Here is a 72089-nt window from a genome sequence, read left to right as displayed (position 1 = left end):
ATTTCATATGGGAAACCAAAGGCTTACTAGCTTAACATTGCATATTAGAACTTGACCATAATCATATGGAATATAAGTAGATTAAGTCCGACCCAAATGTGATGTTTTTCAAATGCATTGCAAATGCAATTTAATTTGTAATGTAATGAATTATTGATGGTCACCTTTGTAAGAGCATCGAATATTCAGGCATAACATTAAGGAATATGTTTTCATAATGCGTTTTGCATTTCGCATTTTGCATTTCACATTTCTATGAAAAAATTGCCACTTTTATTTTATTTATATCCTTTGAAGTGAATTGAATTGATTTTTGGCCATTTCCCGATTTCCCAATTTGCAGCCGTAAGCCCCACGCGCCCCAAACGTGCTACATTTAATTGAATTTGCACAGAAATTATAAATTCACACAATTGTCCGTTGTGGAGCTTCGTTTTGCGCAATTTCCGCACTTTAAGTGGTATTTTGTGAAATTATTATAAATTATTTATTTGCCGCTTGGGGGCGTCCAACAAAAAAAAAAAAAAAAAAAAAAAAAACAATAATCAAAACAATGAAATTTGACTGAAAGCAACAACAACAACAACAAGAGTTGAGCATTAAAATTGACGCACGAATAGAAAATGTACAAAAATTAACTTGATTTCCGTTTACGAGCATCGAAAATGTAATTTAAATGCGACGAAGAGAATGTGCAAATATGTATACATAAAAACAAATATATATATTTAGATCAACTGATTGCAATTATGGAAAGCGTTTTGGTATATGGAAGTCGTTATAAATTTTAATTAAATTCACGTGGAGCGACAGCAGCTTAGTTCTCGGATCTATTAGGCTGACATATGTGGGCCATAAAACGTCAAGACGGAGCTGACAAATAAATTGAAAAATGTGAAACTCAATGCGCAATGCGACAAGCTCAAAATGGGAAACCAGTCAATTTTTATGGCATACTTTTAGGCGGGCAGCAGTTCACAATAAGTACACAAGGTACATAAGTACACACAAACACAAAGGAAAAAATATATAAAAATTCAAATGAATTCAAGTATTCGAAGAGCAGATACTCTGCATAGCAATATGATAAATTTATAGATAATACGAAATGAAATATATATATTTAAGGAATTTTCTTCAAGCCTATAAATTGCATATATTTTCAGGTATATAATACTATACATATAGTAAATATAATATATAATACGGCATATAATATATAATAGGGCATACAAAAACCAACTTAAATGAAAATATTGATGCTAGGGGTGGAAATAAAGTACGCGCAAAAGAGAATTCGGGTGTGAGAACAGCGAATGCTGAGTACGGCAAACGCTGCCCCGCCCTCGAAATATAATAAAAATCATGTAAGCAGATATGTAGCATTCTGAATTTATGGGTCCTCGATGTAAACTTTTGAATGCTAATGGAAGCAAACAGTCAGCAAAAATAAAGAAATAAAAGACTAAAGAAAATGTGAAACTATATGCAGGAGACAGATGGAAAAGAAAATCATATGCGTACAATATTAGGTGGAGGTTTAGGTAAATGTGAAGAGAGAAGTACAACAATAAATTTATTAAAGACGTTTTCCAAATATAAAAAGATATAAATATTTTTTTGTTATAATTATTTTTTTTTTTTTTTTACTTTTTATTTATTTATTTTTTAATATTATATTTTAAAGGACTAGTGAGAGTTCTATAATAATAATATAATAATAATCAAATAAATAAAAAATAATTTTTACTGAACTCTAGAGCTTCTTATAATCTTAAATTTAATTTAATTTTATATTAGCTCTAACTTTATTAAATAATTAAAGAATCTAAAAAAAAATTTGTTTAGTCTATAAGATTTGAATACTGCTTTTCATTTATTTAATATAAGTTTTTATTTATTTAACTATTGATTCTAGAAAAATACGCTTCAACTGGTGTGCAGAGAGTCTAGTTCCAATACATTAATTATGACTTGTTTCTCACCTGTCAAATATGATATTTTGTTTCTCTAGTGCTTAGCCAGATATGCCAGAATGATGTGAGTCCAAGGCGAAATAAAATCATAGCCGGTTACAAGGCTTAAATTCTAATGTTCAGTCAATAGCAAAAAAAAACGTAAACTATTATTCCGTTCAACTAGAATATAATTCCAAATCACAAATGTCGAGAGTGGGGAAGGACCCGGTTGCGGGTCGGTATTCCGCAGCGCGTGAGTTTCGTGACTCGAAGGCAGTTGCAAGTATAGTTCAGCGAATGTCCAGCGCCGTAAGAGATTCATATATGCCCGACGTGAAAGAAAATGAAACCGAGAGTCATGATCGGCCGAAGCGCCGTTGCCCACGAAAGCAGCCACACCAGCCGACAAAGCGCGAAATTGAGATAGCCAAGTTCAAGAATATTGACTTCTCGCGTCGTGACTCGGATCCGCTGTTGGCCGTTCAGACGCTCGAGTTTCCGGATGCGAACATCAAGCGGACGGATATCAATAAGCGTGATGCCTGCGGCAGGTCGGTGTGGAACAAGAAGACCGGCAAGGACTTTCTCAGCTCGAGCGTTTCGGGCTTTCGTGATGGCATCTTCACGGTGAACATGAAGCAGCAAAGCTGCACGTCGTCCAGTCTGCCGCCCAAGAGCGTTAAGTCGAAAACGACGCAGGAGTATCGGGATATTTCATCGATCAATTCAGCGGAAATGATTGACTCCCATCACGTGCCATCGATTCGAGCCAAACACTTCAAGGGCAACCAGTGGAAGAAGCCCTGCGAGGCTAGCTATGTGATTGGTGCTCCACAGCCGCACATTGGACGCTGTCCGGATAACTTTCAGCAGCTGTCGAAATTGGCGCCGGTCCGTCAGAAGTTCTTCCTCACGCAGGATCCGCGCCAGACCCACTGCCTGGCCAATCCCAGTGCGTTGCGGCACAAGAAACTAACGGACGATCAGCAATTCAAGCTGATCAGCAAGATGGTCAAGCACGGGGACAACGTGTGCGCCAGCACCGGCTCCGAGTCGTCCGATACGCATATATGCGAGGTCATCGACTTGGAGAATCCCGTCAATTTGGACTTCCAGGGCATGGACTACAAGAACACGTACGAGAAGGACGAGCAGGAGGCACAGAATCAGCAGACCTATTGGCGCGTTGTTCGCTATATGACACGACGACGTACCAAATTGAAAACAGCCACCAAAGTAGAGGCCGAACTGCAGGCTGAACGCTTGGCGATACCTCCGGTGTTTGATACGAAAATCAAGGATGCGCCCATCATAGAAGATCCGCCACCGAAGGAGTTTAAGCTGGCCGAGCTCTTCCGCTCGCCCGACAAGCCGGCCAACAAGGCGAAGATCGCCGAGGAGCAGAAGCGTCGCGAGGCCCGCTACAAGGACATTTACTTACGCAACAAGCAGCGCAAAGCCGAGCGGGAGCAGGCGCGCAAGGAAGTCGAGGCAGCCGCTCTGGAAATTCAGGCGCGCACCGTTGCCGAAAAGGATTTGCAGGAGGATGTGGCGAAGATCGACGATGATATCGAGCGCAGTTTCAAGAAGTTTGAGTATATACCGCCAGTGATACGCAAGCGCAAGTTCTTCCCCAAAACGCTGACCGAAACGGAGCGACTGAAGGCGATTATGCACAAGGAGAACTGCGTGCGACGTGATCTGGCGCGAGTGACGCAGGAGTTCTACTTGGAACACACCGGCAAGCTGAAGAAGTTCCCGGAGGCGACGCAGCAACTGCGCTGCGAGGAAAGCATTGACGGCAGCGCCGGCACCACGCCCAGCGAGCAGAGCAGCGACGACGAGGACTATCTGAAGGTGGGCAAAATCGGTGATAAATTCCAGCTGCGCGGCTTTCACTTCAAGCACGGCGACGGGCTGCGCGGCAAGCTGCATCGCCACCAGATCATGGAGGGTCAGCGAACGGTTAAGGGTTGCCTAACGCGCGACGAGTGGCTGAATCAATTGGCGCCCCGCAAGGAGCCCATCAAGCTGGACGTGGAGCGTGGCATTATCAAAGTTCTCGATCCGGATGATCCGAAACTGGATCTGTTCCCGCCTCAGGGTATGACTCTGCACATGCATGACAAGAAGAGCGCCATCAGGGAGTTCATCGACAAGCGCCTGGGTCTCCACTACCATCGTGTGCTGCGCAAGAACCTGAAGCTGGTCAAGCCCAAGCTCAAATATCACGTCAAGAAATTCAATCTCATTCGCTATGTGTTTCCCGAGAAGATCATTGTGCCGGATGCGCCGGATCAGTTGGATGCCGACATGGTTGACGCGTCCAAGGTGGAAACTACCTTGGAGTATTTGGCGCTCAAGAACAAAATGGCAAAGGCGAAGCATCTCAAGACCAAGCTGGCGCGCATGAAATTGCTGGGACTCACCTGTGTAGAGGCCAAACAGCTGCGCGAGCAATCACCCTGCGACGTTAAGGAGGAGGAGCTCGATCTGGACTGGGTGCCGCCACCGGAGACTGTTAGAGAGTCTGTGATCACCGCCGGGGACGAAAACGATCCTGAAACTCGTATGAAGGCCGGCCACGACGATGTGCCCATTGATATGCGCGGCAACATGCCAGCGCCTCAGTTCCGAGAGAAAACGCTCCACACACACCCGAGACGACGTCGGGACTATGCCGCCGAGCGTGTCCCATCGGCTCAGTTCAATGATGCCATCCAAAACTCAGGTATGCCCTTGCTCGAAAAGGTAATGCCCGATAATATCAAGTATGCCAATGTGCGAACCCCGAAGCGTCCGTTCACGAAGAAGTTCGAGGCGCGCCATCATCATGACCATTGGGATCCCACCCAGGCGAAGACGGTGCACGTCCATTACCAGACCAAGACAGTTTATCCAAAGATTACCGTGCAAGAGCAGCCCGAACGGGTTCCGATTGTAAATTTTATCAAGGCGAATCCTCCGTGCAAGAAGTATATAGACACCGATCTGACCATATCCAAGTATGATTTCGACAAGATGATCGCTGATCACTTGGCGGCCACTCGCGTTGATTCCAAGGATGGAACCAGAGAAGTTGTGCAGGATCTATGTCGTCCGTATGATTTCGTCTTTCACTCACGTGATCCGGAGGAGTTGGCGAACCTCGACTATCCAGGACGTAAACAGTATCTGGATTTCCTGCGTGAGACGCGCGAGGCTCTGTACGAGACGAAAGATATTGATCCGGAGGAGGAGCGCCTATTGGTTGATCGCAAGGCGGTTGAGGCTGAACTCGAGGAAGATCTGAAGAGCATTGAGCAATGTCTCACCTCGCTTAGCAGCTCGGAGTGCACAAACCTATCCAAAGACAGCGGCAGCTTCCTAATGTTAGAGGACGACACGAAGATACCATTGGACTATATACGAAAGCCGCTCGTGCCGTTTGAAGAAATGCGTCGCTCTCGGTTCCAAGCGGAAGTCATCGATGTCGATGCTGAGGAGGAGAATCCCTTCCGCATGCTTCCCTTCTCCGGCCAGCACAAGGAGCAGGCAGCCATGCTGGGTCCCAAGGATTCGTTCTTTACGTTTAGCTCACGGCTGCGCAATGGCTTACGCCTGAGACTGGAGGTTCCCGTGACGAATGTTAGCCAAATGTTGATCGGACCCAAAGGCCGAAAGTACTATGGCTCGGTTATCACCGATCTCGATGAGAACTATATAAATGAGTTAAAAAACCGCGCTACCGTGAAAACGTTTAATTTCAAGACGGGCGTCGAGCTATTGAAGGTTGCCATGCGTCTCAAGTACGAATCGCTCTTGATTCAGGGCAAAATGGTGCGCACCAAGATCTACGATACACTGAACGAGCGCCACTGGCAGGACATGAAGAACACCAAGCTGCTGTATGAGGGCCTCTTCGCCAAGTGGGAGAAGAAGGAGTACAATGCAGCCATGACGATGGTCTATCAGGTGAAGACCTACTACGAAATAACCGACTCCATGAAGCAGACCTTCCGCGAGCTGGAGCGTGAGCTGACAATGCTCAACATGGACATCGTGTTCATTGAGGGTCACTGGATACGCTGTGTGATGTTGCAGAACTTCCACTATCTGCTGGGCGATGAGGAGTGGCGGGCCGAGAACGATTGGATCCATCGGGTGCCGGTGAAGAAGCGCAACAAGTTCGGTAGTGACACCGCAGTGCTGGATCAGGCAGACTCCAAGGTGACTCCGGCAGACTCCAAGGAGAGTCAGGAGGAAGAAGAGGACGAGGATGTTGAGTATGAACTGGAGCCCTACGACCAATCCATTGCAAAGCGTGCCATAGTCAATATACGCGTGCGCGATAAAGATGATGCCTGGGCCATTCGGGACTTCTACTATGACGTCTATATGCGTAATCTGCACCCCGTATTGCAGGTATTTCCCAATGCGGAGCACTTCCTGCAAGGCATCGAAAATCTAAAGAACAAGACGTTTATGCTGCTACTGGAAATGCACTACACCCTATCCGTTCACACCGAGCTGCAGGGTAAGCTGGAAACATTCATAGACTGGTGCAACAAGGACCTGAAGGAGAAGCAGGAGTACGTGGCACGGAAGTCTGCCAAAAAATTCTTCATGGAGGATCGTGCCATTGAGATGGAGGCGCGCGTCAAGTACTACCTAGATCAACCGATTCGAGAATCCTTCGCCGACGAGGACTTCAACAAGTATCGCGCCGTAATGGCCGAGGTCTATCGTCGCGTAGTGCCCGCAACGGTGCGCGGCTCCAGCGATGTGATACCCAGCGCCTCCGACATGGTGGCCGCCATCAGTGGCGTGGTCCTGGAGATATTGAGTAAGTTCGAGCACATGGACATTGACAAGGTGCGCGAAGTGGAGACGGCGCTGCGCAAGCGACGCCGCTACCTGGAGAAGCTCTCGGCTCAGGCCTATCAGATTGAGCGTCGCATCGATATAGAAATGAAGAATGTGCGACGCAACCTGGAGCCGCCCTACAAGAAGCCCAAGCGTGTGGGACCTCTCCAGCGTATGTACCTGAGAAAGCGTGTCAAGAAAATCGTACCCCCTCCCGTGGTCATCTCGGAGAACACAAGGAACTTTGTGCGAGCCTTTGCCGAAGACGGCGTCGTCAGCGATGGCTTCACCCAGGACTCTGTTATGGTGCTAGACAATATGCAGGAGCAGATAGTGCCCTTCTATTTCGATCACTTCCTCAAGCTGAACGGCTACACACCCAACTACAATTTCAAGACGAACATTGAACTGCGCGATGGTCTGGAGATTGACCGTTTCCGTATACGCGAGGTCCTGCCGGACGTCATCCAGAAGGTTGAGAATTGGGAGAATATGCACAAGAAGATCATGGAGGAAAATATTCAACGCAATCCCAAAATGTACGAGAATGTTAGTTAAATGACTGAATCAATATAAGGAATTTTAAGCCACTTGCAACAAATTTATAAAGTTAGATAGTTTAAACAGTTGGTAGTTAATTAACAGGCGCTAGGCAATCAATTATATTAAATGAGAATGAGTAAACTAATTAATTCCTGTTTTCTTTCATATACATGTCTATGTATTGTATGTAATGAATATAATATCTTGACTTTATACCAAGGATAGGTGAATTGCATATACCGTGAATCCATAGAAAATGTAAATTTTTGACTCCATCTTAGACCCCCTAAAGCCTAAATTCTTGATCAGAGAAGTGGATCAACTCCTGCTTCTCTGTAAGTTGCTCTTTTGTCTGTTCATATGTATACGTAAGGTCTTAAGTATCTAACTTCTTGATCAAGATCAAGATCGCATACATAAACAAAACAACGACATCGCTCAAGTCCTCTCCCTCTGTCAAGATGAACAGCTGACTCAATCTCTGAAACTGTAGGAACTACATACTTTATATGTTATATAAAGATCCTTGTCTAGCAGACGTAGATTTACGTTGTATCCAATAAGTGTTCTCCCATGAACTAGTTGGGACATGTTCCTTAAGATATTCGTATATACTTACACGAAAGATTAAATTCAAATCTTTCATATAAGTATATATTGTACATACATATATCGTATATGAATACCTCTATTATAATTCATTTACAAATTTATCCAACTTCATATTACATCACGTTGGTCGATAACTTTTAGAGCATACCCCATTGTAGCTCCCATCTATGTTTAAAAACTGGAATTGTTCTTCAGATGAAGCTGTTTTTATATGTGAGAAGTCCGTTGAGGTCTGTCAGCTGTTCTTGCAAGATTCTTTAAGATCTTTGCAAAGTTTTCTTCGACTAGAAACTCGGAGTTAATTTCTTGCACTCTTCCTCTCTCTCTCTCTCTCTCTCTCTCTACCTGTCTTTCTCCCTCTTGCAGCTTACAGTGTTACACTTAGTTTTTTACTTGCACTTCAATAATTTCAGCAAGTTTTCCGGAACAGCTTTCACTGACGCAGCTTTCGCCTCACAGCTGCTGGCTGTCTCTCTCTCTCTCTCTCTCTCCACTCTGCCTGCCCATTGTCCTCTGCTCAAGTTTGCGCTGCCTTGGTCGTCATTCCCTTTGTTTGACTTGGCAGCAGCTGCATTGGCAATTTTCATTTTCTACCTGTTGTCCTACTTCATTGCCACCTGCATTGCCTAGTCTCTCTGAGAGTTTCTTTCCATTCCGACTTTTCTTTTATGCGTTGTTTTTGTGTTATATTTGCACATAAATCACACAACTTTTCTTAAAATTATTTGCTGCTGCATTTTACCTTTTCCATTTTTTATTTATTTATGCATTGTTTGTTGTCCCTGCAGCTAGGTTGAGCTTTACATTTTACTTCGTAGTGCAATTGTGAGCTGAGAATAGTTTAGAGTATATTCAAGTTCTTAAGTTGTAGTTTAGATCTTTCCATGTATAATTCTCTAAAATTTCTATACATAGGTCGTTCAATTAAAGACTATAATCTATTATCAATCGATGGCTAAGCTCGGGCCTCTGCAGCTAAACAACTTTCTGTTGTGTCTCAGTGTGACATATTTCCTTTCTGTTAATCTCTCCAGCCCCGCACATTGGCCGTGCCCGTCAAAGCATTTCGCAAAGTCACAATTTCCATTAGCAGCTAATGAAGCATTAAAAAGTAACGAAAAAAGAAAGTAGCACAAAAATACTTAACGCCATATTTCCCAGGAAGTTGAGAGTTGCTATCAAAAAGCACAGCAGAGCACAAAAAAAAGTAATACATACTATACATATATATGAGAGAAAAAAGAAAGCATCAAATGAAAAGAAATTGAGAAATAAAATGAAAGGAAAAAGCGTACTATGCGTCTGGCTGAAATGCGAGTAGCTGAAACGCCGAGCATTGAATGAAATGGAGAATAAAGCGCTGAAATCTAAAAGCGACGCGAATTAAATACCTTTTAGCAATTAATCTGCTTAGCTAATGGACGATTTCAATGCAGACGACAACTGCAGGGAGAGAGAGCGGGAGAGACGATGAGGGAGAGACAGGGTAGGGGCTCAGCTAGCAGAGATTGTGCCAGCCAAGGAGGCACTTACATTAGGCTTACGGCTCGTTGACCAGGCCAATGCGCCCAGGGCTTATGCCATACAGTATTTGCAGACTAATTTCATTCAATAAACGCGCGCCTCGACCATCGATGCTGCCCGCACATAGACGACGGAATCGAAGTCGGAGTCGGAGTAGGAGACTCGAGGTCAGGACCTTTGCGCTCTTGGTCAGCTCTGATTTGCCTTGGCCCGCCAGCAGTTGTATGTTTGCCTTTTGGCCATTGACAGCCAACTTGGAATTTAATTTATTTAGTTGCCATTTTACTTTTGTTAATTGAGCATTGCCAGCATTTCCTGATACTGACAATGCTCAGGCTCTATGTAGGAACCATGTGGTTATTTAAAACTAAATATCATTTATCGAATATTGAATTGATTGTAAAGGAATCAGTCTCGCACAATAGATTTACTTTCAAAATTTCGAAACTATATTTGTCATCGAGCTGGTAGGTTTTTGAAGGCGCCCAAGTGAAGTATTATAAAATAATCAAATAAGTTAATTTATTTATTAGAAATTATAACTAATATGAAATTAAGACTAACTTAAGAATTGAGCATTGGCATTGTCATATATTCTGAAATATGTAAAATAATATAATGAAACAAGTAAGAGTGCTCTAGTCGAGACTGCTCGACTAGGAGATACCCTGAATCCTGCCAGCTCGTATTCTAATCATTCTGCACTTATTTTGTACACACATACATGCCCACATACATGCATATGCAGTAATGTGAAAAACGATCAGGCTTATTTTATGTTACACAATTTGTTTTTATTTTGTTGATTTAATTAATATGCCAAATATTGTTATCAAATACTAACCGATAAATGTCGCAATCAGCAATCAGCTTATAGTTTAATGGCCATCACGCGTACATGTGTATGCGGTTTAGGTGGGTTGAATACAACTTGACCGTTTTCATCCTTGTAGTCCTCATAGGCTATTTTATAGACGCACTCCATGCCCAAGGCCTGCTTCTGGCGTGCCGAATAGAAGCTGGTGCAGTTTGCCACCAACAGAGGGTAGCCCTTGGAACGAGCCACATCAATTAGAGCGACAGTTAGACGTGCGCCCAATCCTTTGCCACGCATTGTGGCATCAACATTGGTGATGTGTGAGCAGAGCAGCTTAGAGACGCCGTAACGCTGGTAGAGATTGGCTTCGTTCTCGACTTTTGCTATAAATATGTCGATGCGTTCAAAGTCAGTCAGTGCCTTTACACCTTTGGAATATCGATTCAAATCGCTAGGTGTATGTGCAGCAGCCAAAACTATGCCGACGATGCGTCCTCCGTTCTTCTCATCGATAGCCACGAGACTAGTTCCTTGCTCTACCATGGAAATGTGATATTCATCGTCCTCCTGCTCACTACCCTTCCTCACATACCTGCCGCAAGCCGTATCTAGCGGCTCGTCATTGTTCACATTCCCGCCCATTGCTTTCTTAGCATCCTGAAAGTCTGACACGTTCATGACGCGTATGACTATGCCATCCGTTTCGCCCGATTCGCTAGACATGTTTCGTCTCTGGAGCTCGCTATTAAACTATTTCACACTTTAGCCATGCGCCACTATTATTTTCTGATTATTACCATAACCAAACCAATTACTTAAATTCTATACTTCGTTATTAGAAGCTAATGGCAGTAGTTGCCTGATAATAATAAGTAATCTGATATCGCATATGCATTTGTGTGAAGAAAAGACAGATTCTATAGCTAGACTATTGCTTAACCACTTCAATTTCATATATTTTATAATAATTAATTCTTCTGCCTCTGCTGCTGCTGGTCAATCTATAAATGCGCAAATATTATTTATTACCAACAGCAGACCGAGCTGGACGTTCTGAAACTACCTTATGTCATCTTCCATACACACTTCATTTATATATATGTATATGCATGTATGTGTGCGTGTTTGTGTGTGTGCATTTATCTGGGCAACATTTTTGCCTGACGTGTGTTCATTTGTAACCTTTTTGAAACATTTACAATATTCACCGGTTTGTGGCTGTTTTATTTATGCGAAGGCAGGCCGTCATATTTTATGTTATTATATATTGAACATGTACTTATGTTGCGTAAGAGAGGCGTGGGGCCGGGGCCAGTGGGCCATCCCAATCACATAATGATAAATCATGGCACAGTCGAGCCACTGCTGCTGTCATAAACAACAACAACAACAACAACAACAAGTGAATAAATATATATATTTGATTGAAATGACATGGACAGCAGCAGCAGCAGAAGCTGCTCTGCTCCAGTTCAGCTGCCAGTCAGAGAGAAGTCATTCGCTTCATTTTGTGCCGCATATTAAAGTTTTTTTTCAACTCGATTTTCGCATAAGTGAAATTAACCATTTCCCTGCTCCTCTGCTCCTGAATGCGTTCAACTTACTGTTGCTGTCATGCTGTCCGATCAAACGAAATATATGAATACGTAGCTTGGACTGGATACGAAAACCAATTGGAAATTGCCTTGGCAGTTGCGGCTACAAGGCGACTGAGTTGTATATCAAGGCAAAGAGTCCAGATTGTTCAGTTGATATGCAATTTATCGCCAGTTCAGTTGAGATCATAGATAGTCTTTCCCAAGTACAGAAATCTCTCTCTCTCTCTCTCTCTCTCTCTCTGTCTTTCTTCGTCTCAGCTATAATAGCAACAATTTTGCATCATTTGTGACTCGAGTGCAAATTAAATGTTATAAAATATTTCGCTCTTGATTTATTCAAAAAACTTCAGAGAGATTTTTATGCCCAGTTGCTGGATGGCTGCTTGATTATAACAGAGCACCACAATTCAGATCAGCTCTGTTTGTCTGCTCTGCGTTTGTTATTAAATAAATTGACTGACAGACACACAAACACACTTGCACACACACTCGCACACACACTCACACGCACAGTCAGACATGTGTGGCAGAGCTGAGAGTCGTGTCGAGACCTGGCTTGGCGTCCTCCTAGGTAGTTCATCATGTCATGAAAATTGTATGGAAATTTAATTGAAAACATAAGCCAAGGATAACAGGCCAAAAAGGACAGGCAATCACATACACACGTGCGCACATATGAGCCATATCAAAATGGCTGCCACACACGCACACACACACACACACACACACACACATACATGGACAGACAGAGAGCTTAACAACTATGGCCGCCGTCTGCCTCCCAGATGACTTCTCTGCTCATTGCGACCGCTGCGCAGGAAGTGTACGAAATGATATAAATAAATAAACAAACTACAAGATAAAGCTATTTGCAATTTGATTGTCAATTTTCATGAGGCTGCCAGCCGTCCCGGATCGCCCGGACATTTCCGCCACAAAAGCGAAACTTTTCCGATATTTATTTGGATGCTTTTCGTCTTCGTTTTTTTTTTTCCTTTTTTTGCCTGACGCTCATCTGTCATTGGTCCAGTCATTTACTCATTGCTGCAGTCAATCAAATTCCATGAGTGATTTTTGTTAGGCAAAAACTTTTTTTTTTTTTCTTGCCAACTTACCTGTCCATTTTCATTTACATTTTACGCCTGATTGGCCCGAAATGGCATTACGTGTCCTTCCCACGTGGCATACGTCAGAGCTGGCCTCGTCTCACCTCGCCATGCCCCCACCACAAATTTTCCATAAAAATAGAGAAGAAGAAAAGTTTAATTGCATATTTCAGTTAGGGCAACCCACAATAATTTTGTAGTTTCAAATGCTTGCCAACAATTTTCCACACAATTAAAAACTGGCGTCAAATTATGGCGCACTTAATCCCGCCACGCCCCTTCACTCAACTGAACTTCAAAAGCCCAAAAAAAAAACCTAATTAAAAAGCGCTTAATTCTCGAGAAAAAAATACGTAATTCTGAGCACTGGGCGTGTGCTAATTTCATAATCCAAATAAAGTTTCAATTAATTTGGCCAGCGCAGCATTTCAGTTGTTTTTTTTTTTTTTTTTTTTCATTTTCCTTTCGTTTTTTTTTTGCATGGAAAATGAGAGAAATTTTGTAGCTACCCTTGAATAGCTGCTATGGGGTAGTTATTCAAAAACGTTCAGCTTCAATGGCCGCGTAATTATAATTTGAGTTTGAGCCGAGTTTAGTTCAGCCGAGTTTTAGCTCGAATTGCGGCCAGCCTCGAGTTTTCCCAAGTGCTCAATCTACGGCTGAAGCTGTTGAAAATGGCGCCAAGTGGAAGAGGCAAATGGTTAATGAAATCCAAATTTGAGGCTTCTGACTGTGCGAAAAATTGACGTTTGAAAACTGCAGATAAACTTTAAAAAAATTTTAGATTAAAAAAGCTTTAGCCAAAATGAAGAAATGCTAGCGAAAATTCAGGCTGCTATGCCACATTAATCTTCTTTCGTACATAATAAAAATAACAGATCTATATATCCGATTAATGACAATAAATTACAAATCATTTGACCATTTGTAGTGTTAAAGTAGTCTTTTTGTCTATTCCCTTTGAGTGTAAATCAATTCACCAGCTCTTTGATAATAGAGTTTCCGTTATACATACATACATATATATGTACATACGTATAAGAAGTTCGCCTATTGGACACGCATTTCGCATCTAGGGTGTATCTAGAAAAGCACATCAAAATTCACTTTATAGTGGGATGATTATAATTTTCAAGTCACAAAAAAAAATATCCAAATTGAAATTTCTTATTATTATTATTGTTATTATTATTATTATTATTATTATTATTATTATTATTATTATTATTATTATTATTATTATTATTATTATTATTATTATTATTATTATTATTATTATTATTATTATTATTATTATTATTATTATTATTATTATTATAAATATATATTATTATTATTACATTACATATTTAAATTATATGTTTTTTATAATGACAGATATTCTATAGAAAATATTAATAATGAATATTTATTTTTTATAATTATTATTTTTTTTTTAGTACTTTTTCTTTTATTTTGAGGGTAAGAAGTAGTATCTTTTTCTTTTAACTTCTCGCTATAATATGCTAATAATATTTAGTGTTTGTCCAATGAATTTTTCACACTTTTTGTCATTTCTGTCTGTCTGTCTTTTTATTACTGTCTCTCTTTCTCTCACTCTCTCTTTCTCGCTCTCTCTCTCTCTCTCTCTCTCTCTCTCTCTCTCTCTCTCGCCGTCTCACTTATTTATGCCAGTCTTTGTGTATTGCTATGGTTCATTAAAAGGTACTTCAAATTTAAATGCGGCCATAAATGTTGCTGGCCCAGCGAAAAGAACAAAAGATTCGCAGAGGCGGGAAAATGCCAAACAAATGATGGCCCTTTCAACCCGCCAATTGTCAACTCATCTGGCGTGGCATTAACCCCATGACACCGACACACACACACAGAGTGAGAGAAAAACTGCGCAGACTGAGCCATATTTTGCAAGTCCCCAGACCCCACAGCAAGAGAGCGAGAGAGAGAGAGAGGGAATGAGGACGTACGAGGAGTTTCATATGGATGGACAATTTTTTTCCCTTTGTTGCCATTTTTCATGAGCGGCCGAAAAAGTTGAAACGGAAATGCGACCATACAAGCGGATATGAGACGGACGTACGGACAGACGGACAGACGGACGGACGTACTCGGGGGGCGGCAAGGAATAAATATAGATGCGATATATAACCGAGAGACCGCGTCGCGTCAACCTATAAATAAAAGAAATGCGGCCCGAAATCCCCAATTCCCGCCATGGAATATGCAACATTTGTAACTGCGCTGCGTGGACAGCCCATTGGCTGGGAGCGAAGGATTGGAACGGTGCTCAAACTCTTTAGCTGGGATCGAGCATGGTTTGAGCCGCTTATTTTCTTCTTTTTTTTTTTTTTTTTTTCTTTTGGGTTATTAACAGGCGACTAGAAGCAAATAAATGAGCGCACTTTTTGGCTGGCAGTCAAAGCGCAGCCAGCGAGCGGAAGCGAGTGAAATTATTTTTAAACGGCTTGATGTCTGGCAGAGCGAGAGAGAGAGAGAGAGAGAGAGAGAGTGAGAGTGAGTACTGCGTGTGCGGGTGTTGCAGCCTGGGAATGCGAATGTTTTAATGTGAAACAAAGGCTCAGAAAAACGTCAGACATCAGGCGACTGCGAATGGGGGAATGCGCTTTAAATGTCAGCCATTTATTAAGCCCGTCCACAGGGGCAGCAGACGGGCAAATGGCAAACGGCGTACAGTAAACGGCATACGGCGGGAACCGTCAGAGTCGCTAGCACGAGTCACTCAGACTCAGTCAAAGTCAGAGTTGAATGCGCAGACAGCCGAGACAGTTAGTTCTGCATTGCTTGCGGTCTCCGATATGAGTGGGTTGCGCTCTCCTCCACGGGCCATTGCCTACTCCGACTCCAAATAGGCCAGAAGACAGCAGCTCGAGACAATCGTAAATTTAGTTACATTTATTAGTATTATGTGCATTTAAGAGCGAATAAAATTTAGACTCAACTGATGGAACAATGGTTGAAAAACAAAAAATTAATAAATAAAATAAATAAATATTCAAAAAAAAAAATATATGTATATTTGTTTTATTTTATTTATGAATGGACATATATTCCTAATAAAATATTTAATAAGTAGTTAGTAATCAAAATATGATAAAAATATCCAAATAAATAAAAAAAGAAACAACGAAAATCCTTAACCAGCAAAATTAGAAATATCTCAGTTAAAATGCAATGAGTCCCCTGTGTTAAAAAATAAAAAAAAATTAAGCAAAAGCTCTGTAAGTTTGTTAAAAAAAATACAATATCCAAATAAAGCTCAAATTTAAATTATATTAATTAAAAAAAAAAGTTAAGTATGAGGAGACAAAAAATAAAATCATCAATGAAATCGAAGATATTAATAATATGTTAATTTAATTATGAAATATCAAAATGTACTCAAAAAAAAAAAAAAATAAATAAATAAATACATAAAGATAAATAGCTAAAATCATCCCCCATGATTGAGAACTCTCCTACGCCCACGATACTGATGTAGCCTTAAATTAAAATCAGATATAATATAACAACCTAGATCATTCTTTTATTTTATAGAAAAAGAAATGCATTTGCTATGCTTTGATCAGCTAACGCTATTCATAAATTAATTGTAGTTAAGTTCTTTTGCTAAAGGCAAAACATTTATACAGAACTTATATACATATATATTTTACATACTATATAAATGTAAGAATAACAAACACAGTCAGACATGTCTCTGAATTTACATTTACATTTATGTTTATGTTTATATAGGCACAAGCAAGTCCAAAAATGTTGCCCGACCCTCTCGCCCTCTCTCACCAGCTGCTTAGTGAAATGCATGTACTCTTCCATAACATTAAAAGTCCATTAGAAGCAGGAGACGGCGACATTTTTTGAATACATTTATGTGACACTTTCTGTTTGGGTGCTGTGAGTCGCCAACGTCGATAGCTGAGCCGAGTCCAAAGAGCCGTTTATTGTGGCAACAGTCGAAATATTACGTATACGCCGTGCATATGCATATGCGTTCAGAACGTATGCAATGCTTCCTCCTGCTGACATCCGAAATGCCAAATATCTGTTTATTTTATTTTTATATTTTTTTATTTATTTTATATTTTATTTTTGCTTTTCTGTCTGCACGAACCAAACCAAACTGAGCTGCATTGAACTGAACTGAACTCGCCCGCAGCTCAATTAATTGTTTGTCTGGTCGCAAAATTCGGCTTATATAGTTTATGATATATAATTTCGTTTTGTATTTCGCCAGCACAAACTAAATAATTATTTTTGGAGCTTTTGGCACACTCAAATTAGCTACTATGCGCTGAGCAAGAACAAATATTTATTGCGTTTTTTGTTGTTGTTGTTGTTGAGCTCACACGAAAAGTTTTCATGTATGAAATGGAACTGAATAAAACTAAAATTAATTATATCATATTTCCATAAATGTTGAAATCAAATCACACTACATGAATATACCCTATTAAAAAGTTGAGAAAGAGACACAGTATGCCGATTTTAATAGAAGTAGAGTAACTATTTCGAAAAGTAATTTTTTTACATAGATGTTAAGCCTAAGGAGTAATAGAACATATGTACTTTACAGCAGATCACACCTTATATTAACTTATATTTTTGAAAACTTCAGTTGGCCCCTCGTTTATTAATGTTTTTACTCTTATTTCAGAACTGATGCTCCATACATAGTATTTACCAAATATATATTTGAGTAAGTCAATCTATTATTTAGTATAATAATTTTTTTGTAGATACGATTTATATAATAATAGATATTTAGAGACATATGTACATACATAGAAAAAAGTCAAATAAAACAATCTTCATAAGAATTTAGTTTTCGAAAATATAATCATATAATAGAGCTTTCCTTTCAGGGTACATTTTAGTGCAGTATGCCCAACAACATTTTTGTTTAGTCAATTATTAAATAATAAGTTTCAAAAAAACAGTCAAATTTGATTAACAACGTTTCACTCAAATGTTTTTGTGGTATTAAACTCACTGCTTCCTATTCCTATAGAATCTTTTGAGAGTTTTACGTATGAATGGAATGGCTGGATATTTATAAAAGTAGCTCTATATTGTCTTATCCATATAGAAGTAGTTCGGAGTTAATTGCGCTGTCTCTTCAAAGTTTAAAAACCCTTTTTGGATGCATGTTAAAGAGCATTTTCAGTTACCTTTTAATGTCAGCCACAAAAATTGTTAGACACATTTCAAATGTCAGCTCTGTACTACAGATGAAACAACAACAAATGGACAATTTGCGTCGACGACCCAGCGCTGATTATGATGACGAGCTGGGCGCATTAATGCTGATGATGTTGCCGCTAAGTAGCATGCCCGGATCCCATTGCTCGAAAAGGTTGTCAGCAATAGCAAGAGAGAGAGACAGAGGGAGATGGGGAGGGAGGGAGAAAGTGAGAGAAAGAGTGAGAAAGTAAGTCGTAGCGGTTGCCAGGATAGCAACAGCTTTGAAAATTAAGTCGCGCTCAAGCCAACTCTCTCTCTCTCTCTCTCTCTCTTTCTCTCTCTCTCTCTCCTTCTATCAGTCGCATGCCATTTCATTCTGTTGGCTTTGCAATTAAATATGCACATTCTCATTAAAAGTTTGCGCCATTAATAAACGCCAACAGGGATGTAATTTAATACGGTTAAAAAGTACGACACGTGGAGCACAGAAAGCAAGGCATGCAGACAGCGTGGTTCACAGTGGGCCAAACTCCACCTGCCCAGCCATGCCACCAACACACTCACACACATGCACACATATACACACTCATATATACTGCACATTACATTTAACATGCAGCCTTTGGAGAGTTGCCCTAACGCTGCCAAACAAAGCTCATAAAATTTGCAAATGTAAATAATTTTCTTAACGAAATTTTCACGTAGCTCTCGCCTGCTACTTTGGCCTCGACCACATTAAAGCTCGCCCGGACATGGCGCAAATTTGTCAAATGACAGGACCAGACTCGACTCGACTCGACTCGACTCAACTCAACACAAGACACGACACGACACGACACATATGGCTAGTGTTCGCCTGCCAAGATGTTGTTCTGAGCTATTCGCAGAGCTCGCCCCACTACACATATCCAGCATAAATAATAAATAATTGAAAACGTCTCACGAGAATTCTTTGCTTCGTGTGAACTCTGTCAGCCAACAATTTGGCATTAATATTAGAGCAGACCAGCCAAAGACTTTGGCTTTTACAAATCCGACTCTGAGACCTTTGGCACATTAGCTATGTAATTGCGTTTGCTGCCTCAGAGTGCTTGATTATAAGGAAACTAATTTAATGATGTCTTTAATTATATTATCTTCATATTTTATGCATCAGTTTCATATTTCGTCTCTCATGTTGTTTTTATTTCTTTTATTTTATTTGCTACATTTGTTTTATGCTCTAATGACTTGGTGATGATTTCATAATGAATTCGATTCTAGCCATCTAAAAAATGCAATTTGTAGCCCAAGACCTAAACAAGATTTTTTTATAAAATTTGAATTGATACATATTTAAATATTTAAGTAGTTAGTTTGATTAGATTATAATAATTAGGAACAAAAAGTAAACATTTTATTTTAAGTATTTAATTTTTTTTTTCATATTTTTTTTGCTCTATTATATTTTAATTATTTATAATATGTTTAAATTTTTTAATTTGTTATATACTCGTCGTAATTTAAATTACTATACAAATTAAAAAAATACTTCTTATAGTCATATGGAATTATTGAAATAAAATTTTAAATTATTTATAATATTTGTAAATTTTAAAATTTGTTATAATATTCAAAATAAATTTTTGTTTTTACAATTAAAAAAAAATCTTCTAATAGATTTCTTGTTTATGAATATTTCATAATTTGCTTTATAATAGTATTCTTATTATTTTATAATTATTTTAAAAAATATGTTTTTAAATTATTTTTCATAATAGCTATTTTTTAATAATAATTAAAATATTTTTATCATATTCTTAATTTATTATACCATCTATAATTTTGTTGTTCTATAAATTTCGTTTTTTTAATTATCAAAAATATAATTAAATAATTTCGTTACATTATTAATTCCATTGAAATATTTGTAAAAATTGTGTAACTGCCAGGGCGCGTATGCTCCCAAAGAGCATTCAGTAGTCAATTCATTTACATGCACAAACGTGTGCAGCTTTGTCTAAGTAGTTTCTTGAGGAGTCGCATTAATTGCTCCGAACTAGGTGCTGTGGCAAAATGTTGACAGTTCGCAGTGTTGGCTGCCATTTTCTGTGGGGCCGATTCCGGCGGGAAATTAAAGTAAGAGTTTACGCTTTTTTAGCCTCAAAGCTTACACATACACACACACACACACAGACATATGCACACGCATCTTGGGCACGCCCACGTAAGGAGCTGCAGCACCTGAAATTGTTGCTCATTATGTATTTATGTCAATTTCTGGGTCGCTCTTTCGCAATGCGTGAGTGCTTTGGTGTGAGTGTTTGTTTATGTGTGTGTGTGTGTGTGTGTGTGTATGTTTGGGTGTATGTTGGCAGCCCGCAATGACATGTAAAACCTTTTTGGGCCTACACACACACACACACACACACACACACACACTCGTATACCTGGCCAACATTTAATGACTTTGGCTTGCTCTCTTTTGGGACGCATTTAGCGTGTAAATTTCGCTGTACATTTTTACTCCTTCAGCCAGTCGTAAAGGTGTGCGTGTGTGCATATTTCAGTTATTTTTATTTCAGCGTTACTTTTAACACACACAGAGAGAGAAAGAGAGTGAGAGAGAGAAAGAGAGTGAGAGATATGAGCACGTTTGTTTGCCTTTTTATGCGTTCGTCTGCCCGGGCATTTGGTGTTGTGTGGGGCCGCCTTTATGTAGGATCTGCAGCGTTAAAGTTTTTGTGAGTACTACAGGACGTATTGTAAAGGGATTTGCTTTGTGACTCACAAACGCTGATGACTCGAGCGAATGATAAAAATACATTTATATGGTTATCGTACACGGCATAAATCATAAAATGCCAAAAGTGATTACCAACAAAATGTGAGCAGACGTCAAATGAGAGTGGATTTTCATCTTAAGTAGTTACCTTATGACATATTGAATATTTTTCTGAACGTAAATTAAATCAGATTTTACATTGCAAACCCACAGAGAAATGCGGTTAAAAAATATAGAATTGTTGTAGATTATTACTGTGGGACACAAAAAACTTGATAAATTCAATAGTTTGAAAACAATTTAAAACGAATATTAAGATAAATATATATCGTTATTAAGATGTCGATATAAAGTTGCTAATTCTCTGTATTTTTGTATATATTTATATTTTTTTATATGTACACACGTTCATTAGCGGGCTAAAATATATTAGAGTAATGTTTCATTTCATACACTCTATTTTCTCTTTTTTGATTGTATTAAGCTTGTAATTAGTCAATTTAGTCAATGCGATAATTTTTAAATAGCTATTAAAGCATAATAATGCGTAAATCATTATTAAATTAGGTAATTAGTGCTTTGTAAAAATGATTATGACGGAAAATGTTGACTGAGATGAGAAGAATGTATGAGCAGACGAGCAGAATGTATGTATGTGAGAGTGTTATTTATTTTTAATTATCAATTAAGAAACTAAGAACATAATTTGGGTCTATGCCTCATGGTATCCCCCGATCACTGTCTACATCATGTGAGATAACTATAATTTGTTGCTTGTTGTGTTTGGGTCAGTGTTGCTTGCTTATATGCAATATTTTCAGACATCGCTGTTCATATTACTTTTTTTTATATATTGTCAGAGACCTTTTAAATACGTGAAAATATATTGTATTAACAAAGTCTATGAAAGAATGAAAATTATATTATTAATAAAATACAATCAATGAAATTAAAATATACTATTTTATTCCATTGAAATTAGCTGTCAAACAAACATTCAAAATTCAATTCATTTATTTCAATAATATTATCCTAATTGAAATGAGCTGCAATTAAAATTAAAATTGAGTCATGCATAACTTATGCCTCTTGCAAAAAATAGTTATCAACAATTTTGAATATATCTAATATAATAGTAGAGTATTAATATAAATAAATTATAAAAAAATTTAAATTAAAATGTAGTCATACTTTAATAATATTCAATATTATTTATCTAATAATTAATTATCAAATTTTACTCAACTTTGAGCTGTTTGCTACCGTCTCCGAAGACTCCAGTTTATATGCTCCATTTATCCGTATATACATACTTATGTATGTTTATAGTTAATTTTGGGTCTGCCCCGCTCTGCGTGAGAATTTATCGCTGGCTGATAATATGCGTGCTTGGCATTGTTGTTTCGCATGCATTAACTAAACTCGTTGCTGGCAACCTGATAAATAATTGAAAAGAAAGCAAAGAAGAAGCTGATGCTGAAGCAAAGGCAGAACTTTGCCTCGGTGGCTGTGGAGCACCTGGCGCCGGAAGATGCCACTGAGACAACGCATGAGTTTGTCTTGTGCTGAAATAAATTTACTTGCATGCCAGATACACACACACACACACACACGAATACGCACACACACAGTCGAGTGCACTCTGCTAACTAAATTTTGCGCTGCGTACGCGACTCAGTGGAGTGCAAAAGGCATTGGACTGACTTGGACTGACTTATGGCAAGATAAGCAGTCGAGTTTGAGTTACAGGTTAATTTATTATTGAAACTAATGTTGGCAGTCCAATAGGGGGCGGTGTGGGTAGAGGCAGGGGCGTGGTTTTGAGTGTCATTGCAGGTGGCGTCACTGCTGACGTCGCCGGCTTGGTGACTCACTTGGCCTGGCTGGGGCGGGTTAGGCTGCGTCTGCGGCGCAAATTATGAAATTCAACTTGACAAATGTCAGTGACATTAATTAAACGTTGAGATATGGCAACAACAGCAGCAGCAGGAGGAGCAGGAGCAGGAGCAGAAGCAGCAGGAGCAACAGCAGCTGCAGCAGGAGGCTGTTCGGCTTGGGCAGTTGCCAAGGTGTACAGCCTTTAAGAGGGCAATGCAATTTTGCATTTCATTTATGGAAAATCAATAAGCGAATCGTAATCCGATTGAGAACTCAATTCAATTGCAGCTGAGCGTTCCACATGCAAAAGGAAATTGCCACATTTAGAGGCAGACAGCATGTCTTTAAAATAAACTTTTAAAGCAGCCAGCCATTTTTGTTATTTTATTCTATTTTATATTTTCTTCTTTTTTTTTTTTTAGATGAGCTTTTTCGCACACTTCGCCAACTTCCGCTTCCGGCGGCAAGCAAAGCAATGCAAACACAGCCCACGCTCTACTTTTGCCTCTCCAACACTCTCCCTCTCTCTCTCTCTCTCTCCCTCTCTTTTTCGCTGGGTATCTATCTCTGTCTGGCTGCTTTTTGTTTTCGCTGGCATAAAAATCATTAAACTGATTTATATTCCGTTTGATTCCCTCGTTTCCCTCGGCTACGCGTCTGTTGCTCTCTTTTCTCTTTTTTATTTCCGCTCAGTGAACTGCTAAGGGGTATCTCGACCACAGACTCAGCAGCGAGAGGCTGATTAAAATATATATGTATATGATATTATATATTTTAGCTGGATCCATCTTCAGTCTTCTATTTATTTCCAAATTTGTTCCCATATCTTATCTAATTTTTCATTTTTCTATATAAAATCAACACTTGTATTGATTTATAGGGTATTTGGGTGTTCAGCACTATCGGCTTCTTGGCAAACACTTAAATGTTTTGCTGCTTGAACTTGAGTTCAAGTTTGATAAAAGGGTCGCTCGACAGACCATGCCCATGCCCAGTCGCAGAACCCATGCGAAATTCGATAATTCAAGTCAATTTCGCATGTGTCGGGGTCGCTCAAGGGTTAAGTGATTTCTTTTGTTTCTCTTTTCGCCGCTACTGCCACCTCCTTTTCTTCTTCTTCATCGACTCCGACTGCTGCTGCTGCATTTAGTCAACTGTAAAATAAAGTCGCATAAATAAGCTCGCCGCGCAGCAAGCACATGAAATATTTAAAGTTCTTTTTTCTTTTTGTTGTTGAAAATATTGATTTTGTTGAGAAACAGCACACGAAATACAATGCATGCATAATCTAAATCTTTCTTACTCTCTCTCTCTCTCTCCGTCTCTCTTGGCGCCCATAACTCGCCAGTGTTGGCTAATGCGCCGTAGGCGTTGACCAGCATAAAAAAAAAATGTTGCACTGTTGTTCGCATAACCAACAACAACTACGAAATTCCAGCGCACTTGGCAACCCGAAACCCCAACACCCTACCTCTACCCTCTACACGCCGTACCGCTCGAAACCAGCCGGAATCGAGCCACCTTCCACCTTCCGGCAAGCCGAGCGACCACCTTGAAAGGGTTGACGTTACACAAACTCAATTCAATTTCGTTGAAATGTTTTATTATATACGTATTTTGTTGTTATGTTGGCGACGACAGTTGTTGTTGCTGTTTTTGTTGTTGTTTTTGTTGTTGTTGTTACTGTTGTTGTGACTGATTTTAATGTAATTGCCGGTAATAGCAAACACTTTTTATACGCTAACAGCTTGTTGTCGCTGTCGTTGTCGTTGGCCGCGCTTAATGTTCATTTGATAATTTAGGTTATTTTTTTTTTTCTACCCAAATTGAATTCTAATTTCATATTAATTTTCACTTGCTTTTGGGTCATATCGCTTCGGCTAATCTCCAACCTTGTGTAGGTTAAATGTTTGGGCCAGCAAAACATTTTTGTCAGTGAAGAGGTTGCCATGTGCTGAAAATGCAAATTGAAAATTCGAATTGGTTTTAGGTTGACCAAATAACAATTTGAATTACTATACTATCATATATCAATGTAAATATATATCATAAAAAAATAAAATAAAAGTAAAAAAAATACTAGAAACAATATCATTTTATTTCATTAAAATATCAATATCAAATTTTATTTCATTAAAATTTATTTTGCTATTGCTTGTATTTGGTCTGCCCGAACTTCGTCCACGGTTTCTTTATCTCTTATCTTGTGACATTTCTATACTTATTAGCTCGAGGTCTAGGTTAGATAAAGTGAAATATAATTAATGTTAAAACTTGGCATTCAATTACAATTATGTATACATATAAGATGGAGTAAGCTCCGATAAATGTATGATTGAACAAGCTGAGCGGAGCTATCCTGAATTTATCCACAACACTTTTCAATTCTTTCTTAACTCATTCAAGAAGTGAAGGCGTCTTTTAGGCCACAGACCTCGGCTGAAAAAGCGAATAAATTTTGCGATACGTCCACTAGGGGTGTATATTCGGTATACTAACGCTCTAGAATCTTCATATTCTAATTATGTCAAGATCAAATATATATAGCGAATATATCCGAGACAATACGGCTTGTAGCAATCAGCGAAACGGTAATACATATGCTCAACAGCTTTTAAGGTAAAAACTGAAATTTAATAATGATGAACTGAGATTAATTTTCATGTCCCTTTGCACCTGACACACAGAAAAATATCCTATAAATCTCAATGTTTTTGTATAGCTCTAGTGGCAAATCATGAAAATACATACTTAAATTAAGAACTCAAGATTTAATAAGTTAAGTCAATTGATTGGCTAAAATCAAAATTGTATTCGCCAATTGGATACCAATATATATTGAATTATTTTAAAGCTTAAATGTTTTCAAAAAGAGAAACTACAGACTTCTTCCTGTTACTTCTATGAAAGTTATTAAGCCCTTGAACGAGTATTATGCAGTTGGTAGCGCGCGTCGGCAACATTCTTGCTTCTATTTTAATGTAATTGATTTCTCTTCCTTTTGTTATGCCTACTACATGTGTAGTTAATATACATATTTCCGCTGAGCACGTGTCTGTTCTATAGCTCCAGATTGGTCGATCACAATGAGGCATGGTCTATGATAATTACTTGACGTTTCGGAGCCAAGAGGCCGTCGTGCACGCATAATTCTTGTTACGAAAACGATAATGCTTGGTTTTGATCTATGTATGTACATATGTACATATATATATCTATCATTCCAATTTCTTATCAAATTGATTATAATTGGCAATTATTCCGGGCATCCCATATAGCAGCGACGACATCAGCACCATTGATGCCTATCAATTGGGACTCCAAAAAATACGCGAACACACAAGCTACAACATGTTTCGACAATTGTCAATAAAAATTGCAATCAACAGACTTTCATCGAGTGACAAATTGTTGACTAAGAGAATTTCCAGTTATTGTGAATTTAGATTAAGAATAGTTTTTTTAATTTTTTTTTTTTTTTTTAGAATTTATTTTTTTTTTATGAAGTTTATTTAGAATTTGTTTCTTAAATTTAATAATGAGGATGAGAAATTATTATTATTAAATTTACATTTTTAGTGAAATAAGAGCAGTTCATGCAAATAATATTTTGGTAATGGTTATTGTAAATCAGTAGTATTTGTAATAATAGTAATAGCAGTAGTAGTAGTAATAATAGTAAAAGTAGTAGTAGTAATAATAGTAATAGTAGTAGTAGTAATAATAGTAATAGTAGTAGTAGTAATAATAGTAACAGTAGTAGTAGTAGTAGTAGTACTGGTAGTAATAATAGTAATTACAGTAGTAGTAGTAATAGTAGTAGTGATAATAGTAATAGTAGTAGTAGTAGTAATAGTAGTAGTAAAAGTAGTAGTAGTAATAGTAGTAGTAGTAGTAATAATAGTTATAGTAGTAGTAGTAATAGCAGTAGTAGTAGTAGTAGTAGTAGTAGTAATAGCAGTAGTAGTAGTAATAATAGTAAAAGTAGTAGTAGTAATAGCAGTAGTAGTAGTAATAATAGTAATAGTAGTAGTAGTAATAATAGTAAAAGTAGTAGTAGTAATAGCAGTAGTAGTAGTAATAATAGTAAAAGTAGTAGTAGTAATAGCAGTAGTAGTAGTAATAATAGTAATAGGAGTAGTATTAATAAAAATATAAATAAAATCTGTTAAATTAGTAGCTATTTGTTATTTTATTGCTTAAATACGAAAACTTATGAGAATCGCATTGATGCCGGTATTTTGTATAGTGTATTTTATGTATAAGTACTTTTCAAATTGTCAGCCGCTATTCGAAAATAAGATGGATAGGATAGGCTTCGTCATTAAAATACTTTTATATTTCGCTTTAGTCTGTGTTAGTATAAACTATGTAACATTGTCAAAGTAATAAGATATATAGATATCTACGCCCGGCACTGACAGCTCTACTCTAAAGATCGTACATATTTCAACATATTGTGGGCATGGCAAATCTTATTTCCTAACAAAATTTGGTTTTCTCAAACAATGAACGAACCGATTGCGACTAAAATGTCATATTTTACCTACCCTAAATATATAGGGGTTTCCTTGCGTATATGACAATATAGATATATGTAGATGTTATGTATACATACATACATATATAAACAACGGTATTCATGAATACTAAATCTAATATTAATCACTATTTGAGTCCGGTAATTCAATTTAAATTGCCGGACTTCTCAGTGCTCTGCGTGTAAATCGGGTGTGGGTCAAGCATCTAATTAATTAAGCAATGGTAAATTCCTTTGATAAATTAACGGCACTGACCACATTCATGGCGATATAGAAGAGAGAGAGAGATACTCCGAAAGGGATAAATAGGGGCGTAGGGAGGAAGATATGCTGATAGAGGAGCAGAGAGAGAAGGCTTTATGTTTGTCTACTTGCGTGTTGTCCTATTGTTGGCTGGCTATTGCAACATTAATGCCAAATTCTGAACTGAATTGCATTTGGTATGGCAATGCCGTTGTCTTGGCCGTAAGTACCTGATTTGATGTTAATTTGTATACAAAAGTTGACGAGAGTCACGCATGAAGTGTACCGCTTGTCAAATTTCTGAGTAAGCACAATTAAATAAATTAAAAAAGAAGAAGCAGCAGTAGGTGATTTTTGCTTCTATCGATAAGATATGCCAGTGGGCAAAAGACATCAAAAACATACAAATCAGGTACCGCCCAGCATCCCGAGCAGCAGTTAATATCAAGGTAACAGCGGAAAACGGCGCTCTATCAGATACTTATCGCAACGACATGTCGATAAGGCATCTCAACACAATTCGGTTGCCTATCGGCCTATCGGCCCGTTTGGCGGCGCGCTACCATATAAAAGCGACTGCCCCTGGCAATAATGTCATTTGAGTAAAGCAGCTTGTGCAATTCTTTGTATCAAGTTCGAAGCCCCAGCAAAAGCAAAACAGGAATAGCTGTCCCGCTCTCTCGGCCGATTGAAGATGAGAGCCCATTACGGTATGTGGGCACTTGCAACACCATCAAGGACTTAACTATAAATGTCTGATCTCGTCTTTTAGTCCTTGCCTGCCTGGCTGTTTTGGTGGCTACCACTGGAGCCGCCAACATACGACCCACGGTGAAGGTCGTCAACAATTCGCTGTATCGCCGCTACGTGTGCCTGAACAAGTCGAATGGATTCCGCGCTCTGGTGCCCGGTAGCTGCTCTAGATTCTACGAGTGCCAGAACGGTGTCGCTTCCGAGACCAGTTGCCCCGGATTCTATGACCCGAAGGTTCAGGGTTGTGTCAACTATAACACAGGATGCGTTGAAGTGATGCAAGTGGCAGGACCCGTTGTTAGCAACAATGTGGAGCCGTGTGGTGAGACAGTACCGACAACCACTCCCTGTGCTGAAGTCACGACTCCCCCATGTGAGCCAGAGACAACTCCACCCTGTAACTCAGAGACGACACCAGCAACAACCACTTGCACTACGACAACATGTGCGACACCAACAACAACTACTTGTACAACACCAACAACAACCACTTGCACTACTACAACATGTACGACACCAACAACAACTACTTGCACAACAACAAAAACAACCACAACAAAGACAACTACTTGTACAACACCAACAACAACCACTTGCACTACTACAACATGTACGACACCAACAACAACTACTTGCACAACAACAAAAACAACCACAACAAAGACAACTACTTGTACAACACCAACAACAACCACTTGCACTACTACAACATGTACGACACCAACAACAACTACTTGTACAACGACACCAACAACAACCACTTGCACTACGACAACATGTACGACACCAACAACAACCACTTGCACTACGACAACATGTACAACAACAACAACAACCACTTGCACTACGACAACATGTACAACAACAACAACAACCACTTGCACTACGACAACATGTACAACCCCAACAACTACTACATGTACAACAACAACAACTACATGTAAAACAACAACAACAACAACCTGTACAACAACCACCTGTGCACCGATCACGACCCCAACTACTTGTACAACAACCACCTGTGCACCGATCACGACCCCAACTACTTGTACAACAACCACCTGTGCACCGATCACCACACCAACAACCTGTACAACAACCACCTGTGCACCGATCACCACCCCGACAACCTGCACAACAACCACTTGCAGTGGACAAATAACAACAACGGCTTGTGCTCCTGGAAGCTCTAGCGGTAAAGTAAGACCTTCATCTGTTTATGTAAGGCCCGCAGCGAGACCTTTGCACAGCGCTTTGCCTGCGGTCATGGATCAGCATCTGATGCCATTGGGTGGGCCGTCGAATGAGCTAAGCATGAACCTCTACACCACCTATGTGTGCCGTAACAAGCCCGACGGCTTTATGCTTGCCTCCCTGACGAGCTGCAACTACTATTATATCTGTCGCTACGGCAAGCCCCTGCAGGTGAGCTGCGGCGCCAAGTACTTCAATGCGCTCAAGGGCATCTGCGATTTACCAGAGAATACGCGTTGCATACAGCCGCGAGCCTAGGAGAATCGCCCACCCATTGACGCTACGACCTATCGAGTCCAAAGAATAAATAAAATACGACGACTCCACCAAAATTATCTATATACATATTTACGAATATACTGTTCTACTTAATTCCAATTGAAATACAACATAATAAGCAAATGCCAATATAGGCCAGAAACATGCAAGCAACTAATGTGTTTTATATGTATTTATCTAAGAAGAAAGCTTTGGCCATTGAGCAAAGATTTTAGAATAAATCATAAAATAATAGAAAATATGTATGTGTCTGACACAATTTACATTATACTATATCCATTTAACGCTTCCAGATATATTTCCTTGCTCCAAGTGCAATTTACTCTTTATCATCTTAAATAGAATCCACAGGGAGCAGTCAGCAGTAGATTTGATAGAAATTCAGTATAAGCTTTTGTAGTAGTTGCTGAGAGAGTCCACGCGGAGACACATACCACTATATTCAGAGCTTTCACAATAGTTGCTGAGAGGATTCACTCGTACACACACATGCATGGTAAGATTCGTATGTACAGAAAATGAAAAAAAAAAATAAAATGATGAAATTGATAGTCATAAATGAGTGATTAAAAGCTTTTAAATTCTGTAAACTAGTGCCGAGTCGTTTGACAGAATTCCGCAGGTTAATCACATGCCCAACCCAAGCCATGTAAATATACATACATATGTACATATTTAATTACTCTATCTATTTTGAGAGCTCTATTCGAGTATGCGTATACATACAGATACTGAACTGAGTGCTTTCTTAGAAAGTAGATGAGAGAATCCACACGGATGCATATATACATACATATGAAGTGAGTTGTATCCATACAAATGCGCATACATGTGCACAACCAACTTTCGTTGCAGTTACTGAGAGGATCCACACATACACACATACTCTCACACCAACTAATGGCTATGTTGAGTGATTATTGAGCTTTATTGTCGTCAGTTGTTTTCAGTTGTTCGGGAATTTCAGTTTGATCATAGATGATGCGCACAATATCTTGGAGTTGCATACATATCAAGTAATTATTTATTAATACACACATACTGCTGAATTGAAAAAATTGATTTTTGTACATAAATTATTCATGCAATTGAAAGTTATATTATAGACATTAGTTCAAGTTGCGCCATATTAAATTTAAATAGTTTTGGAAGAATTATATGTGTATGTATGTATATATTTGAATTTGATCTACACATTCATTATTGTGTATGTATATAGTTATATAAATATATATGTATGTCTGCATGCTGTTTGTTGGCTGCAATAGTGTTTGTAAACTTAGCATCCACACACCTATCTTTAATATTTTCCTCTCATAGTCAAAATCCCACTCACTGGAATGCTACATAGAATCTACTGTCAGAGCGCAGTTGGATAAAAAGGAAGGGGAACTGAGCGATTTCGTGATTGGGACTAAGATCCACAGATGCACACATACATGCATTTCAATGGTGAATGTGTATTAATTGTAGTTTGCGAGTAATGTGGATCATAAGGGCGTGGAAATTATTCTTTTTGAGTGCTTGTTGAGTGGTTTATATTCTGAGTAGTGCCATGTTTGCTTATGTAGGTACAGCATATTATATTGGAAAATAGCGTAACTAGTGCAGTTATATGTAGCCACGTATGTATATAGCGTAAGAAATGAAGTTATATAAGACAATACTTATGAATACATAAATATATTTTTCATTGCATGGTGCTTAGTAAACATAGAGAATGTCTTCACTTAAGGCTAATATGAGGTGGTACTGGATTATTTTTATTTTGCTTTATAACATACTAACTATAAAATTCTATAAAGTAAGCAATCTACAATCTGTAAACAAATTAATGTCAAATTATTGCAAACTCACACAATAATCTTATTTTGCAGCGTTCTTAAAAAGATGAGATATACATATATCCTTGGAAAAATGGATGCGCTACACCAACAACAGCAATAGCCACAACCAAAAGCGCAACAACAACAACAAAAACAGCAAATTCAGCATCAATGGCTGCAACAACAACAACATCATCAATGCCCACAGCAACAACAACCCACAATCTTGCTCTCAACAACTAATTTTTATCAAACACTCTGCATTATTTCTCTCTTTCTTTCTTTCTCTCTCTCTCTCTCCTCGGGACTCCGCCACTATCCGTACGTATGCATTTATCTGGCACTATGATCGTCTGTGCCTAAGTAATGCATGCTGTAAACGTTTGCACGAGAGACAAATCTTCAAAAAATAGGAATATTTTTATGAACTATGAATAGGAAGAGATTAAAAAAGATTTGCATACAGTTAAGGCAACGCTTTAATTGGAATACTTTTCAAATTGAAATCGGCTAAATGTGATATATATACGGTCCATTTAGGGTACAGTCAGCATCGACGATATCAAAGTACTTGGCCATTGATGTTGTTATTGTTGTTGTTGTAGTCGTTGTTATTGCTGTTGTTGCTATAAAAACTTCTTGCACTTGTATCCTTGTGGAAGTGATAGCATTTCGAAATTGATGTGACTCACACGATCTCCCTCTGTTCCTCCAGATCTAATCGTCGTTTGTTATATAATCGAAATATTTTTAAGGACGAGTAACTTCTGTGAATTTTGTCATTCTTCAAAAAGCGTTAAAAAAGGTCCATTTCTTCAAGGATCTTTTGAAGAGCGCTGAGAAATTAGACTATTGTGTGAATTTGCACGAATTTGACATTAATTTATTTGCAGATGGTAGATTGCTCACTTTATGGGACTGTACAGTTAGTAAAGCAAAATAAAAATAATCCAGTACTCATATTAGCCTTACTTGTCGACATTCTCTATGTGTACTAAGCACCAATGAAAAATATATTAATATAGTCTTATATGACTGCATTTGATATGCTATATACTCACTTGGCTTTATATAACTTGGTACGCTATTTCCCAATATAATAGCTGAAGCTAATTTATATATTTATGTGATCATAATTATATTTCTCTTTTTGTTGTTTAAGAACTTGTCAGCATTATCAAAGAAAATGAATCTAATATTTTGCATAAATTTAAATTTGTATTTTTGTAGCGAAATCGCTCTCGACCATCTCAGAGTCCGTTTCACTTGGAAGTATAATTAAATCTGCCACTCTAACTAACAATAAATTTTTATTCTCTTTTCGAGTCACATCTGGCAGAGCAAGTATATTATTTGAAAGTTCATTCCCGTATAAATCTTAAATAATAATATTGGATTGGATGCTTTTGGATACGAGCTCTGATGTGATGCAAAGACCATTACAAATGTCAATTAAAAACTGTACAAAATATTTTCAAAACCAAGTTTATTTTTAAATAAAGGAATAAAAATTAACATTTTGTTTTTGTATTTTTACTTATGCATATATCCTCATTATTAGGCCCCTATAGTGGTGCCCAGTAGACCGATCTGTTTTTGATAATACCATATCAAACAGCATCTGCAATGTAGTTTACTCACATATTGGGCTTACGTTCCACACTGCTTTTATTTATCGATTTATCAACATAAAATTTTCAACAAAAGTAAAATTGAAATACCAGGTGAGCAGCAATCATCAGTAGGATGAAAAATATTAGATAACAGCTCAAATACATAGTGGAACGTAAGCTGCCCATTTAACTAAAAGCTCAAATAGACGAAGCTATGCTATCACTCATGTGGAACTTAAGAGAAATAAGTGAAATAAGCTGGGCTTTCATGGATAGATCATGATACTGGATAGATCATGATACTGGATTGCCTACAAGTCACTTATGTAAGCCTGGTACGTCAGGCGATTTTCGTTCAAATTAGTCCAAATGCGACATACAAAATTGTTTGGATGCTGTGTGTCTCTATCGCTGACCGATTTTGTTACGAATTTTAATGAAAATAAGACTGAAATACTAGGCCAACAGAAATCATCAGTAGGGAGAAAAATGTTATTTATCGTGGTACTGTTAAATAACAGAGTGGAACGTAAATTGCACTGTAAACAAAAAGCTCAAATTAAGTGAGCTATGTTAAAATAGCCACTTATGTAAAGCTAATATAAGTCGCTTGCATATGAGTAATTAAGTAAATTGAGCTCTGTTAAGTTGAGTTTCCATGGGCATGTCATGATCATGTTTAATGTAATTTCGACTTAAACCAGAGCTGTTTCTAAAGAGAGTCTGAAAGAACACGCATAAATACATTGGCCGCATTCCATTGCAAAAGAGAAAGGAAATATAATTTTAGGTTCACCAAGACAATATTAATGGCATGGCTTTACCAAGAACATATATAGTCTACTGGGTACCATTCATTGTTGGGTTGGACTGAAGCAAATGCATACATAATGCTTGGCATCGATTCTCGATCAATTTAATCAATGCAAAGTCTAAGATTAGCAGCAAGAGTCTTAAACCCCTGAATTCGGCTCCGTGATATTATTCCTGTGGCGCAATGGATTACCGGGAAAAAGAAGAAAAATAAGTAATTTAAATTATGGGGAGATATATGTATGTTTACTCACAAGGTCGGGGACTCAATGGCATTCACAGTCAATAAGTTCAAAAAGACTCGAAGCGACATAGGTCATCAAAGTGCATCTAATAGGACAATGCAAAGCAGCTGTGGAAGAAACAAATTAATATGCGAATAAAAATATAGAAATATATATGTTTCACCCAACATATTGCGAATAAGTATAATTCCATTCATGTTAAAGTTCTCAAGAAACTCTCATAGCAAAACGCTCGATCTTGTCATTGAGTGTGCGAGTGGCTGAGCATACATTTGTATGTTTGAATATGTGGAACCTAAACTTCATGCAGACTCTGCATTGCATTGCATTGCGTCTAGAAAGTGAAGAGAGAGAACTTTTGCATTGCACACATACACAAAATGTGTAATCACATAGCACAGTTAATTGAGCTTTTCTCAGCAGCACATAAGAACATGCACATAGGCACTTACGTTATGTTTTTGCTATTCTCTTCAATTTATTATTTCTGTATTTGGGTATGCATATGGATATACATATGTAGGTATGTAAGTATGTATGTATGTACATGTGCATAAATATGTACATGTACCGAAGAATATTTTGTGTGATTTTCTGTTTAACTATCCATGTAACTTGCAAAGTCAATTATAAATTTTCTACAATTATTTATTTTTGTCAGCAAACTAATTTCCTTTATCTTACAACATAGGCTTATAGGCTGTATATAAAATATTCATACGCATACATATGTATGTATATACATATGTATATGTGTATTTTTACATACATTCAAATGCATTCAGCATATTGAAAATAAATAATATAAATATCACAATAATATGTATAAATAATTAAAAATGGTTCTAATTATATGTAATATGTAATTTATCACTTAATTATTATGTATGTATGCATGTAATTTCAGGCAAAATAAAAACTGTGCATCCCAAACGTGATAAGTTCGGCTACTCGTAAGCGACTGAGCGTAGCATAAGAGAAATAGAAGTTAATAACTCGACAAATACATTCCACGCTCTTACCTTCCAGACACTGCTTTTGAATTGGTGCCGCATTGCCTGTGATTCTGAGTGTGTGTTCGTGTTTGTGCTCACGTATGGACGATCAAAGGCGCTCAGTTGAGCTTTAAAGCTGTGGAACAAGTTGTGATCTATGCTTTCTGTGCGCCCATCTGCGGATGGTGAGACTCTCTAGACTACACATATTAAGCTCAAAGCAAGGAAATACAGGCGTGTGAGTGTGAGTGTTTTTTATGCTCATCCATTTGAACTCATTTCTGCATTCCACTGCACGCAAACATATTGACATACATTCTTTATTTAACATGGCATGGTTTAGGTCTTTGCTTAAATAGACATTTAGTAGGCGCAAAAATAAAAATTCTATTTTCCATGGCAAAAGTCGGAAAAAGTCTTTATTACATGGCTACTCATATGTGGAGTTTCAAATAAACCCATCACAATATATTATTTTGATAGTTCCGCCCAAATTAGCCCCATAATGTGTGAAGGTGGTTAAGGTATTTCCGGTCACATCGCAATGCAGCCGTTAAAGGCCAATTGAAAGGGGATTATTTAGTCTTAGAGAACACCAAAGGAATGGACACACGCACACATGCGCTTTAGGGTAGGTACTAAACGGACACTGCGCAGAGTGGGGGATGGGGGTTGGCAGGAGCGGCCGCCCCAAAGACGCCAATGCAACATATTTTTCAAATGACGCCGAGTTTTACAAGTATAAGAAATGTCGAAAGTATTTAAGATATTTGCTCTAGAAGTGCGTGACTTCGGCCCCCACGCCCCACTGCCCCAGCTACAGCTACAGCTGCTGCTGTCAGAGTGCCATTAAAGTCAAGCGCGCCCTTAGTTGGGCTTTACAAAAATAACATAAGGGGATTTAGCTGCCCAGCAGAGCAACAACGGCAACAACAACAACAACAACAACAACATTGTGTAGCAAAACTGACCGCAATGCGCTTTAAGGCTTAGCGGTCAGTTTCGAACTGTGCTTACCAGCCGGGCCATATTTGGTTTGGTTTATATTAAGGGTTAGTTGTGCCGCGCATTTTTTTTTTTTTTTTTTTTTTTTTTTGTATTAAGGGCTTAGCTGTCACATGCTTAGCCATAAAATTGCTGACAAAAGCAGCGAAGACGCCAGCGTTGCCTACTCTTTGGCGATAACGCAATATATTAACAAAATAATTTAGGCACCACACACACACACACACACAGAGCACATACATATTCAATTGCCGCGCCCACCACACAGAGCTTACACAGCCGAACGTTGCTTTTATGGTAATTTCGGTGCTGGCAAACTTTTTGGCAGCTACAGCAGCAGCAGCAGCAGCAGCCGCCATGAAAGGGCTCAAAAATTACGACAAAAAATAAATAACGTGACACAGCATGAAAATTGCTGGCAAATAGGCAGAGCTGCCAGAGCTGCTTAAGCGCAACAGGAATGCCGCACAGCCAAAAGGCTAAAAAGTAAAGAAACAAGCGCGCACACTCCCTCCCTCACACACACACACACACCCACAACACACACATTCAGCATGACTTTCAGTTGCTTTGTGCGTTTGCAGCTTCTCGCTGTCTAAAAGTGTGGAAGGGGCAGGAAGTGGCAGCCCAGGGCTTGTTAACAAGCCATATGTGTTAGCTTGTAGGCGGCTTAAAGCCAAATAGACACCATAACACACATTTACACACACACACACACACACACACACACACACACACACACACTCAGGTAACTTCCTATCAATAAAATCACACAATTTATAAAGACAGTAAAATTTTATTGTTTAGAATATGACGCCATAATTACAGATCTCTGCCTGTCTGTTGTAAGTTGCATCTGAAAAGAAAAGAAAAAATTATGAAATTAACAATTAATAATGCTGCTGCTGCCTTTACTGCTCCTGCTCTGCTCCTGCTAGTTGCAAATTTTTATAGCATACTTTTGCGCGCCATGCACAAGGCATAAAGCAAAGCTTTCGACTGCTGGCACTGCGGGCGTCAAATAAACAATGAACACAAAGCACGAGCAATTTCGTAATAAAAAATTACACACATGCCACGCCTACACAGCAGAGCATACGTTTGCCAGCGTCAAAGCGAAATCGGCTTTTGTTATTGCACCTACTACTCCACTCTCCCCTCTACCGACAAAGGCAGGACTTTGCCCCGCTGTCCCGAAACAGAGCAAGGAATTCAAATTACGAGTTTTGTTTACAATCGAGCGCCAGCCTCACCCAACGTCGTCGTCGTCGTTGCCGTCGTCAACTCTTTGCACACGAGTTATTGAATTGCGCGCACCCACCTGCCGAGACACAATAACCCCAACCGTCCCCCTTCATACCTCCCTCTCTCTCTCTTTATCACCTGCGACAGTAAAGTTTTTATTGGCAGCACGCGGTGCTTTGTTTCGGCTGTCAAGCAATTTTCAATTTACCTAGCACTCGCGCGCGCGCCCCAACCGCACACACCTGCCCTTCCAGTAACACCTGAGCTGCTGCGGCCCCATGCTAGACCGAGTGGCTGAGCGACTGAGCTTACCTCGATGGTTGACGGTTGCTGTGCTGCATATATAGACAACCAAGCTCAACCTGTTATCCAAGACACGACACTGGCTGGAATTCCGCTGTAGGGGTTCGGAAGGTGTCGGGCATGGCGAGCGCTCCTGAATTTCTTTCCAAAGCCTAGCACGTATATAATCCGAAGGGCCAACAGGCCGGACCGGAGGGACCACAGCCTCTCGGCCCGCAGCCACATGGTCCACCGCCACATGGCGCACAGCTGCCCCAGGGGCCGCACGGCCCGCAAGCACCACCACACGGACCACACGCAGCCCAGGGACCCCAGCCGTAACTGCATCCGCCGCATCCTCCGCCACACATCTTGAGGTAGTGTTTTTTTTAGTGCTGTGTTCGACAATCAAAATCGAAAATAATTAATTAGAAATAAAATAAAATTTTGGAATTTTCATTTTTATTGTATTTTTTTTTTTTCTCACCTTTGCTTCACAGAAAAAGGAACTTTAAAAAGAATTTATTTTTTATATTTTTTGCCCAAAAATATAGATGGAATTAATTTTGTGTTCTTATTGGGTTTTATTATAGTACTTTCAGTCCGTTGTGGGTAAGACGAAAGTTCTATAAAGAATGAGGTATAAGGTTTTCAGATTTACTTCCTAGCCATTCGAAACGAGCTGTGCGAGTCATGGCTTGCTTGGATGAATAAAACATGAATTGTAGTTTCTGTGCTCTTTAAGTGGTTTGTGTTAATACACAAAGATTCCGTAAAAAATAGAATTTTTTTATATTTCCTATTTTCAGTAATTAGTGATAATGCAGAAATATAAGAATATATAAAAGATCATATCCGTAAAAAATAGAATTTTTTTATATTTCCTATTTTCAGTAATTAGTGATAATGCAGAAATATAAGAATATATAAAAGATCATATTCTACCTAAATTCTGCATAATTTTATTTTAACTTATTATTAAAAATTATTCTTTGTTATAATTTAACTTATTTATTATTATATTATGTATATTACTATTATTATTTTTATATTAATATATTTATCATAAATTCTAATTTAACTATTCTTATATTATATTTCTTCTATTATTATAATTATTATTTATTTATTATTTTTATATCATTAATTTAGGGTCCACCTATAAAATATGTGGAATTTTATAATAACTTCCAAGACAATTTTTAAAGACTTTTTCAGCTAATGTCAATAGATGTATAGAGTAAATTATTTCAACTTGCATGTCTAATGCATTATCAGTAGAATTATCTTGCTTCTGAATTATTATCCTGCTTCTTTCTATCCTGACTTATTTCTCCCCCTTTAAGCAATCCAATTGCATAGTAGAAGAAGCTGCGCTTGTAATTATTATACCTGAGAGTTCGTTGGGGCTGCCAGAAGCTAACGGTGTCAGTTCTTGCAACAGCAGCAACAGCAGCTGCTGCAGCAATTTTTACGACGTCATTAACCCAACAAGTAGCTTCCGTTGCTGCCACAAGCCAACGAGCCAACGAGCCACGAGCCACGAGCCAAACGAGGTGGCGTCAGAGCTTGGGTAAACGGGTTAGCCAGACACACTGAGTTGCACATTCCGGCAGCAGTTGCACTCGCAGCAGCAGCAGCAGCAGAGGCAGGGGCAGGGGCAGAGGCAGAGGCAGCTATGCGCCTGCAAATATGCAATGCAAAATAGCTGCTGGCAAATTGTTTTGGGGCCAGAGAGACATTTTGCACAGCTCGTAATGCACTAGCCATGCCAACAAAGGTGAGAGGGGAAGGGGCTGAGGAGGGCGACGGTGGAGCAGCTGAGCACCTGCACAGCTACGGCCAAACTCTGTTTACCTAGCTGACAAAATTTAACAAAGTTTAATGCAGAAACATTTCGAGTTTGACCAGCTGTTGACCTTGAGCGCGAAATTGTGGTAATTAAATTCCCATCGATGCGCATAATTTGGCGAAATTCGAGAGAATTCGTAGGCTTTTTATGGCCCAGTTAGTAGGAAAATCATCTTTGCTTGTTTATAGGCGAAAACTTTTACAGCATTGCAAACATAAAACTTGGCTAATGAGCCGCTAAGCAGCAGGAGCTAAGGAGCAGGAGCTGAGGAGCAGGAGCAGGAGCAGCAGCCGCCTGGCAAATAATACTCTAAAGGGTTAACACTAACTACAGCAACAGCAACAGCAACAACAACAGCAACAACAACAGTTGCTGCGCCATAACAATTATAAAATGAAAATGCCGCAGAGCCATGAAAATCAACGACTTAGTCGCACTTGGCTGCCAGGCAAAAAGGCTGTTAAATTTAATAACACAATCGCAAATTGGCTGAGGGGTCTTAAATTTATGAAATTTAAATTGAACCGAGCCAGAGGAAAAGCTCAAATCAAAGAAACCACCCGCTGCGTCTGGCTAGTGCTGGGCAGGAGTCGAGGGGGTGGTGGCAGACAGCAGCTGTGCAAGCGCTTTTCCTTTGCTCCTCCTCCTCCTCCCTCAGTTTGCCTCGCCCCCCTCAGCCGCCCACCATTCTCTGGGGATAAATTAGTGGTTTTGCTCTCTCCTAATATAGTCTTTGGCAAATGCTTCGGCATCGTCTTGCGACATTTGTCACCCTCAGTCGCCTCACTGATTTAATATTTATTTTATTAATAGAAAATTAACATAAAAAAATTGCCGAAATATTTTGACACTTGGCACTTGGCTCGATTGTGTGGGCCCGCCCCCGTTCGCCCGGCCAAGGGGTGGCTTCTTATTATTTTGACACTTGCCAAACAATTGGCATGCGAAGTGAAAGCCCAGCTGCCTTAAAGCTGCTGCTGCAACAACAATAGCAACAGCAACAACAACAACAACAGCAACGGCAACGGCAACAACGACAGAAGGTGCCAAGGCAGGCAAAATTTTATTATGGAATTTCGTAAATTAAATATTTACACGACAGCTGCGCGAAGATCTTGCGAATGCCTTGATTCAATATTGAGCCTCGAAAATAATTGAATTTAATAGCTCGCTGGGTCAAGGCTTTAAACTCGTGCTGCTGCTGCTCCTGCTGCTGCTGCTGCTGCTCCTGCTGCTGCTGCTGTTACTCCTGCTACTCCTGTTGCTGCTGCCAGCGTGTATTTCGTTGACTGAACTTCGGAAATTGGCTTTAAAACATAATGAGCCCAGGATTGATAACTCAATAAGCATAAATAATATGGGTTAATGCTGAGAGCATGATATTTCCTTATATAATATATATAAAGGAAGCTGAAAGATATTTGCAGAGAAAATATTACAAATTTACTCTTTTCTCTTAGACTACGAGCTCAGTTGAGTTGTCTGTCTTTCCGACTTCCCGTTCGCCTGTTCCTATGAACATCAAGATCTCAGAAAATAAAATAGCTAAAGAAATTTTGAAATGTGTATTCAATATGCAGTGAGAGCTTATCATATTTTTTCGATAACTCATACCGTTTCCTGCTCATCAACAATTATCGAAATATTGATTTCACTTTTTAAGCTTAATTTGTTGTGAAAAGTATGTTTTACTATTAGACCTAGAGACTTCAGATTTACTATGAATAGATCAAAATATAAATGTAGTATAATATGTCATAGAATTGGTCCGCTTTGCTCTCTCCGCCTATTCCACTTTCTCGACTCTTGTTCTTCTCCCAACTATATTTCTCCACAGACTTACAGGTCTTAGCCCTAGCATATAATATTCCTTTCAAACTATTGCGAATGTAATTAGCAGGCATTACAATTACGCATCTAACCAAAGTCAACAGCTTTGCAAGGGACAGCGACAAGCGCGAAGAAAATTGCTCATTTAAAAATTAAAATACTAAAAAAAAAGAGAGAAAAGCGAGAAAAGGAGAAGAGGAGACGACAGAAAAGAAAAGTAAATAAACAAAATGAGAGTGAAGCAAAGGGGAAGCGGGAGCAGGAGCAAAGCAGGTGAGCGCAATGCGGTTGGGCCAACGAAAGGAGCAGCGAGCGAGAAAGCGAGCGCTGAACGCCGTGTCACTAATTCAGGTAATTTGTCACTTTATTTACATTTGAAATTAATGTTGTTGCTGTTGCTGGTGTTGCTGTTGTTGCCGTTGCTGTTGTTGTCTGTGGAGGACAGCAAGAAACCGAGAAAACCAATTTCCATTTTCATTTTGTGGGCAACGCAGCGCACAGAAGACAAAACAAATGAGTGACTGACGTGCGGGACGAAACCGTCGAGCGTGAGAAGGGGCAACCCTTTATCTTATGCCACACCACCCCCCCATTGCCCACACCCGGCGAGGGACACGCGACAAATGGACAGACGGACCCAAGAAATGCGATTAACATTTGAGCACTGGGCAAAAAGGCAGCGAGGCGACGCCTTTTGTGGCGGCCCGCACGTAGGCAACTGCCTCGCTGCCCCGCTGCCCCGCTGCCCCGCTGCCTCGCTGCCTCGCTGGTTGACTGGTCGTTCCACACGGCGTATGCTTAATTTGAATGAAGTGGCAACGTCGTTAATAGCCCTTGCCACGCTCGAAAAGCTCCTAACCTAAAGCAGCCGACGCCACACGCCTCGGTGCTGCAGCAACCCTTTCACCTGCACAGGTGCTCAGCTCTTTTAATGATGCTGTTTACTTTGCATTTGATGTGACAGCCTTTCAAAGACAGCGACACAGACTGGGCGAGGGAGGGACAGCCAGAGAAAGAGAGAGAGAAAGAGAGAGAGAGTGAAAAGAATTAGAATGTAGACCCGAGCAAATGTTGGCACAGCAACAATATTTGCCAAAACGAAATTGGCTAAAAAAATGTTGCCTACATAAGTGGAAATGAAATAGAAGAGTCGAGCTGAGTAAGTGATCTACTAGCAGATACCCTGTAAGTACAAGAAAATGTTCGCAATATTTGCCAAAACGAAATTGGCTACAAAAAATGTTAAATAAATAATAATAATAATTAAATAAATAAAACTAATATTAAATATACTCATACTCATGTTATATTTATATATAACATATATACATTTTATATACAGTAATATTTAGATGTAATAATTGGTAATATGTCTAAACACAAAATAAAAATCGAATTATTTTTGTTTTTATGAACTAATGCGAAATATTATATGAGCTATTATTTTGAATTTCTTTGGATATACAAGATATATTAGGTACTAACTGTAGTTATAGGTAGTGAATGGAATGAAAGTGAAGGACTTGATTAGATTGCAATCAAAATAACATTTTAATACACTTCAACTTTACTTACTATCTGTAGATTTCTCTGTTAAACCTCTATTTGCATTATGGTATATTATGAATCGATATGCTAAAGCTGGAATTCAATAGAAAATTCGTTATTATTATATGATAAATAATATCGAAAAGAGTTTGTAAAATTATTTAAAGCCAATTTCAAGTATTATGTTTACCAATATTAAGAAAGTGTTATACTTAACATATTATATAATATTTTTACCAATATTGGGAAACTATTATACCTAACATATATAAAAAAAAAACTTTTGTTTTCTACCAGCCTGGTAGTTCTCGAGATCTAAACACGTCAGCTACAGACAGATCGAAACAACCTTAACCAGGATTTCAAGTGCTGCATGCCTATGTCACAATATACCCCATTCAAACCTCTATAAGAATGTAAAACACAATATCCAATTGAAAATTAATCAAGTATTCAAAATTTGTCTTAGGTCTATAAAATACAAGATTTTTTCCAATTATTAAAAGTTTAAGAAATTATTGAAAATCTTCACTGCATTTATTTGCTTCCACAGCAATTCGAAAGAAATTCAATATTATATGCCATTTTAATTTGAGAAATACAAATATATTTAAAATACAATTGCTTGCGAATTTCAATTACATTTTCAACAGATCTTGAAAAGAAAGAGCAGAAAACAAACGTCTGTAATGAAAATTTCAATCAGCCAAACGCCAAGGTAACGTCGACATTTATGAGCAGCCTGTAACATAAATTCTAGACAAGCAGGGAAAGGACATGCACACACACACAAACACACGCACAGCGACAAGCACATGTCAGGAGTCGCTTGCTCGTTTTCTGGTTTTCCACCTGTTCTTTGCTTCCTTTAGCCATTGCCACAAATAAAAATAAACACACGTGCGCTGCCAGCTTCATTGCCGAAACGTGTGTCGAGGCCAGCGCTTCTCACACAACATCGAGCAGTGGGCGGGCCGTGGCGGCTGAGGCGTTGTGGGCGCGGCTTTTGTCAAGCCAAAGACAAAGTGTTGCCACAATAATAGTTGAGCAGCCACAGCCACAGAGCTCGCACATAAATATTTAAAACATGTTTGCTCTGCCATATTTTGTACACAGTAAGCAGAGCCCCCTCGCTCTCTCTCTCTCTCTCTCTCTCTCTCTCTTCACTCTTTCTCGCTTGTCTTGGAGATTCTGCATGTGTCTGCACGCCTGCCTGACCACGTACGATATCAATGTCCAATCTTGGCCGACTGCTATCCAGACATAAAACTCAACAAATTTTGCAACAGCACACACACACACACACACCCAAGATGAATTTATTTGCAATACTCTAGCTTGTCTTGCATTTTACTACTTTTCATAATTTTCTTATTTTATTCGCTTTGATTGGACTGAGAGAGAGAGAGGGAGAGAGAGAGATAGAGAGAGAAAGTGAGTGAGGGAGGTAGCCAAAGTGCACTTCAGTCGCTGTCAGCGTTGCCAGATTTCTGATTTCATCTTCTTTTTGCCATCGCCTTTTGGCCATTCAGTGAATTCTATTTGGCTTGGCCCATGTAAACAATAAGCTTAAATTGTGAACTGTGTGTATTCATATGAGAATTTCAATGGGTTATGTCACTCGAAAAACTACAAAAGGATTTTCTACTCGGCGTTGGGGTATCTATAATAGTATGGCGCTAAGCAATTGTACAGTGAAAACTGGTTATGAAGATGATGTATTTTACTTGAAGCCGAAATTTAAAATTAATTAGCATCATTTGTAAATTTTAATTTTAAAAAGTAAATGAATAAATATAAAAAAAAAAATAAATAAATAAAGAAATAATTTGCTGCAATTTAAAATGTAATATCAAATTGAATAGCTGTAAAATTAATAATGAATAAATCATAGTTAAAATATTTTCTTAACACCATTTAATTGAATTAAAAATGTATTTATATATTTGTAGACACATAATGTAATTAATTTTGTTATATATTTAAAGATATGTTTTACAAATTTCGTTAAATATAAAAGTTTAATATTTACAAAATTTTTAATACATTCTATAAAAATTAAGCTCAATAATATTATGAGGAATATTTTGTTTTTAATTCGTATTTAATTTAATAAAATTTTAAAAATTTGATTTATTTATATATTGTATATTAAAACTATTTTAGAATAATTAAAACTATTTCAACTTTGAAAACATGTAAAACTATATTAATTTTGGCACCAAAGGTAGATGAAAACTAGATTTATAAAGTATACAAATTGTTGATTAAAATACATCTCATTTTTCAAAAGTAATTTTATTAATATAATTAAACATTAAACACCAAATTCACACAATTCGTTGGGCATATAAAAAAAAGGAAAATAAATAATTAAATAATTATAAATAAATAAAGTAATACGTTTCTTATAATTTTCTAGTTAATCAAGAGCAGCAATCGAAGACAACCTAAGTCTAAGGGATTCCCTTGAATTGACATGATTTAAAAAGATTCCATTATTTCCATTAGTTTGAGTACCTACTTGATACATCTTGTATGTATACCCCCATCTCAGTTTGTATTCCCACATATATGTGTAGGTAGTGGCATGTCCTATATATTGTATCCACGTACTCCTCTGGCTGCTGTGCTAGTTCACTGTACGCATGTCTCTGCGCTATTGTTTATATTGTTTTAATTAATTTCATTTTGAGACTTGCTGAAAGAAACACGCACCGCAGCCTCTTCATTCGCTCCACCCCCCCTTCATAGCAGTGCCACAAGTTCTGCTCACGTATGCAGAAATGATAGAGCTCCCGGCTTGAAGCTCTTTGAGCCATAGCAAAAATTTTGGAGTGTCGAGCGTTGAGCTTCGACCGCAAGCAAAGTTGTGTGCTCTGTTAAGTGGAGAGTGGGGTAACCACCCCACCGCACCATCGCCCTCCCCCTCCACACTGACAACTCCGGGACAACAGACAACAGGCCTTTAGAAATGCCTGGCTCAGCTCTTGCCACTATGTTTGTGCAATGAAGCGTTGGGCTTTTATAACGCCAACAGTCAGTTAAGGGACTGCTGGATAAGGCGTGGCACGGAACGGGCCGAGTCATTGAGAAGCTCTAAAAAGCAGCAGCAGGGAAATTCTTAATTTACGAAAAGAAAAAAATCCAAGTCGAATAAAATAAAAAATACAAATAAAAAAGCAGAAATGGAAAAACCTCGACGTAATAAATGAAACGTGAAGGCAAAAAAAATACTGAAACTTAACAACTCGTCGAGGACGACGGCGACGCCGGCGGCTTCACTGGACAATCTCTGAGCTCTGAAGCGATACGCAGGGGATATTCTTCTTCTTCATCATCTTTCTTTGATTTCTTTTTTTTTTTTTTTAGATTTCGGACAGACACTTCGGTTCGGCTGCAATCGGGGCACTGAAAGCTTTACGCTCCACTTGGCTGCTGCTTTGATTCTCACGGTTTTCATTTGAATGCGCCTGGCCCCTGCTCCCTGCCCAGCCGCCTGCTGGCTCACCTGTATCTTTGAGATACTTAGATACGTATATATTTTAATGTGCGCTTTATCAACAGCTTTAGATAGCTGCGTAGAAACGAGCTCCCAGCTCCCAGCCATTTGTTAGACTTGACTGCATCAGCACCTGCTGATGATGTGGGCGTGCCACGTTGACTGGGCAGGTGGGCAGGTGGGACGGCCAGCTTGTTGATGGTTTCGTGCTGTGCTTTTGTTGCCTCAAGCAAAAGATTTTAAGTGATTTTTCTTTGACTTTTCATGTAGTTGCTGCCCAACAACAAAATTTATCTAGATTCCACGTTCAGGCTTCTTGCCATGGCAGTTATCAGGCTCTCGCGATTATTATTATAATTTGATAGACAATATGGAACAACACACATATACACACATATATAAAAATCAATATATTTATATACATACATATATATATATATATATTTACACCTTTTGCTGCTTTGCGCTGTCTAATTAAAAACTTTTGGCACGCTAATCCAACATGTGAGACAGGCTCACACCTCGGCTGGCCTCGGCTGCCTCTGCCTCTGCCTCTGCCTCTGCCTCTGCCTCTGTCAGAGCTGTCACAAAAATGACATTTTGCTGGCTAATTACAAATTCAAATTAAATCACAAGTAATTAGCTGAAAGTCAAAGTCGACGTTTGGCTTTTTCTGGAATTTTTTGAAGGCATTTTATGATTTGCAAACGCTATGAAATGCGCCTCTAATGGCTTGTTTGTTTTTATACCCTGAACCCATTGAAAATGGGAAATCAGGGTATAATGGTGTTGTGAAAAAGTATGTAACGGGCAGAAGCAGGCGTGGCAGACCCCACAAAGTATATATATTCTTGATCAGCGCGACGAGCTGAGTCGATATAGCCCTGTCACTGCAGCGCAGCCTAAGCGCAGTCGCTGCTTACTGCGCAGTTAATAGAGCGCAGGCTTATGCGTGTGTGTGGAAGCATGTGTATGTATGTGTGCATAGAAGAAGTGCAGAATGATTAGAATAACAGCTTGGAGGGCTCAGGGTATCTCCTAGTCGAGCAATCTCGACTGGAGCCTTCTTACTTGTTTCTTTTTTTTTTTGTTTGCCTGGACTTTTCGAATGTTGGGGGCGGGGCGGTGGCACTCACGCCCACATTCAGGCGAAATGAAACACATTAAAAACGACAACAGACAGCTCGAAATGCTGGCTAAAGGTAACCAAATGACAGAGCGGGCGACACATTAAAATACATTTTTAATGCTGATGTCTTTTGCGAGTGTGTGTGTGCGCGCGTGTGTGTGCTCTGCCACGCCCATAGACCCCGCTGGCATGGCACATTTGAGGCGCGCTCCTATAACTGTGGCATGGACATGTGTCTGGCGCCCGCCTTTGGCTTAGAATCGTAATCAAAATAATTACTTTTATTGTGATTCCCCTGAATGTTAATCAACGCAACTGACAATTGCGAGCCACAGCCAGAGCACATCCATCCACTTCTCATGCTTCACTCTCATTTTTTTTTTTTTTTTTGTATCCACAATTTCTCATTTAATTTACATTTGAAATATTATAATGGCTTTCGTTTTAATGGATTTTAATTTCCACCTCCAGCAAATCAAGTGCCATGTGAAGGGAATTAAATATACTTTATTTTTGTATGCATAATTCTAATTTCATAACTTCAGTCTTAAAGCAATATGTGTGCGAAATGAATGGAGATGAGCTGTTTAAGTGACTCGATATTCAGATCGTTGATTGAACTAAAAACTCAATGCTTAATTTGACTTAATGTTAGTTCATAAAATATAAGTATGAATATTCAAATTATTGTTGATGAGAGTGTATAGTACAATAATTTAACTAAACAACTAAAGAACCACAGCGTAGGCAGATATAGGGCTTAGCTAGAGATATTAGCAGTAACATAGTCGGCCAATTCTGGAGTTGTAGCTTTATTTTACCCATTTAGCTAGAATAGAAGGAAAAATGCGCAAAGCATAAAGCCAATATACTCTTTTTGACTCTTGAACGGATATACAATTAGTTGACCTATTAGATTAAATAAATAACTAAAGTTGCAATATTATTATACCAAATAAAACTTGAATACTCGAATAATTATTATTAAGAATACAAATATTGCAATTTTACAATTATTTCATTTCAACTGGTAAATGGCGTAAGTAATAATAAAATAACTATAAATGTATTTTATTTTATTATCATTGCAGCTCAGTCCTTAGACTTACAGCAGCTTCTACCACATCCTAATGCCTAACATTCTAATACCCAACTAACAACATGGGCTAATTATTTTTTCAAGCTGTGGCATTTAGATTAGTCTTATCTAATCAGTCCACAAATTAATCCCTATTTGTCTTACGCAATCAAACAATTACGTGGACTATTAAAATGGTATTTATATTCTCTGGCTAATTTCTGTCATAGCAACAATTGCGTGCATCTGTCAAAAGGCATTGTAAAATATTGAGTGTGCATTAAAAGCGAACAGCTCAATAATCCATAATTACAATTATCAAATATGTCGGACTATTATTGCCCATTTACGAGCCAACAATTAGATATTAATGTTTATTTAATGCGACATACCTGTGACACTCTCAATTCATATACATAATTGGCGCATAATTGTATATTCAATTCCAGTTGACAATGAATATCTTAAATGATGGGGTTAAAAATAAATGAGAACAACTAAGAAGGCTCTAGTCAAGAAGGCTCGACTAGGAGATACCCTGAGTCCTCCAAGAGAGGAGCAGTGAGAGGGGCAGTGAGCTTTAGGGGTCATTAAGCTTGAGGGGAAGGGTGAGCGTGAGGAACAGCGTTGCAGGTGGAAGGATAGGGTGGGATGCTTGTGGAGAAGAAAAGAGTGGAGAGAGACTATTTTAATAATATCAATATAGTGTATATTTTTGCATGGAAAGTGTTAGATAATATTTTACGGTGTCTCTTAATATATACTAAACTAGAAAAAATTCTTAAAAGAATATATACTTATTCTTGGGTATACAAATATTAATTAACAGTTTCATCGATAGTATTATGCAATACTTTATGGAGTTTGTCTTCTTAGTCAGGATCCCATTTTCATTTTCAGATACGTTCTCATTTTCATGTCATTTATGTAAAGCCCGAAAATCCTACTCGAATTCAAATCTTAGTAACCGAAATTCATTGTCGATCGAACAGACCTACGTAGAGCTATATAATTTCCGTCAATCGGCAACGTTACACAAATTCCATTGATCTAAAGGCCAATAATAAATTTAACAAATTTGAGCATCATGAATCTGGTGTGGGGTCACAAGGGACCGTACTTTCATGCGCCATGCCAGCGGGATCGCTTCCCCAGTCTGCTGGACGAGATGGGCGAGGATGGGGACAAGCTGGTTGCCCACATTGGCATCTCGAACATGTCGGACATGGGCGCCCGCCTGAAGAGGGGTCGCAAGCCGACAGCCGTTGCCGAGCAACGTGCCGCCGATTGCGTTAAGGAGCAGTGTGTGCCGCTGCACAAGATGTTCTGCACTTCGGCGCAGGGCCTGCGCCGTGGCGTCGATAAGTACGCCCAGATACCCAAGTACGATCCCTATGTGGATGAGGAGGATCAGCGTGAGCTGGCTCAGCGCTATCGCAAGCTACTGAATCGCCCAAGCCCCACACCTGCCCAGCGCCAGGTGGGCGAGCCGCCCTACACCGGCCTTTGCCAGCACTGCCGCCGCCGGGGCAGCAACGATGTGGCCAACGACTTTCAGGGCCGACTCTACCTGCAGCAGGCCTATCTACTGGGCCAAATCAATCTCATGTGCGTACACTCCGCGCATCCACAATCTACTAAGGTCCTGCTTAACTATCTGAATCTTTTCAGGGTCTTGGACGGCCATCAACCGCCGCAGTTGCAGCAGCACCAACAGCAGCAGCAGCAGCAACAGCAACAGCAACAGAATAACGAGGGTCTTCACAATATGCATCAAAATCGGTACCATGGCTAACGTCCTATATTATTTTATTTATGCATTAAAGTTCAACATCTGCTTTCAATTATGATGAACATGCAACATTCATGTAGCACAACAAGTAGTCGGAGTGTGGGGGCTGGGGTGGGATCTGCGTGTCTCACAAATCAACGCCAGCATGAATTTTCATGTAGTTCGTGTAATCACAGGCGCCGCAGCTGCTGCACAAATTGCAGCTTTTAATTGCTATAAAACTCTGTGGTATTTAACAGATGTCAACAGCACACAGCAAAAAATATCAAGTATCTGAATACAAATCCGAATCCGGAAAAAAACTGAAAATACAAACACTGCGTTATGGAATGCTAAAAATGAGGAAGACAAAAGCAAGACACAAATATAATGAGCGTGTGCGACTTACCCTACAAACTGCAGTATCAGTATTTTACATGCAATTCGCGAAGGTATTTAAAAGAAAGAAAAACAAATGTATAATGTATATGTGTATATGTATATGTGTATCCCAATACAAATCGATTCACTCAAAAACATTCGTTTAACAAAGACTCGATTACCAAAGTAAGCTCTCACTCTCTCGAAATTCGCATTGCCACTGTAATAGTTAAATTTGCACTCAATACGAATAGTTCCCACGGTCTCATTATCTATACAACTCTCAGCAGAACACAGCTAAGCACATAGCAATCTATCCCTTTCGCAATGCTTACAGCAGTGATCAGACGACTATTTCATATGTACCCATCCCTTTCATATGTTCGCTCTCTTAAAATATCGCACATTAGGTAAACGCATTGTATATAATTGCTCATATGTATATTGGTTTTGATCTCAACTATGTGGCCGCTCAGCGCCGGCTTGCGGATTTCGCAAGTGCTTGCTTAGACACGAAGCAATGCCCGCTCACGGTGAGACTATTAGAAAAGTGCTCCACTTGTGGATTACATGTGTAGTCGCTCTCACAAACTTCCAGGCTGCAGTTGACACACACACTAAAGTGTATATTTGTACCTGTGGATTGCTCTTGAGGCAGCCGCTCAATTTAAGTTCCAATTTGACGCCTACTTGTGGATTATATGTGTGGTCGCTCTCAAGAGCTTCCTGCAGTTGACACACACACACACACACCACTGCATGTGTGGGTCTGTGGATCGTCAATTGGTAAAGCGCTCAACTAACGCACTCCGCTCAAGTCTCTGTTACGGACCAAGCTACGCCTTATGTCTTCTGTTCGCCCACTTGTGGATTGTATGGTATGTTATGTATGTGTGTGTGAGCATGGGTGAAATGCTAATTAGAAAATTACTCAATTTAACTTCCACTAAGGCGCTGTGCTTATTTCATTGAATGATAGCTTTCTGTGGATTCAAAACTCTCAAGATTAGAAGATTACACGGAACGAAAAATATGCTCATATGCATATGTGAATATGTATTCAATACACAGGATTTCATTTTAATCATTCACATGATAAATATATGTATTTATATTTAATTATTTATATGAATTTTGAACATGCTTAACATTATTCTACAGTTTCATGTGGCTCAAATAGCACCGCCCAATAAACTTTTTCTTCACGTCTTATATTTACACTTCTGTTGGCTAATGCTACGCAGCCGCGTCTTTTGAGTGCCAAACAAAATTATAGAAAACACGTACAACGATTTGCCTTAGTTTTGCAATGTGTTTCAGTTGCGTTTTGCTGTTACTCATAAACTATTTGAGCTTATCTGGCGATTCCATGTGCCGCCGCTGTCGCTGCTGCTGCTGCTGCCATTGCTGCTGCCATTGCTGATGTCTTAACATTTTGCTCATTTCCATGTGGCGGCTGTCCTGTTCATCCAGCCGTCAGCCACCAGCAGCAGCAGCAGCAGCCCACTTAGAGCTTGTTCACTTTGCCATAAGCTTTGCATAACTTAAGGCGCAACAGGAAATGAATGAACACGCCCCAACGACTCGCTGAACAAGCGAAAGCAAACCGAGCCAAACGAAACGGAACGAGACTAGACGAAACGAAACGAGGCGGCAGCGAGGAAAAATGTTGCCATGGCACAGTTTTTCCATGTACTTAGCACCCATGCCATCTAATGTCATAGAGAGTGAGAGATGAGAGGGCGTGAGAGTGAGCGAGAGGGCGAGATCTGTAGAGTAAAAGAGCGCGGGGGAATGGGCCATATCCAAACACAAATTGCGCTTGTAATATCAATTTAAAGCACCGCGCCAAAATTACGCCTTAAATTATGCAAATGCTTTGTGCTGCGGCTGTGGGGGAGCAGCTAAGAAAGAAGAGAAAAGCGAACAGCGAGGAAAAACAGCTAACAAACAACAACAAAAGCAAAGCAACATTTATTTCCTTAGCTTAGATATGTATCTGAAATTTGTGATTTGATTTTTATTATTAATTTACATTTATTTCTTTGCAATTTGCAAACATGTTTTAATTAACCTAAAACTTTGACAGCACATCAAAATAATTTGAAAATAAATCAAAAATGAAAATAAATTAAATAAAATGTGATCAAATACCTGAGCGAGAGTCAAGAGTCAGCGTTTGTCTTTATGTGTGTGCTGTTGTGTATGTGTGTGTGTGTGTGTGTATGTGTGATGGTGTGTGTGTGTGTGTGTGTGTGTGTGTGTGAAGCAGAAACCCGAGCATAACTTTCATTTTGTTGAAATAACTTTCTTAATATTTTGTTTTATATCAACATACACACGCACACACACACACACACACACACACACACACACACACACACACATACATTTATAAATTTTGGCCTCTTGTCGTCTGTTCTCATATTTTTCTCTTTCTGTATCTTTTGCTGCGTTTCCTGTGCCACATTTCCTTTGAACTTTATCTTTGTTGTTTGCCGTTTGTTTGTTGCTGTTGTTGTTGTTGTTGTTGTCGTTGTCGTTGTTGCTGTTGCCATTTTCATATATAGCACAACAAACATTTTCAACTTTTGCCGCTCAAGTTTATGCAAAGCATTTCAGGTCTGAGGCGCCCCAACCAAAACGCACCTAAAGTTTGCTCTGGCAAAAAAAAAAAAAAAAAAAAGGGAGCGCCAAAACTTTTCGTTACCTTTAAGCAAATTGTCCCTTTTTTGTGGGCTGCGTTTGTTTAAGCTCATGTGTGTGTGTGTGTGTGTTGACAACAAGAATAACAGCAACAACAACATCAGCAGCACAACTAGAAAAGCACATTACAAAAACCCGGCTAAGCAGGATATGCACACTTTGATCCCATGTTGGTTTTACTCCCTCTATGTATGTGTGTGTGTGTGTGTATGCGTGGGTGTGTCTGTGTGTGCGGAATTGTGTTTGCCATATTTCCGTTGATATTTCTACTCAAAAATCTTGGCCAAGTTTTCTTTGCCTTTCTGTTATTTTATTTAGGCATTTTTAAGTTTTTCCTGCCTGCTGGCCAAAATCGACAAAATCTCCTAAGCAGTTGACGTTTATGCTTTGAGCTCTCTTGCCTGCTGCTCTACACCTGAGAAAGGGTACCTTCACTTTGTCAGGTACTTCAAATTCAATAACAAAAAAACATCTATTAAAAATCTTCTACTTAATTCATTTTTGCATTTTTTTTTTTTAATTTACATTATGAAGTCATTTATATTAAACATAATTCATTAATAATATATTTTATAATTTTAATATTTCATAATCACATTGTATGAAAAATCTGTTAATTCAAATAAATAAATAAATATATAAATAAAACAAAAATACAACATAAAAATACAAACAAATAGATTTGAACAAAAAAAATATAATAATAAAATTTGAAAATATAATATAATATAATTTTAAAAAATATACATAATAATTTTATTAAACTAAAATAAATATTAAATATTAATCAATCAATACACTAAAACTTAAAAAATCCTATAAACAATTATAAATTAAATATTATTTTACTTAAATTTTCATTCTTGTTAAATATTAAATACAAAAAAGTTAAATATAATATTATAATCGGCAAATAGGACAGAAACAGGAAGAGCAACAGGTAATCGTCTATTTTATTTGTGTATATTTGCTCGCAGACAAAGTTTACTTAAATAAATATTTAAGCATATCGAATATTTATATAGCGAATATGGAAAAAAAAAAACGAATTATTTTTGGCAATTCAAAGAGAGCTCAGCAAACACCTAGTCAGTTGGCTTACATAATTATATGATAGCTATGCTACAATACCGTTACTCGATTGATGCCACAATGTACTTGACCGACTTGGCAATTGCACGGTTTTCTGGTCAAAAGGCAAACAGCGAAACGAGCAGCACAAAGTGAAAAATCAAGTAGCCGACATGTGTGCTCAGCTATTATTAAAAATGCAATGCTATTAATATAAAATAACTCACGCTGAACCAGCTCAGCTCAGCTCAGCTCAGCATTGGAGAGCTAGACAAAGAAAGACAGAAAGCGAGAGGCAGAGAGAGGCAGAGAGAGAGAGAGAGAGAGAGAGAGTGCGCTGCACAGAAGTTGGACTACCTTTGGATTAAAACAACAATTAAATTCACATAAAACAAAATATCCTGTGGTGCTTTTTATATGTACGCTTGTAATATAAATCCTTTCGGCTAATGGGAGCAACACACACGTTCTCACTCTCTCGCTCGCCCGCTTTTTGGCTGCTGTCTCGCTCTAGCGCGCCTGGTTGTGGCATTGGTGAAAGCTGCAAGTGCCACGAGCTCAACGAAAGCTGCTCACAGCAGGCGGTTCCTTTTGTCCCGAAATAGGAGGGCAAAAAAAAAAACAAAAAAAAAAACAAAAAAAAACACACACACAAAGAGAGAGGGAGCTCAACACACACAAACACACACAGAGCGCGAGCTCAACTAGCGAAATGAACTGAAAAACGCAGCAAGGAGAGAGGAGAGCGGGACACAGAGTGGTTGTGGCTGGGTGGTTCTCTCTCTGTGTGTGTGTGTGTGTATGTGTGTGTGTGCTAAGCAGAGGTTAAGCAGCGCGCTCGCTTGAAGCTTCTAATGAACAAAATGTGCATGCGAATGAGCCACGAGTGGGGGCAAAAGGCGAGGGGAAGTGGGTGCCGAGGGAGGTGCACAATGTAAAATATGCATCCTTCGTGTGTGATTAAGCGTAAATCCATTTTTATGTCTCTCTCTCTCTCTCTCTCTCGCTCTTTCTCTCATCCACACACACACACACACACACACACACATAAATCTACAATCGCACACAGCAAAGCAAAACGGCAAAATGTTTAAAATTAAGTGCATTTTCCTAAATCTTAAGGCAAATCTAATTGTTGCCATTTCTCAAGGAAAATGTTGCATAATAAAGCCAAAGACAATTGCAAAAATTATGGAAAAATCGGAGAATGCATATCTGAAATTTGGAATTAGTTCTGTGAGTCAATTCAATATTGAATAAATTGGACTTTGAAGAAATATTTAATACGATTGTTCATATTTTAACTCTCAGCAGGAAGATTTTTAAGTTCATAATGAAATCCATGAAATCATCCAGAAACTCACACTATTATTTCAATTCTCATATTTTTATGTAAGCAAATGCGCCCACAGAGACACACACGTACACACGCCTTCATAAACACGTCCCTTAGCTAATTATTAAATGAATCGATGCAATTTTTTTTTAGATTTCGAATAACGCTCAACAAGTCGAAATCTGCGTGATCGTAGTCTGCGAGCTCAGCTCAGGAACCTATAGCACAATTTTGGTATCTCTAGCAGCTGCTCTTCCATATTTTGCTTAAAATTCCTAAGCTATGTATAAATATTTAACTATTTCATTTAATTTATTATATATTTATTAATATACATTTTAGTTTTATAATATTTGGACTATTTAATAAATATATAATTTTTACTATAATAAATATATAATGAATTAAATGAAATAGTTTAATATTCATACATAATATGAAATATATAAGAATTACTAAATAAATACATATTGTGCTATATTTAAATATATAAATATAGCTAGTTTTGATGCATAAAGTAATTTTATAATAAGTTACTGTTCAATAAAATAAGAAAATTAATAATTAAATCAAAATAAAAGTAAAATAGGCACAAAAAAAAATATAATAAATCGAAAAAAAATATATATATATTAAAAAAAATTAATAATATGTGAATGACATAAATATATATACTTATATATACTTATATATATATATAGTCGATTCTTGATCATTAGTACCCCACTAAATAAAAAAACAATAAATAAATTCTATCCCCTTGAAAAAATCCTTTCTCGATAATTTGAATTTTTGTGAAAGTCAAAAAAAAAAAAAAAAAAAAAAAAGATCCCTTTGCCATTTCGAATTATTGAAACTCGACTGTATAAAGTATTTTAGATCTAGCTTTAAAAAATTAAATAAACATAAATAAAATGTAAAGGATATAAGATATGGTATTTTTTTTATATATTTATATTATTTATATATATATATATATATATATATATATATATATATTTTTTTTTTTTTGTTTTAGCTTTCGTGCACCAAAAATCTTGTTGGTCTTTTAAAGCAAATAATTGATTAACTCAACTCCCCAGCGATTTTGTGGGTGTGCTTCAGTCACGGTGCAATGCCGCTTTTAATAACAAGTGGCAGTTGGAATTTTCATTAAATGCGACTTACACTGCGCTACACGGCACAGCAACATGCAGCAAGCCATTGAGAATTTATTTTAATGTGCATTTAAGTAAATAATTGAAATTTATTGCGTTTTTGTTTTTGCTTTTTTTTTTTAACTTTGTAGCAACTGTCTGGCAATGCGGTACAGTGAAGCGCAGCAGATACAGTGAATACAGCGTGCGCAGTACCGAGCAAGTACAGTGGGGCAAGGGTCACTGCGATGCAACTCAATTAAATGATTGTCGTGCGGCGAGTGATTTAAAGTCAAATGCAATTGAAGGCAATTTCAAAGTTCCTGGAAGAGTACCAGCCCCGAGTGTGCGAGTGTACATACGTGTGTGTGTGTGAGTGTGTGCTTAAGCATTTCAAAGGCAAACAAAGACTATTGTAGTGGTCGACAATGGCACAAAGGCAACTTCAAGTCGATTCAGGCTACGAACCCTTCACATGGCACGCACAATTACCGCGCCAAAGAAATTTTCGACAGCCGCTTTTCCAACTGACTTTTCTCTGGCCTTTTCCTTTTTCTTTTCGTTTTTGGCTAATTAAGGTCACGTGACCTGGCTGCAAATATGCCGCCTTGTCTGCGGCGTCTCCTGTGCAGCGAAGTGCGTCTGCGTTCTCTCGCATCAAATGCAGCCCAACAAGCCGGGCTCCCCTCCACCCTCCCCCCCAACCCCAGCGAACCCAATCCAAGCCCATTCTCTTTATGGTTTCGAGCACTCGATGGCCACTAAAAGAAACGCAATGCATGGTTCACGCACAGACGACGAGCCAAGCGCCCATTCGCCCAATTATCATGCGCCAAAATCAAGCATGCGCCTCCATTTCCCCCCACACACTCCGCCCTCGCCTGACATGTTCAAAGCAAAGTTTTTCCATGGGAACTTAACAGAGAAAATTACGCACACGAATTGCGCTGGACAATAAAAAAGCCAAAGCACAAAGTAAAATAAAAAAAAACAACAGCAAATAAATTATGAACAGGAATGGGAGTTTGGGGGTTGGCGGCTAGGGGTGGCTGTGGATAGCCTCTGCTTGCGCGTCTAATTTGTTGGAAAATTAGTTTGTGTGTTTGGTGCGTGTAATTTCCATGCAAGTTTTGGTTTTCTGACGAGGTCTGCACTTGATTTTGATTGAAATACGCAAAGAGACGAAGAAGAAGAAGAAGAGCAGCCAGCGGGAAACCAGAGAAGAGGTAAAGTCGAAGGCGTGGCTCACCAGTTTGTGAGGCTGTCAGGCTAAGAGTAAAAGCTTATTTAAACTATCAATTTGGTTCTTCAGTTACAAGAAATAAAAAAATAAATAAAAATACACAAATTAAAATAACTCTTTACAGTTAGGAAAAGATTGTTTGATCAGTTCCTGATGCTTCCAAGTCACATTATGCAAAGTCTAAATCTGCATGTTTATAAACATACATATTTATGTATCAGTATTCTTCATAGCATGCATATGACAGTTGACTTCTTGATTCTTTACACTCTGTTCGAGAGATCAACCGAACGAAATCATAATCGTGAGTTCACTATCTGAGCAAAAGACTTTAGTTCTTTTCGTTTTGCGTTAAGCGTCTTGAATCACTAAGTAAACTTCGTTGGCAGTGAGAGACTCAGAGAGGCTCAATCAGTGGACAGAAGAGGCGAGAACTCATCGTAAACAATCGTCTCACACTTGCACTCAATGCACGTATGCTATCGATGTGTTTAGCGAGCAAAACCCTCGCCATACATAAATATAAGATTTGTTGTCTCATTGAGCTCAAGTAAAAGATCGGGGAATAACCAGAATGGAAAATTGTTGTTGTTGTTGATTCTTCCAGCTGGGAAGACAACAAAAAAATGAGCTGAATCGTTATTTTAGGACATGATAATGTCTCATGTAAATGACGGTGCTAGATTTTATTGAATTAAATAAATTCAGGTCTATTAAATAATTTGATAATTTTATTTAGTATACAAAATATATACAGTAAGCAAATAAACGTAGACGATTTTTCAGCTTAACTCAATTAAATTAACAAAAGTGCGGATGAGATATGTTTCATTAAATATTTCGTTCATTAAAGTATTTTCATAAACTGTTTTCAATAAAAAAAATAATAATAATAAATATAAATAAATAAATAAAAAACAAGCAAAGTATTTTAAGTTTAGTTAAATAATTACTGCTGACTTAAGAAGTACTTCTGAACTTTATTTACCCACTGTACATACATATGTATGTATGTATGTACAAATGTACAAAATAATTAATAAATTCAACAGGACAAAATAAAATTGGAAATAATATTAACGTTCTCTAACTATTTATGTTCTAACTATTGGCATACCCATTTTTTTTTTTTTTATTGTCTGCGAAAGCCCGAAGTATCGAAAAATTAATGGTGTAGGTTGACTTCTTTCCTTCACTGTATACGAAAAAAGCTCTGCTGAATGCAATGACAAACATGCAATCAAAAAATATTCAAATATATGTACATATGTGTATATATATACATATACATATACATATGTACATACATATATGTATATAGATGCTAGTGCACTTCAAAGTGCCATCAGAGGGTCGCCTATTTATAGGGGAGCCTCTAGCAGCGGGCGTCACCCTGGGCCGGAGATCAAAGCAGTCAATTACTCAACGCCGGCGAGGCTAGAGCCGTTTGCAGAACGCAACGTGCAACGTGCAACGTGCAACGAGCAACCTGCCACATGCAACATGCTCAACTGTTGCACTTTGAAAGCAGGCAATGAGCTAGAGAGCCGCAACGGCAGCGACAGCCGGGCCACAGTCAGCCGCAGTCGCAGTCGCAGTCGCAGCCGCAGCCACAGCCAGGCAGGGCAGCAGCAGCCATCAAATCAAATTAATTGCCAGCACTAGTGGGCGTGGCAGGAAATCGAGGCGTCTGTTGGCCAAATGCAGAGCATCTCCGCATGCCCAGATCGTGCGCAGCGATTAGGTGTTAGAAGTCATGTGGAAAGGCCACAAATGTGCCACGTTCGCAGATCGTTGCAGCTATGTTGCCTAATTACGTGCAGCCAGGCAGTCGATTGCAGCCGCGTGGCTGCTAACTGACTGCCTGCCTGACTGCCACACACACAGTGCATATGAAGAAACTTCTCGTCACGCGACTTTCGAAATCAATTTCATTCGACAATAAATAATTTCTTAATAAATTGCACATTCAAAATGCAACTTCCTGCAATTAAAGGCGGCCGCAGTAGTGCAATAAAAAATAATTGAAAATTCAGTCACGTAAACGTTTTGCCAGCCGCTGCCAGATCGCGACTCATTAATCCATGGAGCCGCATTCGCTCGTTGCCCCATAATAATAAAAGCACGCGAAGCCTGCTTATCGGCCCCACTCACAGTCAACGGGGCATATGACAGAGGGAGAAAGAGAGAGAGAGAGAGAGGGAGGGAGGCAGCACATCATATTTGGGTTAAAAAGGCGTGCATGCAATTTACCACGGCTAGAGATCATCATGATTGCGAACATGTCTCCGCAGCTTCAATTCCGGCTCGAGCCTGTTCCTGCTCATGCGTTTGATTGAGGCTACAGCTGGAGTTGGAGTGGGAGCTGGAGCTGCAGCCGGAGTTGAAGCTGAAGCTGAAGCTGAAGCTGGAGCTGCCACTGCGGTTGTTAAACGTTTATTAAACTGCCTGCGCCAAGACGAGCAGGTGGGCGTGGCAGTGTGCTCAGACAGCATCAAAGTCGAGCAGAAACGTGTCGGAACAATAAAAAGCTGAGCTGGTAATAAACAGAAACTCAAGTAAATCAACTCGAGTACAGGCGAACGCATTGAAAACCGAATCAGAAGTGGAGTCAATATTTTTATATATGTACATATGTACATATGTATGTACATACATATTTTGTGGTCTAATTGAAGCTAGATTGACAAAAAAAAATGCAATTAAGACTGGTTTGGTCGGAACTGCTCGACTAGAGGATGCCCTGCATTCTGCAAAGAAGTAATATTACAATCATTCTGCACTACTTTTGTGCACACATTCAAAAACACATGCACGTATGTACATACATACGTATAAAGGTACATACATATGTAAGTACATACATATGTATGTATAAATAATAAATCTGAAGTCTCTTTGTGTGTTCAGTGTTGCCAATTTTTGTTGAGCAAAAAATCTAAAAAAAAGCTGATGTTTTTTGCTTTGATTTGACTGATATTTAAATATATTTTTAACAACTTATAATCATGGCATCATTTCTTCAACCACCGCAAGCCGTATCTTTGAAGTTTTATAATATATACACTCATGGTCAAATTAATAGGTGTGACCCAAAGATTCTAGCATATTTTAGAATAATTACGGTATGACAACATCTATCAGCACGAAATTTTTTTTGTTAGGTATGGCCACACTATTTGAAAAGGAAATAGGCAAATCCCCCTAAAAAAAATTTACTCGCTAAAAGGTTTTGGCTGTTATACATTCTCTACCTCAAAATTGACCTGGACACATTAATAGGTGTGTTTAACTACACAAAAAATTATTAAAATATTAAAGAGTTTTTAAGTAAGCAAAGGTACTATTTTTATTGAATATAATTTGATTGAAGCATCAAAATTTTCATTTGCAACATTTAAATAAAATTAGATGGGTCGTGGAGTTCACTGCAGTGCTGAAGAGAGAAATCTCGTTCTCAAGATTCGTGAAGAGGGTAAAACTTATAAATGCATTGCCTCACTATTGGGACGATCAGAGAACTTCGTTACAAATGCTCTAAAACCAAAAAAAAGATAAAAAGAAGCCGGGTGTCCGGAGGAAAACTACCGTAAGAGAGGATTCCCGGATAGTCACCTTGGCTAAAAGGGACCCTTTTAAGTCTTCGAGAGCGATTGCCATCGAAATGGGCAATGTTGTATCGGCACGAACAATTCGTCGACGTCTATTAAGCTCGAATCCACCTGGGAGAGTTGCTCGCAGGGTTCCTCTATTCCGTAAATCAAATATTCGGATGAGGCTTAATTTTGCTCAAACTCACAAGGCCTGGTGTGGTTTAGAGGGAGAGCATGAATGGAAGAACATTCTCTGGAGTGATGAAACAAAAAAAAAATTTCTTTGAGAATGACTCAAATATAAATGTTCGAAGACCTAAAGGCAAAGAATCGGATCCCAGATATACAAAAAAAAGTGCTTAACCAAGCACGGAAGAGGCGGCATGATTTGGGACTGTTTTTCATGGCATGGTTTTGAATTGGACCATCGACCATTTTCATAATGGACAGATTCCTGTAAAAGGAACTATTGAGTAGTGTTATGCTGCCATATGCCCACGACAACATACATCTAAAATATAAATTCCAACAGGATAACGATCCTAAATAGGACTCCCCAGTAGTTAAGGATTGGTTTCATGAAAATAGGATTGAAGTTTATGAGTGGCAAGTCAGCCTCCAGATCTCAATCCAATTGAGAACCGTTGGGGACACCTGAAAAGGCAAGTTTCCAAGACTACCTGCTTCAATTACACCCAATTATTGGAAAATACTCAGAAGGAATGGAGCACCATTCCTGTGGAAAGGTGTAGAAAGTTAATATCCTCTATGCCCCAAAGAATCAGCAGTCAGCAGTCAACAGTCATTGCGAATAAATGCGGATATACAGGGTATTAACCATACTTATCTAAATATATTCTAAATATTCTACAATATTTCAGAATTTTTAATTTTTTTTTTTAATTTGCTGGGCACACCTATTAATCTGGCCAGCGAAATTTGGAGTTTTTTGTGAAGTATGCCAAAATTATGCTAAAAAGTATTATTTTTTAAACTGGTCTTTTGTTGTTGTTATTCTATGATGTGTCTATTTTTTAATATAAGTTGAATTTTTTAGTTACATGAAAAAATATAGACGTTATTCCCATTTCAAAAAAAAAAAAAAATTTCACACCTATTAATTTGATCATGAGTGTATGTTTTACCTGATGCTTAAAATTGAGTTAAGCATCACAGTATTGATCTGACGAAAAATGTTACCCACTTGGGCATTGACAAAGAAAGCAATGCAAAAGTGGCCAAGTTGCTAAATTTCATATATCCTATCAAACCCTTAGAACACGCTTCTCAACTAAAAACTTTGTAGCGTCTTGAATAGTTTCCTACTGAATTGGGTGGATGTTCTGATATTGGGGTTCAATACTATCAATGTTCTCCAAAAATATATATGCATGAAAAGGAATCAACAATTTTCACTATTTGAAAATTTGTCGGCAACCGTAAACACATGAATTCTTGTACTACACGCTATCAGACGAGTTGCATACATTTTTTAATCTTTTCGTTTCATTTACATAGAATCAAAAAGTTTGATATTGTTGTTCACAATAAGTTGTTCTGAATTAAATATAAATCATATCCTAGTCTAGTTAGTTCCATATTATTACCGCTTGGTTCGTTCATTAAAAATTGAATTACTGAACTATTTGGTTTTTATTTAACTACAATGAAGAAAACTTCATTCTTCATTCGAATTATATATACAAAATACGAAAATTTCTTCAATAAATAAAAAAGTGTAAATAAAGCAAATTATTCTTTAACAAATACAGAATTCCCGCTGCCCACTGTTTTGGAATTTTTCCCGAATCGGCTTTTCAAAAAAGCCACATTTGACGGGAAAAAAGCTGATTTGGCAACACTGGTGTGTATGTACATATGTATGTAGGTCTAATAAATTCAAATTGCGCTTTACATACATACAGATGTATATCTGCATAAAACTATACATGCATGTATATATGTACATATGTATGTATGTACGTGTGTCCATTGCTCCATGTGCAGATATACATACATGTATATGTATGTATATATGTGTGTATAAATCACAAAAAACTACTATGTACATACACACACACAAATGTGTATCGTGATCCGATCTGGTAAAGTATTTCATTTGTATTCTTGAAACTACTACGTATGTATGTACGTTATTGTATGTGCATGCATACATATACATATATACATATGTACGTATGTGTATGTATATGCTGGTGCCAAAAAGATGATTTGTTGGCGATTCACTGAAAAGCTCAAATTCCCCTAATTCAAATCACATACATACATATGTACATACATACCACAAAATGAAATATAGTGGATTGCTGAATATCGTGAGACGATGAGTTCAACCTATCGATACGATGGCTCGTGGCGCAATTACAATAACGTATCGAAATGCGATGTTATTAAATGACTCAAATTTCACATGCTATTTAAATATATGTAAGTGCATCAAGCGCATCAGTTTTCAATTCAAGTTAATTGAAAGAGTGTTATTAAGAAACGTTTTTGATTAATTTCCGTTTAGACTATTTTGTTAGACTGACTATCGATTAATTATTTCGATTGCACTGGCTACTGAAATTTCCAAAGCTTCGGTGCGATCGCCATCGATATGAGATCAAATTAATGATGTAAATTTGAATAAAACATCAATGTCGATGTCATTATTATTAAAAAAAAAACCTAAATTCAACATTATTTAACAAAAATAAAAATAATAATGCGCTTTCATTCCAGTATTTTGCATAAGGCTTAACTTAAAAACATAGGAGAGATATCTTCTACATTTCACTAAAATTAAACAGAATTACATATTATTTTAGAGGCAACAGAATATGCCATCAGCGGAAAATTTGATTGCAATTTTGAATATATTGGGATAGGTACTTTTCATACCTTCCCAAAAACAAAAAACAGTTGCTTTCAAATGGGGTTAACTGCATTCGCAGATGTTTTGAAAAAGATCGATGCATCGCTCAGCATCGGTATCAGCGAAAACATCGATAAACATCGCTAATAAAACATCGATGCTCGATTAATCAATGATTTCTTACACCACTAGATCAAGTCAAGTTCATTTGCAAATTGCAATCCGCAACTCAATCAACAAAGTCGACGACCGAGCGAGATTCATATACATACATACATATTTGTGACTTCCCTAAAGTGAACAATTTCTTACAACTTCAATGGCGAATTACGAAATGGAGACCTCATATAAAGAAATTAAATTATATCATAAGTGGACTGCTCCAAATATATTTTACTTTGAATACAGCAAAGATTTTAAGGGATTCACCTCAAAGGTGATTCGTGATTCCAATTATGGCTATTGTTTTCAGTTACAGTTACAGCCATCAGGCATAGATATTCCAAGAGAAGGTTTACTATCCGTACATTGTATAAAAAAAGGAAAATATAGCGGATATTACGATGTACAAATTTATATATCAGGCCGTAGTTACCCGCTAGTTGCGGCATTAATACCAAATACAGTGAAAGTAAAATTATCACTCGAGTCGGAGGTAAAGTTAATAATTGAATGTTATATAACGATTGCAATGCTCGAAGCACCCAGCCTACAGTTGGTGAAAGTACCCGAAAGTCAATTATCGGAACATATTGGCGCTTTATTTAATACCACTGAATACTCCGATGTGACCATTATAACTGCCGATTTGTGTGAGATATCTGCTCACAAGATTATATTATCCGGTAAGAATCGTTGAGAAACATCTCTGGAATTGCAATAAAATCTGTTGACTAAATGTTTAAATGCTCACAGCACGCAGCAAGGTTTTTGCGGACATGTTAAGCGGGGAGAGTCAGGCCAATCGTGTAATCATTGATGATTTCTGCGGTGAAGTTGTGGAGGAGCTGTTGCGTTTTATTTACACGGGAGTTGCACCGAACTTGGACTTCGATAAGGCCAAAGATCTACTGGCAGCTGCGGACAAGTATGACATTAAAAGACTTAAGGCACTGTGCCTGAATTACTTGTTCGATCATTTATCCATTAAAACTGTGGCAATGACGTTCAATTTAGCCCATAAATACAATGAAAAAGGGCTGCTATCGGCGACAGTCGAATACATAAAAAGGAATTATAAAGATGTTAAGGGTACAGAAGAATGGCAGAATATAGTTCAAATGAATCCCGTTCAGCTAATGGATATTTTCCTGGAGTTTTAAGAACTTAATGTGAATACTTGGGATGCATGAAAATCTAGCACAACCAATTCTGAAGTAACTAAATAATTTCATTATATACATACATACATACATATATTCCTTTGCTTAATGCTCTAAAAACAATGTTGAAGTTTACAGCTATAAATAATGGATTCTTGTTAAATTTAACTGTTTATGTTTTTATTGCTTATCTGTATTTGTTGCTTTAGCAATTGAAATATATACGAAATATATATATCTTAAACTTGTATTGTTAAATTTAAATGCTTATGTTGTTATTGCATATCTGTATTTGCTGCCTTAGCAATTAAAATACATACATACGAAATATATAACTCTTAAACTTGTATTGTTGACATCTATACTGAAAAGTAGTTCGGATATATTCGGCACGAGATCATAAATAATGAACGACTCATGGAATAGCTACCTCGATCTGCATCCTCAGCCTGACCATTCATCGCATTGGCATCTGAGGATCGCATGGCATGGGCTGTGAACGGCGGATGCCCCCAGCCCACACTACGCTCTTTGGTATACCCTGTAATGGAACAAAGCTGGGTAGCATAAACTATATATCCTTATTGTGAGAGGAAGTTGCTATCTGCTGGGTATCTGCTAGTCGACTACATACTCGTAATGGTATTCTATTTTAATTTTTTTTTTGCCATATTTGCTGTCAAAACATGCCCGATGCACGGCTATGTGGGGGCCACATGCTGGCAAGTGGCTGCGGCTCATAAATTGCCGCTATCTGCGCATTGCATCTGTATCTATAGCTGTATCTGTATCTGCATTTGTATCTGTTGTTGCAGGCTTTGCGCTGTGCTGGCTCGGGCCTTTGTGAAATATGCTGCTAATTGAATTGAATTGAACTTGGCCACAGTTCGATGAGCTGCGATTTTCGTGTGATTTATGCGGGATGCGCAGGCGCAAACGTACAGTAGAATGGGGAGTGGGGAGTGTGGAATGTGGTGCATGAGGCGTGCTGTTGCCGTTGCCAGTCAAATGAAGTGCTTGCGAGTGCCAAGCCCCAAATGTCATTGCCAGTATTAGCGACTGGCAGACAATGCCAAACACCGTCAACAGGCGACAGTTGACTTTGGCAAGTGCCAGCGCTTCCCGCAGTGTGAGGGAGTGGGAAAGAGGAAGTGGTATGGGGGGGGGCAGAGAGCTCGCAGCGTTCTCAACCAATTAAACCAGTTTCCTGTTGCAATTGCTCGTTTCGCAGAAACTTTGCTTTAGTTTTGCTCCGTCTCCTTCATTTGATTGCACGCTGATGAAATAACAAGACTCCGACCCAATCTTCCACCCTGCCGCTCTCCCGCTCAGTTGCCCAGCCGGCAGTGACGCCCTCATAATCAAAGCGTCTCAACTGCGCAGATGCAGCCGTCGCTGGAAGAAAGAGGGAAAAGGAATTGTTAAGGTATCAACAAGAGTGCTTGAATTGAGAGTCTCCGACCCATGGATACCCTGCAATCTTGCACTTACTCACTTTTTGATCAAATTTTTGGGCTAGAGGCATCGATATACAATCGAAATACATTTTTAATCAAAAGAGTGAATAAGATGTGAATCATGCTCATGAAAATAATAGTGGGACTGGCCACCCAAGTCTATTTGACCGTATGCCATATCCCCACATGCTTAGGGTGCGGATATGATCGAGCCTGAAGATCTGCCTTTAGCGTACGAAAAGCGAAAATAAATTTAAAGCAAAACGTGCGAATGTTTACTTTGAGTACAAGGACAAGCGCTGAGAATCTGGCCCCAGGCATAATTGGGACAATCTTCCAGCCCATGGGAATCTTTCAGCGAGTGCCAAAATGAGCTGCTGGTCTTATACAGAGCCCATGAGACGTAAGCACTCAAGCTTCGCCTACTCTGCGATTTCAATGGGCAAACAAAACAAACAAATATTAGCTTGAAAACAAAAATGCTTCATTGGCCTTGTCCAAGATCTGTTTGAATTCACAAATAAAGGCTGACCAAGTGAAGCTGAAACAATTTACAATATAGAACATAAAATAGCTTAATATACTGCGTTGTTTCTGATTATGATATATGTATGTATGTACATACATATGTATGTATATCAATTTCATTATGCATGGACTCGGCTCAAGGCATCTATGTATGTATGTACGTGTGATTCCGGCAATTGTGTCGAGCTCTTTTTCGCGGAATCGGTACTTTTGAAAAGTGAAAATGATGTAAAGGCACATTTTATCATCAGTGCTGTCAGTATAACCATTTTACCGCCAGCTTTGGCCACTTGCAAACACAGAGGGTGTGACAAGTACGAATGATAGCTACATATGTATATTAAAGCATTTTATGATGTCACATAATATATGTATATCACATAATATGTATATATCGTATTCTCAAAGTTCTTGATTCTTGATTTCTAAATATATATGTATATATAAAGAAAAAGCATCAAAAAAGAACAAAATTTTTTTAATTAAATATATAAATAACATATAAATGAGAAATATTTAAATACATGCCAAAGTAAATACAAGTAAATTAAAAAAAAAAAAAAATACATATCAATTTATATAAAATTATAATAAGCAAAAAGATATAATTAATTTTTAATTTTTTGTGAGAATTTTTAACATAGTGTATTGTTATATGTTTAGCCAATTCTAGCTATTTTAAATAGAGTGAAGAGTGTGCAGCCCTTAAATTGATGTTCAAATGACAAATCTGTTTGACTGTTATCGATAGTTTGAACGGCTGTTAAAATATATTTGTGTTTTGTAATATTTATAATCTTTGGTCACACTGGTGTATTTAGAGTATCTCTATATTGTTAATAAGTTACAAATAATAAGTTGAGTAATTTTAGCTTGAATGCGTTAAGACTTAACTGAAGACATCAATTTGTCTAAATCTGTTTTGAATAAAATTAATAGAAATACTAAAAGCATTCAATTATTTGCTGATCATTTGCACATGCAAGCAAAACTGGTAAGGAATTTAGAAATACTAGATTTTTAATTGCTTTCAAAATACTGAGTTGATGAAATCACTTCACTCTCGAAAAAAGTTAATGAGACAAACTGCTAAAATTATTGACTAAGAAGCTCTAGCTGAAGTGCTAAAAATCTGATCGACTAGGCAGACTTGAAATACTCATTTCTTATCTTCGGATTGCACACATTATATTATGAATATGTATATATTATATATGTACTCTGTCATCTAATTCCCTAGGCAATGCTTGCCAGCTTCGCTTTGACAGTCGACGGTGGCAAGGGCGCGCAGGAGTGTAAAAGTTCATAGTTCAGCGCTGTTGTGACTGCATCTGCTGTGCATGAATGTGAAGGAACTGTTCAGTGAGCAATGCAGTTGACAGCCCGACTCCGAATTGGTGGAAAGTTGTTGCGACTTTTTATTTGCAGACAGAAGACGACACGTCGTGGAGAACCAAAGCGAGTTCGTTTCGAGTACTTCCTTTGTTTTACACTCACATTTCCTCTCGCTGTCTCAGTCTCCCTCTCTCTTTCTTTGTTGTTGGTCCTTTCTCGGCGCGGTACTTGCGACGAAATTGAAAATGCATTTTTAATGATTTGTTGCTGTGCGCTGCATGTGAAAATATCACGGGCAGTGCATCAATTGATGAGATATGTGGGTTGCAGCTTCCAATGAAATGGTGAATGAACTCAGCGAGAAAAAAAGATATATGTACATATATATTTAATTTTTTTTTTTCGGTCTGACTCAGTCTTTGATTTCTCAGAAGAAGCTCTTCACAAAATTTATGGCACTGCCTAAGTGTAGCACTTGAAGCTAAAAGCAGAGACCGTAACGATAATAATTTTTATACTAAAAAATTACAACAAAAATATAAGAATTATTTTTTGACTAATTTAAAGAAAAAGTCATTTTTTATTATAAATATTAATTTATATGATAGAAATAAAAAATAATTATTACAGATACATTTTTATATAAACATCAAATCATATCTTTATTGCACTGCATAGAAAAAACGAAATGCTCATTTTAAGTTCCTATTATTATAGCATAGAAAAAAGAAAAACAAGTGTTCATAAAATCATTTAAAGCATATTTTATTTGGTCGAAATTCACAAGATGCTATCTATTATTTGAAATACGAATCTGAGGTAAGGCTAGTAGGTATTTAAAGTCGAAATTCCAAAATATATAAAACTTGATATTCATTTCGTATATCCGCACTGAAAACTGTATTTCAATTTTTTTTATGATACATCAGGAATGAGATTGGTGGATAAAAATGTATTTCAAACTTAAAAATTTGATAAGACTCATTCGATGAGCACACAGACAGACAGATTAACAAGGGCAGATTCACCTGACCAAGATAATATAATAAAGATTATATATCCAATTTTCCCATTACATATTTTTCACAAAAACAAGCTCTAATTGAATATAAATAAATTACCCTGGAACATATTGAAGTTCTAATTCAAAATGAATAAATTGATCTGGAATTTACTTTGATAAAGTGCAAGAACACAAAAACAAAAACAAATGCCTTTGACAATTATAAATCTAGGCGGTGCAAACCTTAGCCAATTAGGCAAAACAAGCTGAGTTGATCAATTAAATGCTTAAGCTGAAGACCATTCCCAAAGAGCGACTTGCTTCGAATTAATATTCGCATGTTTTCAAGCTCAAAGCTATTCATATTCGTTGTAATATGTTGCAAATTTTCACAGAGCTGATGTTGATTAAAAGTCTGTCCCCCAGTGGGTGAGTGGAGTGTGAGAGGCTTTCGAAAGTAGCTCTCAGTGCACAGTGCACTTGATTAATGGTCCTTGGAGTGCCATTCGTAACGAGCTCAGCAAAGACAAAGGCATTGCCAAAGACTTGACTTTTAGTCGATTGCCGTTGCCGAATATTGAAAATGAAATTTAATATGCCAACAGACATACACACACATACACACACACACACATACACACACACACACATACACACATATGCTGACTGAATACAGATACTTGAGGCTGTCATTGCCACAAGCTGGACTCTGGCTCACGTATGGAAATAGATACAATACATGTCCACAGACTACGGAATGCTGTAAAATGGATGATAATGAAGTGGTGCAGCTGAAAGATACATTTGACAGGGCGCAAGTTTGCTGGCAAATAAGCAAATGCCAGAGACAAAAGTTGTCATCAGAATATCCAATGGTTTTTCTGTGTGTCTTGTGTGCTTCAGCAATTTGCGTAGCATCTTTAAATGTGACAACATGTTGTTGGCAACTAGCTGATGTTGTAGTTGCAAAAGTATCCACAGCTGTCATATCAAGTGGCAGCTGGGCCCCCAGCCCCACAGCCCCACAGCTATTCCGGATGGGCCATTATATCACGTTGCCAGCTCAGCAGCTCCTTCAGACTGCGGTTTTGTGTGTTTTACTGCGGTCAATGGTATTTGCTTAAGAGGATTTGCAAAAATTTCAAATTAAGTGGATTGCTTTGAGCTGCCTTTCAGGCAGTCAGCCTGACCAGCCTGATCAGCCTGCCCTGTCCTGGCCTGGCCTGGCCTGCGGTTCCCTGCATAATTGTCCTCGTTAGCTAAGCCACACACTCACATTGCAATCCCTCTCTCTCTCTCTCACTCTCTCTCTCTCCCTCTCTTTGAATGCAGCCGAATGGATACTAAAACTTTGCGTATTGTTTAATGCTCACTTACCTTCGAAATGGACGTGCTAATTGAAAGATGTGCTCACTGTTGTCTGCCAAGTTGTTAACTGGTTAGGCGCCTGCC

General features: G+C 38.3%; 5 protein-coding genes and 3 long non-coding RNA genes across 8 annotated transcripts; 5 read left to right on the top strand and 3 right to left on the bottom strand.

The window, feature by feature from the left end:
- Positions 1-2032: 2032 nt before the first annotated feature.
- On the top strand, positions 2033-7491 carry LOC6576705. Its single transcript, XM_002002657.4, has one exon. The coding sequence runs from the start codon at positions 2163-2165 to the stop codon at positions 7359-7361; it is 5199 nt and encodes a 1732-aa protein (XP_002002693.1). The 5' UTR covers positions 2033-2162; the 3' UTR covers positions 7362-7491.
- A 2763-nt stretch (positions 7492-10254) lies between these two features.
- LOC6576704 (arylalkylamine N-acetyltransferase-like 2) lies at positions 10255-11054 on the bottom strand. Its single transcript, XM_002002656.4, has one exon. The coding sequence runs from the start codon at positions 11020-11022 to the stop codon at positions 10354-10356; it is 669 nt and encodes a 222-aa protein (XP_002002692.1). The 5' UTR covers positions 11023-11054; the 3' UTR covers positions 10255-10353.
- Positions 11055-28217: 17163 nt separating this feature from the next.
- On the top strand, positions 28218-30067 carry LOC6576703 (integumentary mucin C.1). The gene is made up of 2 exons (XM_032728788.2): positions 28218-28338; positions 28401-30067. The coding sequence occupies exons 1-2, from the start codon at positions 28323-28325 to the stop codon at positions 29891-29893; spliced, it is 1509 nt and encodes a 502-aa protein (XP_032584679.2). The 5' UTR covers positions 28218-28322; the 3' UTR covers positions 29894-30067.
- A 628-nt stretch (positions 30068-30695) lies between these two features.
- Positions 30696-31822, top strand: LOC122757277. The gene is made up of 3 exons (XR_006357250.1): positions 30696-30930; positions 31623-31718; positions 31792-31822. It is a non-coding gene; the product is annotated as an uncharacterized LOC122757277 (long non-coding RNA).
- Positions 31823-32201: 379 nt separating this feature from the next.
- Positions 32202-32734, bottom strand: LOC116803922. Its single transcript, XR_004363946.2, has 2 exons — positions 32650-32734; positions 32202-32576 (listed from the first exon to the last, which is right to left on the bottom strand). It is a non-coding gene; the product is annotated as an uncharacterized LOC116803922 (long non-coding RNA).
- A 4453-nt stretch (positions 32735-37187) lies between these two features.
- LOC26528391 lies at positions 37188-38584 on the bottom strand. Its single transcript, XR_001449426.3, has 3 exons — positions 38426-38584; positions 37969-38333; positions 37188-37267 (listed from the first exon to the last, which is right to left on the bottom strand). It is a non-coding gene; the product is annotated as an uncharacterized LOC26528391 (long non-coding RNA).
- Positions 38585-49806: 11222 nt separating this feature from the next.
- On the top strand, positions 49807-50721 carry LOC6576702. The gene is made up of 2 exons (XM_002002654.4): positions 49807-50485; positions 50549-50721. The coding sequence occupies exons 1-2, from the start codon at positions 49965-49967 to the stop codon at positions 50670-50672; spliced, it is 645 nt and encodes a 214-aa protein (XP_002002690.2). The 5' UTR covers positions 49807-49964; the 3' UTR covers positions 50673-50721.
- A 14430-nt stretch (positions 50722-65151) lies between these two features.
- LOC6576701 (protein roadkill) lies at positions 65152-66661 on the top strand. Its single transcript, XM_002002653.4, has 2 exons — positions 65152-65837; positions 65908-66661. The coding sequence occupies exons 1-2, from the start codon at positions 65312-65314 to the stop codon at positions 66312-66314; spliced, it is 933 nt and encodes a 310-aa protein (XP_002002689.2). The 5' UTR covers positions 65152-65311; the 3' UTR covers positions 66315-66661.
- Positions 66662-72089: the final 5428 nt, after the last annotated feature.

Source organism: Drosophila mojavensis, unplaced genomic scaffold (assembly GCF_018153725.1).
Source record: "Drosophila mojavensis isolate 15081-1352.22 unplaced genomic scaffold, ASM1815372v1 contig_36, whole genome shotgun sequence".
Classification (NCBI taxonomy): domain Eukaryota; kingdom Metazoa; phylum Arthropoda; class Insecta; order Diptera; family Drosophilidae; genus Drosophila; species Drosophila mojavensis.
This window is presented reverse-complemented; position numbering and strand designations above follow the sequence as displayed.

What these genes read in the sequence shown, in the direction of transcription:
- LOC6576705 (XM_002002657.4), top strand. Translation starts at nt 2,163, where the DNA reads ATGTCGAGAGTGGGGAAGGACCCGGTTGCGGGTCGGTATTCCGCAGCG.
- LOC6576704 (XM_002002656.4), bottom strand. Translation starts at nt 11,022, where the DNA reads ATGTCTAGCGAATCGGGCGAAACGGATGGCATAGTCATACGCGTCATG.
- LOC6576702 (XM_002002654.4), top strand. Translation starts at nt 49,965, where the DNA reads ATGAATCTGGTGTGGGGTCACAAGGGACCGTACTTTCATGCGCCATGC. An exon ending in CTGGGCCAAATCAATCTCAT is followed by an intron (nt 50,486 to 50,548) that starts GTGCGTACACTC and finishes GAATCTTTTCAG; the next exon opens with GGTCTTGGACGGCCATCAAC.
- LOC6576701 (XM_002002653.4), top strand. Translation starts at nt 65,312, where the DNA reads ATGGCGAATTACGAAATGGAGACCTCATATAAAGAAATTAAATTATAT. An exon ending in TCACAAGATTATATTATCCG is followed by an intron (nt 65,838 to 65,907) that starts GTAAGAATCGTT and finishes AAATGCTCACAG; the next exon opens with CACGCAGCAAGGTTTTTGCG.